The following is a 72,089-nucleotide window of genomic DNA, read 5'->3' on the forward strand; positions in this document are numbered from 1 at the left end:
GCCCAAGCCCATTTCGTCCTTTTGATTTTGACTAGGATGTCGTTAACCTGCGTTTGTTCTATCACCCACTCTTCCCGGATGTCGGTCTCCTAACGTTACATCTATCAATTTTTTTTCCATAGATCGCTGCCTTGTCCTTAGCTTAAGCTGGACCTTTTTCGTTACCCTCCTCGCTTCTGCCCCATTGGTGAGTACCAGTTCGATACCGCTATTGCATGCTTTTTTCTTGAGGGATATTGGTAAACTGCCATTCAGGATCTGAGAAAACCTGCCCTATGCGCTCTACCCCATTCTTATTGTTCTAGTTATTTCCCTCTCATGATCCGGATGAGCCGTCACTACCTGCCCTATGTAGACTTATTCCCTTAGCACATCCAGCACCTTGCTATGAATTGTGAACTGCTGTTTCCTTGCGACACTGTTGAATATTACTTTGGTTTCCTGCATGTTAACTTCTAGACCTACCGTATTGCTCTGCCTCATTGATTATTCATCGCACTTCATCTTTTGAGTGACTTAGCTTGGCAATGTCATCAGCGATTCGCAGATTACGTAGGTATTCTCTATTAGTTCTTACCCTAAGCTGCTCCCAATCTCAGGCCTCGGAATTCCTCTCCTAAACAGACGGTGAATAGCATTGCCGAGATATTGTCTCAATGCCTGACACCCTTCCTAATTTGAATTTTATTTATTTTGAAGTGTAACATCCTCGTTAGGTTCCAGGTTTTTTGCGTTTTCTAGTTTGCCGTTGAGGTTGTGAAATCAAAATAATCGAACCAAATAACTTCATCTCAGTATCGAATGGGCGACAGCAAACAGCATAGCCCGGAAAGGAACAGGCTACAGGTCGCATAACTGTCGCCATTTGTTGGTGGCCGGCTCTCTTCTGCCTTTCAGAGTTTTGTGTTTGATGTGAGCAATCCTAACTTTGACTTTTTAGTTTTGTTTCTCTTTTCTCCGTCTCCTGGAGAGGTCCCCGTGGACTTCCCATAGGTTCAAGAAGTCCCTGTCTATTTCTAGAGCTAATTCGCTTTCCGCGATGTTTTTATCGTGTCTGTCGACATTTTTTCGTTTTGAGCTGGATCCGTTCTCATATAATCCTGGTTTCTTCATCTGTACTTCTTGCTGGAACCTAGGCCAGTCTGTGATTTTACGCCTTTCCGTGTTACGCTTGTGAAATTCTTTCCCAAAGTTTATTTTTATTTCGCATATGTAGCGATCGCTGCCAAATCTTAGCCCTGTTCTGGACCATGTTGCCTCCATCCCTTTCGTTACGTGCCGTCTTTGCCAAAAGTCACCGCGTAGCAGCGACGGCAGCGAGAGCGAGAGAGAGAGAAAGGAATTTTAATGAGGGAAAGGTGGAGAGGTCGGCCGGTGGTAACATGGACCTGGCCTGCTACTCCACACAGGGGAAAGGGAAGAGGAGGAAAAGGAAAGTGCGAATGAAGGCTGATGATGGCATAATACAATGAGTTTCTCGGGTGATGTCTACACACACACACACACACCACACACACCACACTGGCTGGCACTCGCATCGCGGTGAGTAGACGCACATAAAACTCATAAAACTGGTGTCAGCAATACAAACACCGACACATGTCATTAACCATGTAGGTTGTGCGCAGGCGGTCACAGACGAGTATCCAGGCCTGTTTCACACAAAAAGGTGAGCAGGGCCTTTGTCACACGGCACCAATCAGAACGTCTCGTCCTGGCGCCCAGAAGAGTTTCCTCAGAGAGAGGGCGAGAGTCCAGTCGTTTCACGGTCGCCTCCAATGTTGTTCTTTCAGCAGTATAGTTCGGGCACTCGCAAAGAAGGTGTCCAATAGTCTCTGGAGTGTGGCACTGTGCGCAATTTGGGTTACTTTCGACGCCGATCTTGTGAAGATAGTGTTTGGTGTAGGCAACGCCAAGCCGTAGCCGGTGGAGTAAAGTCCCATGACGTCGCACCACCATAGATGGCAAATGTAATCGTGAGCCAGCGTCAAGCTTACAGACGCGGTCCTGTTGATGACTCGAATCATGCCAGTGCGACTGCATTGCCGCTTGCATTAAATGTGCCAACAAGGCTCCAATGTTTGATCTAGAAAAGGCTATCTCAGTGAAAGCACCATCACTATGTGCCATCCGAGCCTCGGCGTCAGCACGCTCGTTTCCCGCTATGCCGCAATGGCTCGGTATCCATTGAAACTTTATGATATGGCCGCGGTGGAAAGCTTCGGCTAACAAAACCACAATTTGTTGAACCAGCTGCTCGCATGCCCTTGGTTTTAGATAAGTTTGTACGACCTGCAATGCCGATCTCGAGTCGCAGAATATAGTCCATTGCTGCGCTGGCTGGTGACCAATATAAAGGACGGCTTCTCGTATGGCTGCCAATTCGGTTGCCGTAGAGGACGTTTTGTGCATGAGCCTGAAACGGTGACATGAGGCATTTCTTGGCACTATCACCGCTGCAGCTGAAGAAGTGGTCGTCACGGATCCATCCACGAAAACATGCTGGGTGTTAGTATACATAGATGTAATGTATGACAGCGCCAGCTGTTTCAGTCCGACTGTTGGAATGTGCGTCTTCTTTGTTATCCCTGGGATTGTTGTCCGTATAGATGGTTTTGGTACTGCCCAAAGTGGCACCTCCGCAATCTGGTGTGGCGCGTAGTTCGAAGGCACCGCATTGCGCTGCATCCTAAGGGCTCTGGAAAACGCTGCATCTGGACGCGCCGCACTAATGTTGGTCAGGGGGTGATGACGATGCCTGGTCAGATGCCGCAAATGCACACGAAGTGGCTCCTGTTGAAAATAAATTCGTGCTGGGCAGGCTCGGGCCTCATAAGAAGTTTTACATGGCAAACCCAAGCATACTCTTAAAGCACGAGCCTGCGCGCTTTCAAGCACATGCAGGCCTGATAGTCTGACTCCCGAGAGAACGGGTGCACTGTATCTGAGAAGACCGACTACCAGCGCCTGGTACACATGTAGTAAAGATCGCTCAGAGGGACCCCAACATTTTCCTGCCATACACCGCACAATGCTTACAAAGCTGTCGAGCTTTTTCTTGAGCACAGAAATGTGCTTCGTCCAGGACAGGTCACGGTCTATCGTAACACCTAAGAATTTGTGATGTGTTACGTATGGAACAATTTGCCCGTCGATTGTGACCGGATACCACGCCATTAACTTGCGTGTGAAAGCCAATGCGACGCTTTTAGTTGGCGAAAGTTCAAGCCCCTGACGGCGCAAGTACGCAGACGTAATGGAAACTGAACGCTGCAATCTTGCTTGCACTTGGGGACGCGTGACACTTGATGTCCATATGCAAATATCGTCTGCGTAGGCGGATATCGAAACAGTCTTCGGCAGTTGTTTGAAAAGGCCAATGAGCACGAGATTGAACAACGTTGGACTAAGCACTCCTCCCTGAGGAACACCACAAGCAACATGATGATCTGCTGTGTCTCCTTCAAGAGTCTCCATGTAGACTGTCCGGTTTGTCAAATAGCTTGCAATCCAATTGTGTAGACGTCCGCCTATGCCACATTCATCGAGTGCATTTAATACTGTATCATGCTGAACATTATCGAATGCGCCCTTGATGTCGAGGAAAAGAGCAGCAGTCAACCTGTGACGGCGTTTTTCATGTTCTACCGTTGACACGAGATCAATTACACTGTCGATGGCAGACCGGCCTTTGCGGAAACCCGTCATTGTGGAAGGGTACAGTTCACGTTTTTCAAGGAACCATTCTAGACGGGTTAGCACCATACGCTCCATCGTCTTGCCAGTAGCTCTGGCAAGCGAGAGCGAGCTCTCAGCCGAGCGGCGGCGCTGCAGTCCCCGGGGCTGGCCGGTGGTTCCCAGCCCGGGCTCTCGCCCCCCTTCTTTGAATGGTAAGAAGTAAGCAGTAATAAGTAAGCGAGAATTTATTGCTGGCACGTATCACGCCGAAGGAGTTTTGTCTTTGGCGTGTGCCGCTTTCTGCTGCTCCATGATGGGACCGCTTTACAATGGCTGGTCATGAGCCACCGCGACGTGCTTAGCTGTGCAGAGATGCTTTGGAACCGGTAAAGATAACCCAGCTGCCAGGAGTTTGTAGCAGAATATAATCAACAACCTGTCCAACCTGCTGAAGAAAGCCATTCATTAGCCAGTTTTCCTTGACATCGGGTATCTACATCATATGGCTATTGCCGCAGGCCACTGCACAACATTTCAGTGGATACCATCACACTGTGGCATTCTGGCTAAACGAAAAAGCAGATGAAGCGGCTCGTAAACATCGTAGATACATTCGAACTTTCTTCACGAAACGTTATGCATCTCAAATCACTAAAATATTTGTTTCAGAAGAAATGTGTCGGCTCTGGAGCTTGCCGACACATCACTACCAATTTCTTTACTCCACTGATCCACATCTCGGATCAAGGCTCCAAACTAGAATTCCTCGTCATCTGGAAACACTTGATGACCGACTTCGCGTGAACGCAGCGTGTACAAAAGGCTTGCGATGCCATTTTGTACAAACGAACAATCGTCGCTGTGAGAACTGCGGCTCGATCGAAACTGTGGAGCATATCCTGCTTGAGTGTCCAGCGCTTGTCGACGAGCGTGCGCACTATGAACATTGCATGGAGGAGTTCTCCCCAGTGCCTCTAACAATTAACGGTGTCTTAGGCCCCTTAGCCTGTCTTAGGCAACAAATACATGCAATGAACTTTTTGTTTTCATATCTAAATGACATTAGACATCTAGGAAATCGAGACATCAAGGCCCGTGTACTGTGCGATGTCAGTGCACGATAGAGAACTCCAGTTGGTCGAAATTTCCGGAGCCCTTCACTACGGCGTCCCTCATAGCCTGAGTCGTTTTGGGACGTTTAACCCTAATAAACCAAACCAATAAACCAAATATCAAGAAAAGTTCTAATTTCACCTTGCATGTTACCTTCCCTCACTGTTCACGCAGTGAACTTTGTTAGGCCATTTTTTTGGACTATGCAGTTCATCATTACATATGTTATATCATTATTCGCCGATGCATCATAATACGCATTTAATGGCCGCGTTTCATCCTTTCCCCTTTTGAAGCGAAAAGCTTCACTAAGGCAGTCAACACCGCGCTTCGCGTGAGCCGTAGCCCAAATTTGCCACTTCTGCGCATGCCCGAAAAGTAAATAAAAGACAAACAGTGCACCAGGAAACACTTATATCTCGGTGGATACCCGAACCATGTCGTAAGGGCCTTAAGGAAAATGAAATGAAATGAAAATTGGTTTTCAGGTAAGCATATCCCTCTTTCTGATATCTTGGTGTACACCCGAAAGGAATGCACACCACAGTGCATGTCTCTAAAGCAACCTTCTAAGACAGCGCCGTATTCATTACACACGCGTCTCCTCCTCCGCCTCCGTACAGGCAGTCTGTGGACAGCCGACCGCCTCCACTGTTATCGTGGTGCTCCCAGTGCATTGTGCGCGAACTGCGACAGCCATGACGCAGTGAAAGGAAGGGTATATAAGGCGCGCTTGCCCATAGAACAGGCGCAGACACTCGCCATGTAAAGAGAATAAGAAGCAACAGTCGGACGGCGCAGAAACACTGTCTTGTATAAGCGCCGTACAAATTTGTATAGCTAATACAATACGTTTCGGAACCGCCAGAGAGCTATACCGTAAGTGTAACCTAAGTATAACCTTAAGCCAAACCACGAGCATCGCCGTTGCTTTTCGCTTCGAGATATCTAGGCTTAACCTTAGCTAAGCCACAACCAATTTTTTATTTCTTTTGTTTTACCTTTTCTGCACTGCTCTCCTTCCGTGTTCGTCTCCCAAATTCCCTTCCCCATGCAGAGTACCATGCCAGTGATTTTTAAATGCCGACTAAATACTCTGTTTTTCATTAAAGTGTTTCTCTCTCTCTCTCTTCGTTCTGCGGTTTGCCTTGAACCACCGAATCATGGCACTATGCCATACTTGTCTTGTTAAACACTGGTGAAAAGCTGGACACATGCGCTGCAGAAATATAGCTCATGCCTCCACGCCTATGTGTTATATAGTATATAACTCAAAGAAAATTGTAGAAATTCCCAGTCGAAGTAGGCCACACAGGGTCAAGCTAAGCGTTGAAGTCGGAGAGCATGTGAGCATGCACTCTCAATATGGGCGCGTTCCTGACGGAAGAGAAAGTGGCGGGGCCCGCCAAACACCAACACTTCCGGCACAATAATTGCCAGCGTTAAGCACTTGCATGAAGCATGAAATGCGCCCAGATAAACAGTGAGGGAAGCGGCGCGGCTTAGCCTAAAACTCTGGTATAGGACCGTCCTTGCTGCCTGCAAGCGCTTCCTCCGCTAGAGCGTGCTTGGAAGTAATTTTAAACCGCTCGCGTACTCGGTTTTAATTCTGGGGCGCCTGTGCGTCGCAATAATCGTAGCCTCAGATTTCGTAATACACATCGCGCCAGCTTGCAAAATAAGCACCTTCAGAAAATACACTCGGGTCATTAACTTGGTGGAAGTCTGAGTCTGCTTCAACCTTTGCGCAACTACTTGGGCACTCTTAGTATTGATTAGAGGTGGAAGAAAAAGCAGCTGAGTTGACACGACTGTAGAAAACTACTGGTGTTCAGTCATCAGTGGAGAAAAGTATACCGTCAACCGGTGTACAACCCGCATCTTCCTGATGGAAGCAAAAAACAGGAATATTGCATGTCTGTGCGTTAGGGCTCCCGGCACGACATTTACTCACAGATCTGCCTTGTTTAATCTCTGATTCCTTGTCCATTGTTGCGCTGCATTAGGTAGCAGACTTGGACACTCTCTTTGCATGGTATTAGCCATCTTCACAGAAGAACCAGCGGAAATGGACAATGGACGAGAATGAAGGAGGACGACATGGACTTTAGAGCGTCTGTCCGTGTTCTCCTTCAATCTCGTCCGTTGTCCTTTTGCGCTGGTTCTGAGATTACGGCTTACCAACTAGCACATCATAAAGTGTTGCTATTAGCGGTATTGTAACAGACAGTAGTTAAAAATGCGAAACTAAGCATAATCTAACTATAAAAGAACCTCTCCAAATGTGGTCCCCTGTTCTAATAGTATATCGGTTTATTACGGTTTCATTCTCTCGTCTTTCCTCTTTTTTCTCCTTTTCGCCATTGTTTCAAGCGACGGCAAGCTTAAACTTTCGAGCGGTACTTGCGAGCCACCCGTAGGCAGCGCTGAGAATAGGGCAGAGCCGAAGAAAAGAAACATTTCTTAAATTATGCCTACATTGGTACCCAGATGATTTTAGCGTGCAGACTTTGAGATGATTACGCTACCAGACTTGCTTCTTTAGAGATCCCAACCATGAAAGTTTTTCGAAATAAATGAACTGTAATGCGGCCATAGATTACCGGCCGCTATGAAAAACTTGGTCCCTGCTTGCCGAAGTCATTAGTGCTCGTCGGCAGTGTCGCTTCGTCTAAAAATTTCACTTCCAGGCAAGGGAGTAGCAAATGCATGAAGCCTTGAAATAGCCCGTGCGGCTGCAAGCGATTTAACGCACGGGCATTGAAAAAAACTGCGGAACCTATCGGCTCCCGTCGTTGCAAGCAAACTAGTAGCATACCCTGTCACTAAATATCTGACGTGTGTGCAGAACACATGCATGATACATGTAGGCACAGTTTCTGATATCTATGATTCAATTATAATTGCAGCCATGCAAGTTAGAGCTTGTTGTGGGTGACAGTGACGGTGCCAGTTGGTTCTAGACCATGTTTCTGAAAATACGCAATGTGATTACCGTATTTTTCGGAAAATGTTTACAACTGACCTTTTGATAAGCAATATTGTCCGTAAAACATTCATAAATTTGTTGAGTATAATGTCCTCTTTCGTCCTGGCGTATACATAGAGCAATTATTTCAGTCTGAAAAAGGCACACCTTACTTCTGCGTGGATTGTGAGCCATTTTGATTGTTTGTTATCATACCTATTTTCTTCATAAGATCGTTCTTCAAGTGCAGTTAGCAAGACAAAATACCCAGTGGCTTCTCAGACTTGTCCAGCTTTGTGGCAGGAACAAGCTCGAGAATTTACGGCGTTTCTGCACAAGCGGAAAGCGCTAAGGCTGGTGTAGCAACGCTCGGCGAATGAACGCAAGCTTTGCATGCAGACATGGTACAAAAGGCTTACTAGTGCGCGTGCGTTTCCTGGGTGCTGCCTGGATGTATCTGTTCTCTTCTAAGTAGGACGGAATCGAGAAAAATTATTTTCATGACAAATGTTTTCCGCGCATGGAATTAATGCTTGAAAACTAATTAAGAGCTTCTGCATTTATCCTCTTTAAATAAGAGACGTACCGCGCACGCTCTCCGGTAAATGGGCAGCATAAAATTGGCACCCCTGAACCCTGCCTCACAATGCAGAAAAAGAAATACGAAAGAGAAAGATGGCGCCCTGTGCAAACGAAGCTCCGTCCTAGGCGGGGTAAAAGGGAAGCAAAAGTAAAATGCGGTTGAAAACTCGCTACCGTAAACAATCCACACTTGGGTACGGCTTACGAATCCGCGTTTGTCGTGTGCGCTGTAATAATTTTCGATTACCTTCACGGGAGCGCTCCGCCGCGCTTTCGCGCCCGCAGTACCCCAGCGTGCGAGCAACCAGATCGTAAATTAGGAAGGCGGAGCGGACATTCAGGCAGCGAACGATTCGCTATATGAAACAATGTTCTGCACGGTCCGGAGCTAGCGCACCTAAACAAATACAAAACTCAGGCTTTTGTGAAAAAGCAGACAGAAGAAAGCTCCCAAAAATAAAGCATCTCTAGTCACAGTTCCTCATTTCTCGATGTTTTTATTGATTTCATCTTCTGAGCTCAAAGCAAGCACGCCCTTATATTTTTTGGTGCTCACGATTTCACTGTGCGGATTGTTTTCAGGAAAGCAGCGGATTTCGGATGCTCAAAATGGCTGAAACCTTGTTTCGCAGATTGCGGCAAATTTAACGTGTTCTTGTCTGCATTATTTGTTTTTCTCGACAAAGCAACACCTTTACGAATCTTTAACGATTGTGCTGCCTAATGGGACTAATTAAAAGTGTAATAAGCACGTACACTTACCCAAAGTATGAGCAAAAAAAGACTAATTCCAGGCTATCGTGAAGCATTTTTTCTTCGTGTAATCGCCCGTGGTTGCCTCCTAATATTCTTCGAGAAAAAATATCGATGTAATATGAGGTAAAAGGTAATCACCCACATGCATTAAAATTATATTGAATTGATATATTATTTGTGTACTTCTGGCGCACGGCACGAATGCTACTCTATTCTCGAGGATTGCTGCTCATTTCCAGTCGTTCTATGGCTATGCGATGTAATATAATTATTGGGCGGGATGTTAATACTAATATTTATTCGAGTTTGGTCGATCATTCAACATAGGTTTCGCGTTCGACAGGTGGTAGAATGAAATTTGCTAATAAACAGTAACGTTTTTAAAAGATCTTACCATCTTTGTGCTTCGATGCACTGAGGCATTTTGCTGACGGTCAGTATTTTTCTATTTCAGTAGTACATATCAACACAGCAAAATGAAGACATTAGTATCGTCCAGAACATTGTATCAGGAGTAAGCCATCTGCAGTTATCACGATCCTTCAGCGTCAGCGTAGTAGTATGACACGGACAGAAGATACCATGTGAAGGTGACAAGGGAGGGGGGAGGGGGGGGGGGGGGGGGGGGCAGGCGCAAAGGCGAAGATAGCAAGAAGGTGGCAATAAACTCGCGCGACCTTTGCGTTTTCTAACTACCAAAAAATTCATCTGGCCGCAGCGACAGCAACAACTGAACTTGGTGGTCATGCCTGACTGACAGAACGGAGTGTTCGCGCTGCTGAAACTTTTAAACACGCCTCACAACATACCACATAAATGTGTACATTGTCGCAAATAGTCCTGAACTTTGGAGAATTGTGCGCTCAGGACTGCTACCGTTCGTGAGCTACCTTCTAGTAATGCCTAGCTCTCACGCTCCTTACACAAGGTTATTTAATATGGATTGCGAAGGCGGGCCTCGAATGCGACCTAAAACGAAGTGCCACTGACATCAGCGAGAACCGGTGCAACTAAACGCTCAAATGAGGCCAGTGTAGAAGCACGGCGCGAAAGTAATGTATATTAGCACTGTATCTCTCGGGGAATAAGAGGAATAATTGGACATGTCGTTGCGTTAATACCTAAAATCCAACGCGAAACCCGAGACAAGCGGGCAAGGAAAAGGATCACTGTCTTAAAATAACGTTGTTAGTGAGCGCTCGTCTTGTTTCCTTCCTTCGACTTTATCTTCTGCGCCCGATCAACATCGGGACATTCGAGGATTTATTTTGCCCGCCAATGACACGTGTCTATAGCGTCACGTTTACTGTTCTTTAATTATAACGTCAATGTTTGTTTTTTCACTCATATTTCGAAGGTGGCGCTGCCTCCGTACCGCAGTCTGCAATGTTTGGTTTGGTTTGGTTTATGGGGTTTAACGTCCCAAAGCGACTGCACTTACATCGCACAGCGTGCACTGACATCGCACAGCACACGGGCCTCGAATTTCTCCTCCAAGCAGTCTGCAATGTTTTGAACTTGTGGGCTGGCTTGTATGGAACCTACTCTGTCGCATTAGGTGTACCTTGGCTTGCATCCAAGTGCAGCAAAGGCCATATTAATGGCAATGTCTCTGCTGCCGTGTAGCGGCCGGCAGCAAGCCACGTAACACAGCATAGCCAGCCGCAATACTGGAAGGTTGGGATGGCCTTGAACTTTACATTTTATTCTATAAACTGTAAAAGAAAGGGGAAGGTGATTGGGAGAGTTACCACACATTGGTGCGGCCGGGTTACGGCCGGCTGTAAAAGACTATACTGCATTGTAGGAGCCCTTAGCGGGCATGTTACGCAAGGCAACTCACCTTGCGTGGCGAAACAAAAATAATAACTTGCTCGCCGGCGGTGATAAGGCGACTGTTCGGAAGAAAAACACTAAAAAATATACCTTCCATGTCATCCCTTAGGGAGCATACTGCCTGTCAGCCTTAATTGTGCCGTGGTCACTCTGATTCCTTTCTTCTGGTTAGTCTTTCCCTCAAGTCTTAAGACAACAAAAAGTGGGGGCTAAAAGCAATGCAAGAAAAATTATTGTGCCAGAAGTACCATTCATTCACGCTCTTTTCAGGAAAAGAAGCGCATTTGTTCTGGTTTAGTTTTGAACAGCTATCTTTTCGGTAGTACACTGATGTTTGACAACAAGGTCGATGAGAGGAAGCGATTCAAAATCTCTGGAGAACTCTTCGATGCTGCAAGACCTCGTCGAGTGCACGAAATCGGTCTTAAAAAAACATTACGCAAAACAAATTAAGTCCATGAGCATTGAGGGACCGTTTTATTTCAATTGATTGGAACAAGACTAGAGGGAAAAATTTAACAAATTTGGCTGCACAACCATCGCACGTGCTTCATGAAAAGAATTTTCGATGCTTTTATTTTGAAAGCTGTAGTGACTAAAAAACAGCTCAGAGGAGTTACCTATATTGCGTACGAAACCGAGAGGGCCGCCGCAGAAGAATGGCTCGCCATGCGAATAAATCTCAGCTCAGAGAGGCTCTTAAGGAGTGAAGAAAGCTAACCAACTCGAGTCGAAAAATTTGTACGAGACTTCCTGGCCGTAGCAACCGCCTGCCCAAATTTTCGAGAATTTGAGCCGAGAAAGAATAATTACAGTGGCCGACACTCGTAGAGCTGTTCTCACTATGCGAGCTTCATTCCCATTGTCCGCCTCATTCAGGTTCCCAGCACTGCAGCTTAGACGGCGGGATGCCGAGCGGAAGAAACTGGGACGTCCAAAATGGTGTCGTTATCCACAAATGATTCGCTCATGCGAGATTCTCTTAAGGCGGCTACTGGCGCACGTAAAATGAGAACAGGAGCAGGGACTATAATAGGGGATGCATTTATGCTTTTTTTGCCCCTCTGGTTACCGCGGCTTGCAGTGCCCCACCGTACTCCACTAGGTGAGCTGAGATAATGGCCAAGGGCCATGTGTCGTCATTTTTATGTTTCAGTCCCTCTTTTTCCTATTCGTGCAGTTAGCCTCACCCGGAACTTACATTTTCTCCTTGCTCGTTTTCTCACTTTCCTCTTTCCACCGGGGCTCAATGACAGGATAGGGCGCACTGGTTCATACCGATCTATCCGCCTGCCGAATAAATGTTCTTGCGTCTCTTTGCTTTGCTTTTCACTACGTCTCCTTCCAGCTACAATAATCGGAGACATACAGTTTCTTGAAATTGAAGCCTTTCCTGCAGATTTAAAATTTATTCACGCCAACGATCGAGACGATCAATTTAAAGCTACCGCATATATGTAATTTTGCTGATGGTCGCTTAATATACGATACGTAGGTCGTCAAATCTGAACCGCAGGTGTCAATGTATACGCCAACTGGTGTGCATGACTTCCCCGACATGTTTCCGAGCGCGCCGATTAAATTTCGACCATTTCGCGGCGCTGCCCCAAACTGACCCCAATTTCGTGAACGTGGAAGAAAGAGAATCGATACCAAGGAAGATCGAAACAGCAAAAAAGCTATTGTCCTCGAAAACAAATCACACCGTCTATATTTCGAACTACAGATATTACGTATAGTACTATTAGTAAGCGTTTCTTACATGCTCTTCAATTTTGAGCCGGTCAGCCACTGATAAATTAGTTAGCTTTCTGGTGCTCGGCTAAACTTGTGTTTGTATAGAGAGATGAACCAAAGAGCGAAGTAAACATTTATTCACCATTTGACAGAGTGTAGATGAGTCCTTTAGAGAGGACTCCCCGCTCCACATAAGTACCGCGGGTTCATCATTTGACAATAGGAATAGTCTTTTTTCTTGGACGGCCACCTAGAGTTAGCCCTTTTCACGAAACATCTCTCTGCGCACTGAGGCTTCCTTTCGCCACCTGTCGATGTGCGAGCTTCTATATCCATGTTTTTTCTTCTGTTTTACCGGGAGGCCTTTTTAACTGCTAGCTAATAAACAGCTAGCGAAGAACTGCTCGCTATCCCATTGACTCTTTTCCTGTTTCTAAAAGCACCCTATAATAGAAATTCGAGAAATGCCATTTAGTGCAACTAAATGGCATTTTGATGGTCGAATAGAGGCTCAAGGCGCGCAGGCGGAACTGGCACGAGGGAGTGTGCGTGAACGCCACTTGCAGGACACGACCTGCCAAATCGGAGCCAATCCTGATCGCATTTGATCGTCCCCTCTCCTCTTTTCTCTTCGTCCGCATCGGGACTCTAACGACGGTCGCCTCTCAACCTCTGTAACCAGCTGTCAACAACAGTCCTGTGAGAACACTGGTGGCTGTGAAATCAAGCGCCCCGATTAAACTTGGGGTTGTTTAGTTCACGCGGCCGGGCTTCTTCATAGTGGTATGAGGCTATTTTGTGGTGCTGATCTATTGCTTACGGCATTTTTTATGTAATAGATCGACACAGCTGTCCTGAATGAGTAACATCTGGCGTGTACCAAGTGCACTGTCAATGCTTTTCGTCGTGGTTTCGGTCCTGGCTCGGCCGATCACGCCGTAGATGGGCCGAAGTGGGGAAGCATAGAAGCACTATCACAGCGAATTGCGGTATCTGTCATATCCGGGGTGTAGGATCTAGTGGTGTAGCCCTCCTTGCAAAGGTGTTACTGCTGGAATCGCACCACGGAAAAAGTTCTCGGCCTGATATTGCGTCACCCTGACGTCGGTTGTGGCCTACGAAGCATTTCTCAACTGTTAAAAGTTGAATGGGAGCTTCGTTGGTCGCGTGGGTGGAGCGCGTCGAGGGATAGGCGCTAGCAAAGCCGATGAAGAAATTTATGGTAGGAATTTCCAAATAAGAGTAACACTATAAAATGTTACCGTGACATTTGATTACAAAAATAGAAACACTTACGGTGGAGACATTTCATGTGAACCCGCCTTTTTTTGCGTCATTTAGCAGGAAGAGAATTGCTTAAAACAACATGTTAGTGCAATAAGTCCTTGCGCTAGCATTGCCATCCTATTAGAGGATTCAGATTCCTAAAAACTCCACCTTTCTATGTTACTAATCGAATTGTTCGCGTGAGAGTATTGCGCCTAATCTAAAAGCAATTGTTTTCAATATCAGTGAGGTACCAGAAAAAGAAAAACCATTCCATTCTTGAACATGAACAAGTAAGCAGTGTGTTCGACACAGCACCACTCGCGCTGGCGTAGTACGTTGTTGCAGCAATCGATCAAAATAACGGGAACCGTCGGGGATATTGCTACCTTCTATCCTTTTGTTGTTCTTTCGTCATACGTCGCGCCAGCGCACCGAAATCCAAACACCGTTTTTGGCGTTCACAGATCTCTGTCGAAGTCGTTTGAACGTCGTTTGTTTTAACACATCACTGATTCCTGTTTCCACCTCCCAGTGTTGTTTGTCGGTGATGTTGTTGCGGCATCGCTCAATTAATTTCTTCCTTCCGAGGGAGAAATGCGTTTGCAGCTACCCACTGGGCTGATTCGAGGCGTTGCGATAACACAAACAAAGACGGCTGCGTTCGATTGAATAGCATTTCAATAAGTTCGAAGCAGGCTTTAAATGTGGATTAAACTTTTTCTTGTTTCGGTGCCCGCTAATAGAGTGGCGAAACGCCTGACCATTGATTTTGCTTTTCTTTACTGAGAAGCATGGTGTTGCTGCAGTAGACTCTGGATGTTTTTTTTTTCTGTGTGTGTGCCTGCTTGGGCTCTTTTATTTTCCTTCCGAATGGGCAGCTGCTCTTTGTTGTATACTTTATGGCGCCCATGAAATACTGCTGTTGGCTCCGGATTGTTTTATCGAAGAAATCTCCACTGGATCCAGACTTTAAATACCGAGTAAACAGCGCTCTGTTTACTAAAAAAATTCAATTAGCTGTAGTAACCGTACTTTCGGAGTATAGTCTTGTCATTGTGGATGAAACTCAGTGCCATTCAGATGTCTTAAAAGTAGCTTGTTTTATCATAGTAAATAGACATAAAATAGTACATTTTCTGTATATGCTAATATTTTCTTGTTAATGTTTTCTCATTTTCAGACAAAAACTTTTTCGACAATAGCGCAGTTATCAACAGCTTTTGTAACCGCTAGCCATGAAAGCCTTTATGCAGATTTCAGTACAAACTGCATTAACTTAACGTGACACCAAGGGATTTTTATACTTGCACCAAAATGTTCTACAGAAGTCACTGAATGCTTAGAGCAGTACCTACTCTACCTCGGCTGCTGACCCAAAAGACGCGGTTTCGATCGCGGCCGCGGCGGCTAGAATTTCTTTGGAGGAGAAATTCTAGAGGCCCGTGTACTGTGCGATGTCAGTGCACGTTAAAGAAACCCAGGTGGTCGAAATTTCCGGAGCCCTTCACTACGACGTCTCTCATAGCCTGAGTCGCTTTGGGACGTTAAACCCCATAAACCAAACCAAACCAAACCTACCTGGACTTTTGTATTTCGGTAGGGTTATCTGATGCGCCTGCGTCGCCAGTCTCGTTCGCCCCAACGCCGTCGCTCCTCTCCTGGCCCCTACGGACGCTCGCAAGCGGAAAACTAGACGCTGCAGTGTCTGGAGGTGATGCTGCAGAACAGCCCCAGTCCCAAAATCCTCGATTAGCCCTTCGCGCACACCATAATTTGCTCGCCATTCATGTCGATGGAGTGCCTGTGAGAGCCCTGATCGATACAGGCGCGCACGTATCCGTCATGAGTTCAGCCCTACGACTCCGCCTCCGAAAAGTACTGACCCCTGCACCCAAAGCCGTTCTCCGCGTTGCCGACGGCGGAACTGCTCATGTTGTTGGACTATGCACAGCCCGTGTGACCATATCCGACCGCCATACATCCGTTCTGTTCTCTGTTCTGGACCAGTGCCCTCATGAAGTCATTCTTGGCCTCGACTTCCTGTCTGAGCATTCAGCCCTCATTGACTGCGCCACTAATGTTGTTCAGCTTGACCTTCCTCTTTGTGCTGAGTCGCCGTCCCCAGTTATCCACCGTCTATGTGCTGTCGACTTTGTCCGTCTACCGCCTCAAGCCGCAACTTACATTTCTTTCTCATCTGTTCCCCCTGTACCTGATGGTCACTACGTAGTCACTCCGGAACTTGACGTCGCCCTGACGCGCAGCATTGCGCTTCCACACATTGTATTTACAATGTCGGCCAACCGAGCTTGCCTTCCGGTCCTGAACTTCGGTTCATCTATCCAACCGCTCCCGCAAGGCATCTCACTCGCCACGCTGTACCCTGCTGCCGAATGTGTGATATCAGTGGTGGACAGCTGCTTACCTTCCACTCAGCAATGCCGGTTGCCTGCGGCCCCATCAACAGCGAACCCAACGGACGACTACGCAGACATGATCGCTTCTGACCTACCGCCGATGCAGGCTCGCGATATTAGGTGCCTCTTATCATCTTTCCGCGACATCTTCGACTTTGATAGCCGTGTTTTGGCTCGGACCTCTGTGGTGACGCATCACATAAACACCGGTGATTCCGCTCCTCTCCGCGGACGTCCGTACCGAGTGTCCAGCGCCGAACGCTCCGTCATAAATCAAGAGGTGGACAAGATGCTCGCAAAAGACATCATCGAGCCCTCGTCAAGTCCTTGGGCTTCACCAGTCGTCCTGGTGAAAAAGAAGGATGGCAGCTGGCGCTTCTGCGTTGATTATCGGCACCTCAACCGCATCACAAAAAAAGACGTATATCCACTCCCAAGGATCGATGATGCCTTAGATTGCCTCCACGGCGCCAAATATTTCTCTTCAATTGATCTTCGATCGGGGTACTGGCAAATTGCCGTTGATGAAAAAGACCGCGAGAAGACCGCCTTCGTGACGCCTGATGGCTTATACCAGTTTAAAGTCATGCCGTTCGGCCTCTGTAACGCCCCGGCTACCTTCGAACGAATGATGGACTCCCTTCTTCGTGGCTTTAAATGGTCCACCTGCCTCTGTTACCTAGACGATGTTGTGGTTTTCTCGCCTACTTTTGCCACGCACCTCGAGCGCCTCTCCAATATTCTGACAGTGTTTCGTAACGCCGGACTTCAGCTGAACTCATCGAAATGCAAGTTCGGTCGTCGCCAACTCACTATTCTCGGACACCTCGTTGACGCTTCTGGTGTACGCCCAGATCCCATTAAAATTCAAGCTGTGAAGGACTTTCCTCTTCCAAGGTCGTCGAAAGATGTGCGCAGCTTTGTCGGCTTGTGCTCATATTTTCGCCGTTTTATCAAAGATTTCGCCGGCATCGCTCGTCCCCTCACCGATCTTCTGAAGAACGACACGCCCTTTACCTGGGGCCCTGCTCAAGAGAACTCATTTTCATCTCTCGTCCATTTGCTGACCACTCCGCCCATCTTAGCACATTTTGACCCGTCGTCTCCCACTGAGGTTCGCACCGATGCCTCCGGATATGGCATCGGCGCCGTCCTAGCCCAACGTCAACAGGGTCAAGATCGAGTCATCGCTTATGCCAGCCGCCTACTTTCAGCCGCAGAGCAAAATTACACCATTACTGAGCGCGAGTGTCTTGCCCTTGTCTGGGCAGTAGCTAAATTCAGACCCTACCTGTTCGGCCGTTCATTCGCTGTTGTCACTGATCACTACGCTCTCTGTTGGTTGTCTTCACTAAAAGATCCCACCGGACGCCTTGGTCGCTGGGCATTGCGCCTCCAAGAATACTCATACTCCGTCGTGTACAAGTCAGGGCGCCATCACCAGGACGCTGACTGCTTATCCCGATACCCTGTGGAACCACCTGACCTAGAGGACGCTGAGACCCTGCCCTGCCTCTTAGCTATCTCCGATCTTGCTGATATCGCCAATGAACAGCGTCATGACTCATCTTTACGACCTATCTTTGATGGCATCCGTTCTGCAAACCGATCTCCGTCTCTGAACCTTTATGTGCTCCAGAACGGCATTTTGTATCGCCGAAACCTACGCTCCGATGGCCCTCCGCTGCTTCTCGTGATACCCCAACGTCTACGCTCTTCTGTCCTTGCAGAACTGCACGATCTACCGACAGCCGGTCACCTTGGCGTGTCCCGCACGTACGCTCGGGTGCGGCATCGCTTCTTTTGGCCTGGTCTCTATCGTTCCGTCAAGCGTTACGTGGCCGCTTGCGACCTGTGTCAACGTCGGAAAAGGCCCTCCACTCTGCCTGGCGGTCTTCTGCAACCCATCGACATACCTCCGGAACCTTTTCACCGTGTTGGCCTCGACCTTCTTGGCCCTTTTCCGACGTCCCTCTCCGGCAACAAGTGGATCGCTGTCGCAACTGATTATACGACTCGGTACGCAATCACACGTGCTTTGCCGTCCAGCTGCGCTACCGATGTTGCCGATTTTCTTCTGCAAGACGTCATCCTTCACCACGGCGCCCCTCGTCAACTGCTCACCGACCGCGGTCGTTATTTTCTATCCAGAGTAGTTCACGACATTCTTCGTTCGTGTGACACGCAGCACCAGCTCGCGACAGCTTACCACCCACAAACCAATGGGCTTACGGAAAGGTTCAACCGCACGCTCACCGACATGTTAGCCATGTACGTATCGCCAGACCACCGAGATTGGGACGCAGCCTTGCCTTATGTGACATTTGCATATAACTCTTCCCTTCATGACAGAACAGGCTATTCTCCTTTCTACCTTTTGTTTGGTAGACATCCCACCTTGCCTTTGGACACACTCATGCCGCCTTCTTCAGCCCCCACCACTGCTTACGCTCGGGACGCCATCTCCCAGGCCACGCAGGCGCGCCAAATAGCACGTAGTAGGCTCCAAGCCTCTCAAGTTTCCCAGAAGTCAGCCTACGACCGCCGTCACCAGGCCGTCGAATATACCCCAGGATCACTCGTCCTTCTCTGGACGCCCTCTCGCAGCGTCGGTCTCTCCGAGAAGCTTCTTTCGCACTACCGTGGCCCTTACCGTGTCGTGCGCCGTGTTACCGACGTGAACTATGAAATTGCTCCCCTTGAAACCTCGCCCTCGTCATCTGGCGCCACCACCGACATCGTCCACGTCTGTCGCCTTAAACCTTACCACGACGCTCATGCGTCGCCGCCCTAACGCCGAGACGGCGTTTCAGCAGCCGGGGGTCCTGATGCGGGTAGACGACGACGACAAAGAGTGATGGCACGAGTGAGAAGAGTAGAAGACGACAACGAAGTTCGGACTGTGTTCTCGGTGCCGCTCGCAGCTGTTCTTGTCTATTTGTAAATATCTGTAAATATATTCTTTCCCACAACAATATTGATACTCTTGTGGAGTAATAGACCCAGTAACAGTCGTCAGCAAACAGACTAATTTGTGAAGAAATGCAATTTGGTAAATCATTAATGAATATTAAAAAGAGCAGGGAACCAAGCCCACTCCCCTGGGGCACACCAGATGTGACATGGGCCATTGTAGAATTAGAACCATTAACAGAAATGAACTGAACGCGAGATGAAAGGAAGTCTTTAATGCATGCTAGTACCTGAAGGTGAATATTAAGATGCAATAGCTTGAGAAGTAGTCTATGGTGTGGAAGCCGATCAAATGCTTTCGAAAAATCTAAAAACAAAGCATCGATTGAACTGCTGCATCCAAAGAAGTAAATAAGTTGTTAGTAAATCCGGCGAGCTGAGTGTCGCAAGAAAAGCCCTTGCGAAAACCATGCTGATATTTAAATATGCTGTTATGATCTTCAACATACTGAATGATCTGAGTGTGTATGACGTGTTCAAGGAGCTTGGAGAAGGTGCATGTCAATGAAATGGGTGTATAGTTTACAGGATCAGAGCGGACGCCAGATTTAAAAATTGGAATTACATTGGCTATACGCCGGTCGTGAGGGATGGAGCCAGATGATAAAGTCCGAGAAAAAAGTGCAGACAAGACTTGGAAAATACTGTGAGATATGTTCTTTAGTATTTTGTTTTTAAAGCAAGGTGAATCCGCGCTTGTGGTAATTTTAAGATTACTTAACAAATAAAGAATACCATCTTCTCTAATGACTATTGGGGGCATAGAATAATCATGAAATGGATTGAGAACTGGAGAGGTGGTGATGACTTCTTGAGTGAAAAAAGATGAGAAGGCACTGTTAAAGAGCTGAGCAGAATGGGCATCGTTCAGCTGGTCACCATTAGAACTTGTCAAAAGTTCTAATGTAATCTCATAAGTAAGAAATACTTCTGGTGCTGCAGGGAGAAATGCAGTCTTAAAAAAATTGAGTGAAGAAAGTGGTTTCATTCTTTTAGCTTCTTTCCCACCTGCATGGATTTCTGTTTAACGTTATGCATAGGTAGGTCAAATGTTTTAGGGGAATCCCCCAAGGTGGAGTAGATTTGTAATAAGGGAGTAATTACTCATTGGCATCCACCCGAGCGCAGCCATACGGCTACAAAGGAAAGCTATACAGCTTTCTCAGAAACTTCGTAGTTAAAGAAAAATTCGTCCTGGTCCGGGTCAAACATTTGACCAACACAGTTCCCACTTCGAGTTATTGATCAATTCGCTCTCGTCCTACCATAAGCTTGCCGTCCTGGTTAGCTCAATTGGTAGAGCGACTGCTCCGGTGTAGCGGTGATCCTGGGTTCGAACCCCGGACCAGGACGAATTTTTCTTTAACTACGAAGTTTCTGAGAAAGCTGTATAGCTTTCCTTTGTAGCCGTATGGCTGCGCTCGGGTGGATGCCAATGAGTAATTACTCCCTTATTATGCATAGGTAGAAGTTTTCATGCCTGTACGTATTATTCGCTCATGAGTCTCAATGACTACTTCGATGCTGCTCTACTAGCGGGCAGACAGAATTGCCAATGACGCAGGTGCGCAATGGGGTCGAGATGCGAGTGATGAGAATGTATTTTTTCTGCTCGTGCCATTTGCTGCAGTCCCGCATGTGCCGTTAGAATGCGCTGATGTCTAACATGGCATGGCAACGCGCTGCGTGGGCTCGCTAAATCTGATTACGGTATTACCTGTGGAAGTAGCGATTTTGCTGCTTAATTCGGCTCTCATTTTTTCTTTGGCTGCCGAGGTCTTTCTAGCTGCGCTATGTCGAGAAATTTCGGTACATATTTATTGGTCGTGAGGGCGCCCGGCCTCACTTTCTACGACTTATTTTTCGCGAAATCTAGTGAACATTTGAAGACTCCGGTGATTTTAGCACCTTGAATTGAACTTTCACTAGGCCGAATCATCCCATGTTTCATGGTCTCGTCACATTGATTTTAACTGAAAAGCAGTGACTGAACGTAGTACCTTACGGGCTTTCAGCCTTACGTCATATGGAGAGAACATTCTAAGAAAATTCAACACTTCTACGAGAATCAAGAGGTCACGAAGAATCAAATCGAGTTTTTTAAATAATTTTTTGTACTGTCCAAGAGAGGTTCACGCGCGTCTTCATAATCATCTCCAATGCCTCTAATGGGAGCTCAAGAACGCCAACAGTGTTAAGGGGTTTCTGTGGGCTTGAAAGGTTTACAATAAAACTGGAACATAGCCTTTTATGGGTCAAGCTTTCCCATAAAATAGCGGCGTTAATTTGATGAGTAAGCAAGTGATAAACTTAATTGTGTAAGATCGGGATATTTTCGTTGCAGCGGAGTATGCTCTTCTTCTGCATATGTAGTTCAATATAGACTCGTACACTTGCCTCAGCTGATTAGAAAGGCTGGAACATGCAAGTGTGAAAGGCCAGGCGACAGGGGGTTATCAGGTGATTCAAGGAAGGGAGAGCTTAAAAGCACAGGTAAGTACCAAATCTTTCATTTGTAATTACTTTTTATTCTTCTGCCTTGGTCATGAAAAATGCGTGGGCAACTCACATAGCTATAGGTCGTTTACAGAGCCCACGACTGCTTTTAGCATTTCAAAAATAAAATAAAACGCATTCCTGGACCTTTGGAACTCTAACCTGCTACGCCCTGATATTTGCACACGTCTTTCGACTGGGCGCAATCAGCACAGCGCCGATTTCGCCCAGGACAAGCCTTGGCGGCTTCGTATGCAACAGCTGCTAAACTCCCGCATTAGGAAATTATAAGTTGCGTTAACAAGAAGGAAATTATACGCAAACATTCACCGAAGTTAGACTGTGACGCCACGTCGGAACAGCTTTTCCTGCTACTGCCTACAAAAACATCGGAAAACGAAAGCACTCTACTGCCAAGAAACCTTTGAAATAGATATCACGTCAGTGAGTGTGATACTAACCAGTACTGCATTTAGCCTCAACTAAGTTTTAATTCGAAGTTGGTTCTTTGTCGATGGCTACGCAGTGTTGCATACCAATGCCGGAGCCCACCATTTCTTTCTGATTATTAGTGCTTATAACGCAGACAGCAGATACCAATGCAAAAAATGACGACAACGAACGCAGGAACAGAATCTTTGAAAATAAGGTATCATACTACGGAAATATAGAGGTTTTATCTTTGTACTATTGATGTCTCATACTTAGTTTCCTTTCTTGATTACTCAAGCAACGCCATTGCTCCGTTTTGGACGATTTCTCTGAGCCGCCTCGGCTGGCGATAAGAAAAGAAAAGAATAGAAAAAAAGTCAACAGTAGCTAAATTAGGCGGACGTCGGTGTCGAAATGATCTAAGAAAGTAGACGTTTAGTTAATGATCCTAGCCGCCTTGCTTCTTTTCGCATCTCGCCCGGAATGTTTCCTGGAATGGACGTACGATGCAGGCATAGGTGAACAGTCATTGGAAAAACATTTGCTATCTACTTGCGGGAAGTCATCAGTGGCCGGCGATGGTACTGCTTCCACGTCTAGAAGATTGGCGTTCAGAGAAAACCGTAGCACACGAATAAAAACGCGAAATTGCTACATTTGCCGCCAGTGGCTTAGTGGCGCTCGCGAAACCTTCTGGCCTCCATATAAACTATGCACACTGCTCTGGTATTACAAATAATTCGCTGTGCATAACACTAACGCTTCAGGCTCATTCGTGACCATGTGGCCATAAATATATGCTCTTTTATACCTGGTAAATGTCTATAATTCAACACCCGACGGGAAATACTTCCTTTAATTGGTTCATAAATTTATTCATCAGAACGGCTTCTTATGGCCTCAAATATGCTGTAGAAATCATTTTTTTTTCCTTCAGAGTTGATAGTGTTATCCGCTCTTTAGCCTTATTTTAGTTTTAGTGCCTTTTGTTCGCAACCACAGTCTTCTTAAGTGCAGTTAGCAACGCAGCTCACCAAGTGGAGTCACCAAAAAGAGGCTGAGCCATGTGTAGCTCCGTTGCAGTAACAAAGCTTAGAACTTGCTCCAATCTTTCTGGAACGAAAAGCACGCGGGCAAGTATAAAGACGTCCAGATAACCAACGAAATCTGCATGCACAGAGATTACACAAAGACATTACTCAAGTGTTTGTGTTCTCTGGGTGCTGTGTTGATATTTGTTTTTTTTTTACTCTGCGAAGTTGAGGTGCAACGACGAAAAATTCTTTTCATCACAAATACTCTTTGAAAATAAAAAAATGGGTGAAGAATAATTGGAAACTTCGGATTATTCTTCCTTCATAAGAGGCGTATAACCATGCGTCCTCCTGTAGTAGACAGATCATTGTACTTCTCGTACGAACCTGTACTCGCACACGGAGTAGCGCACGGAGAATAGCGCATGAGAGCGCACATGGAGCATGCGCTCTCATGCAGGGAAAATCGAAACTTTAGTTTTAGGTGACCAAGAGAGGCGCTCTTGAGACACCGAATAATGGTAGCCCATTTGCTATCTCCGCTTAAAAAAGAAAGAAAACATCAGTTTCTTTTTTTTTTTTTTGTACACTGCATCAACGCAACACCCAGTTGCCCGGTGCATCACCCTCGTAAAGACAATAAATGTTGTAAGAAAAAACGAAACCTTGCTGTCTGGAATTCCTCCTTCATATATTTTTTTTTCTGCACGTGCAAATCATTTGATGGGAAATGCAGCAAGAAAAATACAAGCCTTAAGCCGGCATCCGCACACCCTGCTTTGCATTCCATTAAAAAAATACTAGAAAAAAAAACGGGACAGTAAGCATTCTGGGTGGAGGGAACACCGTCCTAGCCAGAGCAGTAAAGGCAGCACGAATAAAACTCTCTTCGAAAACTCGCGTTCGTAAACAATCAACACTTAGGCAGAAATCTTGCATTCGGGTTTCTAGACACTTTATAACAACTTCCGATTAATTCCACTCGAGCGCTATGCAGTACATTCCTCCCACAATGCCCATTCGTGTGTTTTGTGAAGCTGCCTCGGCCTGGAAGTAACCGGATTGTAAATTAGGAAGATCGATCAAACATTCTGGAAGGAAACACCTTGTCATATCAAGTGGAGCCATGCCCTGTTCGCCCCTAGCGCACCTCAAACAAACACGATACAGTGGCTGCGCTCAGTTAACAGAAGCAAGCTCCGAAAAATGAACATCCCTATTGAGCGTTTTTCATAGCTATCTGCTTTTACCTTCTTCCTACAAGCGAAGAGTGCCACATGTATTTTTTAATAACAGCAATTAAAACGGGTTTAGTGCTTTCAGCAATGAAACAGCGTTAAGATGATCAATATAAAAATAAAGCACCTTTTACCCGAGGAGGGCGACCAGTTTAGGTAGGTTTGCTTGGTTTTTAGCCTTTTTTGCAGACAAATACTTTTTTCTCTCTTTAACACATGGATCAAGTGACGCTAGTACTGGTATCTGCGGATTAAGGGTACTGTATGATATGAAGTAGCACCTAGAAGGCATCTCTATGAAAGATAATTCGCTCACGATCGATAAGGCAGCGCGCGGGTCGCAATAAATACTAAAGTTTGAAACACGAAGAAAATAAAACATAGTTTCAGTAACTTAGGGACCGTAATCGAGCCTTTAAACCTTCTTATGGAAATGATGTGATGGTCTTGCTTCTTTCTTCTTTCGAGGAACTTTTGTTCCCCAATCACGAAATGACAAAAGCCAACGACTGAAAAACTGCGAGCAAGAATAGAGTTCTAGGATCATTTTCCCTGCATACCCTTCTCAAGAGGAAACATGTTTGTTTTTGTTGAAATGCTGCCAGTTATTCTGCCAGCGCTCATCTTCAACAAAAAACGTAGGAGACGCGTAGAACACTTCGATGCTACCAGCTTCGAACACTTCGATGCTACCAGACCTTGTGTAGCGGGTTAAATTGTTGTCCGGAGTAAAAATGTCACACAAATCAAGTTCGCACATCTCGAAATCCGAGAAACAGGCGTCTCGCCGTTATGTTTACCATGATTGAAAAAATAATATAGAGCGCAAAAATCGATAGAATTCTTTAATAAATGCATCGTATGTGCCATGTGAAAGAAATTTGAGGTGCTTTTAATTCAAGAAACCGTAGTGATTAGGAAATCAATTCAGAGGAGTTTCGTGTTTCGCATAGCGAGAAGAGAGGGCAGCCGCCGAGGAATGGTGCGCCCCGCGATAACGACTCGTGACCCAGGCGAAGAAGGCATTAAGGAAGCGGACGAACTTGGGTCGAGAGTTTTTCGCGAGCCTTTCTCGTGGTAATGAACGCCTCGCCAGATTTAAACGAATTTGAGCCGGGGAAGAATAATTACAGTCGCTGACCCAGGTGGCGCTGCTTCTGGCTAGGACCGTGGCTTTCCCATCGCCCGTCCCGTGCAGGGTCGTAGCACTGCATTCTCAGCCGCATAATACCGAGCAGAAGCAACTGCGGCGTCCGGAATGACGTCGTTATCCACAAATGACGCCCGTGAGCGAGGTTTCTTTAAGACCTCTGTTTGCACCCCTAAAACATGCAGAAAGGCAGGGGAGATAATGGGTGGTGGATTTGTTTTATTTATTCCTCGCATTGTACCGTTCCAACTTGGTTAGTGCCATACGTATTTCCGCCAGTTGGGCTGCGGAAACGGCTATGGGTTTCTTGGGTTGTGCTTTTCATGAGCTTCAGATATTGTTTCTCCCATTCGTGCAGTTTTGCCTAATCTGAAACTTCTTTTCTGGCTTTTCTCTCTTTCTCACTTTCCTTTTTGCAACAGGGTATAGTGAAGGGCTCTAGGGAGCAGTGTAGAGCACTAGAACAGAGTGAATGGTGTAGGGCACAATTTTTGGACTGGTCTCTTGGTGTGTCCTGCAAATATTTTTCGATTCCCTTTGGTTTTATGCATGAAATGCTTTCTGTTCCCTATGCCGGCACACCTCAAGTGACTTTGTAGCTAGAACCAAAAAGAAACAAGAAGCGAATTGAAGGAAAACACGGATTAGAGCCTAAAGAAACTATCGCGAAACATTCAATCAGCCCCACGGTGCCTACGTCCTGTGCTGTCGCCGGAGCACCGCGTGGGTCAACAACAGAGTCTTCTCATCCCGGGGTGGAAAGCCAGATCGCGCTGCCACAAGGAGGCTACGCTTTCCTATTGCTCCTTTCACAAAGTGCCTCTTGCACCTGTATTAATTGCAAACGCTTTTTTTTTTGGAGGGAAAAGAGTTTTTCTGAATAATTTGAAATTTATTCAAGCAAACCTTGGCAACGTTCAATTTAGAATGTCTGCAGGCACGTAATTTATGGAGCGCTGACCTTATATATTAAGTAAATATCGTTAGATTCGGTTTTGTTAGCTAAGGCCACATGAGGAAAAAACAGTAAAAAAGCTTTCATTTTCTACAACACAGCAGACCGTCCACACGTAGAACTAAAAATAATGAGCATAAAATAACATAGAACTATTCGTTGGTGCATGCTTTGTATATTATGTCCAAAAGAGATGCGATTGATTCGGAGACAACATTTTTAAGCGATATTGATGTGTTTTTCCTTTCTTGAAAAAAATTCAAATTGTAAAGATAGATCTTCGCGGTCGGTACAGAAATAAATTGCTGTGCCGTCAATTCACCATGCAATAAGAAAATTTTGTGCATTAAAATGGCTCCTTTGCACATGGCTATAAGAATTCGCTTGGCCCAGGCCATGGCACGTAAACTCTAGCCGATGGTTTCCAACATCTACGAGGTAGCGCCGAAAAAGAAATACATGTGTTTCTTAAATGAGAAACAGCGTCTTTTTTAGAGCGCGCCAAGCGTGCTGTCCTTGGAGGTTGTTGCACGGACTGATGAAATTAACGTCAATTCTCGTGGATGTTGCCACCTCCCATCCTTCAGTTATTTTTGCCTCATGTGTGGCGAGCCAGTCGTGTAGAAAGCACACGCCTTTTCTTTATGTCTTTCGTGGAGCTGCTTCAAAGTTGTTTGAACGTTATTTATGTTCACAACGCCTGAGTTTCTCTTCGCAGCAGCTTCTCTTGGTCGTCGATTGCGTTATTGCCTCACTTGCCATTTGGTCTTTGCTCTGCGGTGAGGAAATGCGTTTGCAGAAATCCAATTGGCAACTTTGTTGCTCCACTTTAAGACAAATATTGAAGTAGCGTTTTTTTTTACGATTCAGAAGCGTTTCAAAATCTGCGAAGCCTGGCGTGAATGTAGCTTTGTCTTTTTTGTGTCTTGCTGCTGGCTCGTAGAGTGACAAAATGCCTGACCTTTGATTTTGTTGCCTTTGCAGAGTTCGATGTCACTAGAGCAGATTCAGATGTTTTCTTTTGTTTTGTTTGCTGTCGCAGGCTCTTCTATCTTCCTTGTGGCTGAAGATCTTTCTTCTGCGAGAAATATTGCTACTGTCTCTACATAGTTCAATAGATAATATTGTCAGCACTCAACACGCTCTTTATATTATGGGAAAATAGTGTTGTATATTTTAAAAGGAATTCAATGAGCTGTAGCGAAGACGCTTTCTTTTTATAGCTTTGGCATTGCGGACGAAGGTATGCATCGCTGGAATGAATGATATTTGATTGAAAGTAATTGTTTTTTGAACGGAGGCAAGAGACGCGAAATATTCATTCCTTTCATGTGCTTTAATTTAATCATTTCCGTCATAATTTTACACAAAAATTTTATTTGATGAGCTCTGCAGTTCGGAACAGCGCTTGTAAACGCTAGCCATGAAAGCCGTTACGCGGACGCCAGTAAGGCAATCATTAGCGCGCTACAGAGCATATAGTTAGCCACCCTTCGTAACACGACGGCGTTCTTTACAGGTCCAGCGAACTGTTCTATCCGTGTTGTAATGAATTCGATTGACAACAAAAATCACTGTACTGCAATGCTGTATATTTAGGTTTCGTTATCCGATGAACTTCCTCTTCTACACTAATCCTAACGCAAATCAATTAATTAATTAGCCTGCCAGTTGTGCTCTCAAAGCTTTGGCGCAAGAGGAAGCAAACTAATGGTTAGTAAATTAGTCTTTTATCGTAGCATATGCGCGCCATGTAACCTAAGAGAGAAAGCCCCGAAAATACGTTTATGTATTACATTACAAACAAAACAATGTAAAAGGAACGTGAAATGATTCTGCCTTCTGAAAACTGAAACTCAGGTGCAAGAATTTGCGGACTCTGCAAAAGTTGACTCCATTTCGCGTAAATAGTTACCATAAAGCGGCAGCCATGCGTACTCGTGGCTGACAAATATGTAAAGTAACTTCGAGACTTGACGCAACCAGGAACACTTGAAAGTCAAGCAACGACAAGCAACTGCATCAAGATGGTTTGATACGGCAGCGAGTAGCCTTCCCTACCAACAACGCACTTAAGGGCTCGGCGTGGGACTCAGCGGAAAGTCACGAGAGGAGAAAACACTCTCGCATCACGCGCATCACGTCACCAGCGTAATTTGTAACACTTGCTATCTGCCACATGAGCAGCGCAGAAGCAATCAGCGAGAGTGGCATAGGAGACAAATGTGTGCAGGGTTGGAAACGTATAATTATATACATATACGTTTCAATGGGTCAATTCAGTTAAGAAAGAACAGTAAGAAATTACTTCCTTCACTAAATTTTCTCCGGAGGTTCCTTGTCCACTGCACGAGCAATATTTAAGGTTCACGCCAATACACGAAATCTTGCCCTACGACTTGTACCAGGTAAAACAGGTTAGTGATAAGAAATGACTTCAAGAATCAGGCTACCCAGAAGGCATCGTTTCTGTTGTATATGTGGTTTCGGTTCCGTTTTGGGAATCACCTGCCGCTAGAGGCACCAGTGTCGCTATGTGTATATATATGACTGTATGTGGCAATAAAGCGGGATTTGTTTGGTTGCTAGCAGTTCGTGTACTTGGGCGGCACCCGCCGCTACAACATTGGCGACGAGGACGGGATCATTTCGGGGGGCGTGACTTTCGCCGCTTGCTTTCCGGCGCCATGAGCATTTCTGGAATCGCGCCGCCGCCCCCGTTCCTGCCTGTGCCTGGTCGGCCTGCTGTTGCGTGGCCGCAATGGTTCCGCATCTTCGAGAACTACCTGCTTGCTTCGGGGGCCTCTGACTGCACGCCGGATCGTCGCAAAGCACTACTTCTTCACAGCCTCGGCGTAGAAGGTCAGCGCATATTTTACACATTACCACTTCCATCGTTGGACAACGCCAAGCTCGGTGAGCAAACTGCTACTGATAAAGCGTCGGAAGATAGCAAGGGCACAGGCGACACAAGGCCTGAAGTATCGTCGTACGATATCGCAGTTACCGCTCTGCACGCTCATTTTTCGGCAACAAGCAATGTTGTTGCCGAACGGCATCGTTTCAGTAGGCGAGTTCAGCAAGCTGGTGAATCAGTGAATGAGTACATCACAGCATTGCGGGAGCTTTCTGCTACATGCTCTTTTCCTGTCGAAGAAGATTCGCTGCGTGACCAGTTCGTTGCGGGTATTTCGTCTCGAAGCTTACGCGAGCGTCTTCTGCTTGAAGGATCGTCTCTCTCGTTCGCTAGAGCAGTACTACTGGCAAGGCAGTTTGAGCAGGCGTACAATGATCTGCAAGAATTTCCTTCTGTAGATGTTGGACGCATAAATACTCGTGGAAATACGCCTACGCGTACACCAGAATCCGACGAGAGCTCGAAGCGGGCGCACAACCGCCAGTCTCATTGTTACCGCTGCGGTTCATCCCAGCACAATGCAGCATCAGTTCGCTGTCCAGCCAAAAGCAAGCGTTGTCACCATTGCGGTGTCATGGGTCACTTCCGCTATGTTTGCCAGAAACGAGGCTCCGCTCCGGTGCGTGAGGTAGACAGCCAAGATTCTCCGAGCGAGGAAGTTTTGAGCATTCTGGCTGTGACGTCGGCCGCTCGCTCCGCTGTTCACGTCACAGTTTCGATTGGCCGTGCGGACATAACTTTCCTTGTAGATTCTGGGTCGTCAGTTTCCATTGTTGCACACGATCTTTTTAAGCAGTATTTTGAAGGCCAAGTACTTTTGGCCCCGACTGTTCGGTTACTGGACTATTCAAAACAGCCAATTCCGGTTCGTGGCTGTTTCTTCGCTGACGTTACGTACAAAGCTAGCACAACAAGCCTTCTTTTCTACGTCGTTGAAAAAGGCACCTCACTCTTGGGTATCGATGCCATCAAGGCCCTCGGTCTACAGATTGATGGGTCATCTCTTCAATGCCTTGAAACGACGCTAACTTCTAATTCTCGAAGGGAACAGCGCCCTGACCCGACGAAAGCCGTGCAGGATATTAACCTCCCAAAGGAATTAGTTGGCGAAGAAGAGACTCAGGAAGAAGAGACTTTACCAGATGAAACTGTATCAGTTGCCCTTATTTCTTCTTGCATTACCAGGGAAGAGTTTGAACAGGCCCAGTCGGAAGACAGCACACTGCAACGAATCAAGGCCTACATTGAATCGTCCTGGCCTGCGCAAAAATCTCTGCCGGGTGAGCTTCAACCTTTCTTCAAGCTTCGCGATGAACTGTCAGTGGTGGACAATTTGATTTTGCGTGGGGAACGCCTTGTGGTTCCCGCATCACTTACAGCGCGGATAATTACCGCTGCTCATGAGGCTCACCCTGGAATTGTACGAACGAAAGCACGTCTGCGAGAAAAATTTTGGTGGCCAGCCATGGACAGGCAAGTCGAGCTAGCTATTCAAACGTGTAGTATATGCCAGGCAGCGGACAAGAGCACGAAGGTTATGACTGCACCATTGAACCCGGTCCCCTTACCAAAGGAACCGTGGCTAAAGCTCGGCATGGACATTGTTGGCCCATTTGAGAGAGAACCACACGATTGTCGATATGCGATCACGCTGGTCGACTACTTTTCTAAGTGGCCCGAAGTATACTTTTGCAACCAAGCCACAACACGCACAGTAACAGGCTTCTTGCTGTCAGTGTTCGCACGTGAAGGTTACCCTGAGGAAATTGTTTGCGATAACGGGCCACAGTTTTCATCTCGAGAGTTCCAAGCTTTTCTGCAGGATCGCGGCATCCGCTTGCGGCATTCATCCGTATACTACCCGCAAGCAAACGGACAGGTAGAACGGTTCAACAGAGTTTTTAAAAGCTTTGTTCAAGTGGCTACACTCGAGCAGCGTCCCTTACGCCAAACGGTAACAGAATACTTGGGCATTTACCGTTGTACGCCGCATGCCACAACTGCAGTTGCCCCAGCACTTCTCCTGCATGGACGTCTGCCAAGGACTCGGCTCGATGTCGTTGGGTATCCGTCAGCAATATTTGCAACCAACCCTAGTTCAGAGCTCCACCGCCTACGCGAACGGGTGAAGCAAAAGCAGCTATCCAGTAAACTATACACAGACGCTCGCAGGGCCGCAAGGGAAACCAAAGTGGATGTTAGTGACCTTGTACGAGTACGCAAACCGACAACTGCTTTTAAAGGTGATCTGGCCTTTAGCCGCCCAAGAAAAGTGATAAGAAAGCAGGGGCAATCGTCTTTCCAACTTGATGATGGAAAAACATGGAACGCTTCAAAGTTGTCAAGGATGCCACGAGCTTCTGCATCTCTCTGTGGGTGGGGGGAAAGGAGTGATACAAATGACACCGCTAGGGAAAGCAGCTCACCGCCTACTTTGGAGAGACCCGTTTCAGAAGCGCCAACCGGAACTTCAGCTGTGGCTGCTGCGAAGCAGCCGCCTATGCCACCAGTGACCGGCTGTGAGCCGGAAGAGACTTCGCCTGCCGCCAGTGGTTTCTCAGAAGCATCGGGACCTCAGCGTAGGGTACAGCCATCAAGGAATAGACGACCTCCAGACCGCTATGGACACTAAGTACAGCAAGACACGTTTTGCAGTGAACATGAACCTGTCACAATCTGCACGAGTGTTGAGTTTGCTGACGTTGTGAAATAGGGACATAAATGGAGTTGTATCTTGTTTTCCTCTTTTTGTTTTATATTTTTGTATGAAGTGCATAAGACAAGCACATTGTTGTTACTGTAAATATACTTCTGTAAAAGAGCACTAACGTACTAACACTACTAAATCACTAACCCATGTAGCTGTTCTTTTTATAAGGAAGGGAATATGTTGTATATGTGGTTTCGGTTCCGTTTTGGGAATCACCTGCCGCTAGAGGCACCAGTGTCGCTATGTGTATATATATGACTGTATGTGGCAATAAAGCGGGATTTGTTTGGTTGCTAGCAGTTCGTGTACATGGGCGGCACCCGCCGCTACAGTTTCCTCGACATTTGTCAAAAAGAATTCAATTTCAGGAAATCTTCACACTGCACAGACAATCCGAAAGAATAGAGCTAATAAAATCAACAAAAGCGACGTCCAGAGCCCCATTATACCCTGTTGACACAAAAATGGGACAAAAGGCTTGCGGAGCTCTCTTTGGTGCGTCGGCTTTCTGACGACGGCATGTCATAGATAAGCTGACGACACATACGGATGTGCCAAGCCAGCCGATTCAGACGTTGGTGTGCAAAGCGAAAGGCCACCTATTATCTCGAAGCTGGCTGTTCTCAACTTCCTCTTTGTCTGCTTCAAGATGTTCTGTTGACAGAAGAAAAGTTCTGCCATTACAGAAAAGATTTTCCGGAGAAACATACACCAGAAAAAGAATAAAAGCGGCTCCTTTGGTGCCGGTCAGACACGACAAAGTGCTGGGAGCTCTCCATAGAGGAGTGCAGGCTGCTCTTATTCCCATCTGCTTTTGCTAAGCAGTGTCCTGCACTGACATCAAAATGCAAAGGCATCGGTAATGTAAAGATTCCTAAAATTAGGAGTGTAATAATCGATTACTCAAAATATGAGTCAAGTGGTTACATTCTTTATGGCTTAGTTTGAAAAAATTGACACACGATTACGATAGTCGGTAATGCGAAATTTCAACGCAGCTCTTCACGCATTTCAGTTTTGCGATATGCTGACCTTCGGCCACCTTCTCACCTTCCAATTGTCCATTCCTCCGTTCTCGCCGTTGCAGGAGGCCTTTCGCTCTGCTAACACCTGCCACGGTTGTCACGTGGCATGTTACGCAGACTACGCCGACGCCAACGAATACGACGCGGACTGCAGGAAAGGGCCGCCTAAGAGCTGGGCTCTAAATATACCTTCCCTCAAAGCTTTTCCTGAGCATATCTTCCCCGAAGGAAGCTTAAGGAGCTGGGAGTGAATTTGTTTTTTGTTTTTTTTTTGTCCTGGCTGACTAAGGTGAACGTACAAGATATTTAATTTGAATCACAAGTAAACACAACTCCTAAACAGCGTAATGACCGTACGCAACTTATTTGTCATGTAGTTATCGCGCAGCGTGGAAATCTCGATCCCGTCCGCAGCACGACTTCCTTCCTTTCCTGAATGTCCGCTCTGTTGGTGAAATCGTTGGATTGATGTGAAAAACTGACGGTTTCTTCCCTCTGCACACCAGAAACAGCAGCGTTCAGAAGCAGTGTGCGGAGAAAGAAAGCATCAAAAATCGTACCAAGCCTTGGTGTATTCTTCGGTACTGGTAAAGTTATTGAGCAAACCAACAATAACCAACAATGAAGCCGACGTGCTTTGTCTTCATCTTCGTACTCAGTGAACACCGTACTTGACGCTCTGAGGCTCTGGGGAGGCATCGAGAGATTCTTGTGCCCCTGTTGCGCCTTGCGTCAGAGGACTTAAAATAAATGGCCGTATTCCTGACGCTTTCCCTTTCTAGACCTCGTTTCAGGAATGGTTCCAGATTACTTTATTTTTCCCTCTAAATATTCACAGCGTAGAGCACCAGGTGCGAATTCTCGACGCGACGAAATAGTCTGCGGTCTTTTTTCTTCGAACGTTCGAAATCGCGATCGATCAATGTTGCAAAATCCGTTGAAATTTCGACCCAGACTGCTGATAAAATCAGCACGGCACATTTTGGAAGAAACTAGGTGTGCAAAATGATATATCTCGAGTCCAAACGGGTACCTAGTGGAAAGCGCTTACTCAAAGCCAAGCAAGAACTAGTTGCGATTTATGGTTCTCTGAGCCCATGGAAAACATTACCCATTGATCCCGAAAAGAATCTTTGGAAAGAAAACAAAATCACCTCTTTTTAAAGGGTTGCATTTAAACAGTGAGATTTCAAGCTCGTGAGAGCTTCTTTTACACTTTACCTTTGTGTTAGTTCGGGCCAGGTATTTAAATGTTTAGTGTGCACTCTTTTAAAGCGTACTGCGAGTATGGAAGTGGGAGTCCGTCATTCGGCGCTGTCAGTTTCTACATTCCAGCATTCAAACGTGCTTTTCTTGGGTGCGCGAGTGCTCCCTCTAGAGCGAGCTTCGCAGCACAAAAGTGACGGCACAAAAAGCAGTCACATCAGTATTGTTTGCGCTGTGCTCTGCTGTATTCATCTCTCAACTGGCTACCCATGCTAGGTAGCCAACCGCAGCACCATTCTGAGTTGTTGTTGTTGTTGTAGCCTACGACAGAATGGCGCCATTCTGAGTAACGCCCCTACCTTGCCTATACCTCTTCCTCTTTCTCTCTCTCAAGCCAGAGCCTGCACTGTTGACACCTCAGTTGCTCGCTGCTGAAGGAATCTTTGGACCATTGGCCCAGTGTTCGTTATCAAGACCTAATCAACCTCCTGAAGTTCTCTACTGGTGTCTATGAGAGTAAAAAATTCTCTGGCGTTGCCGGGAGAAAGGGGACCCGACGGTTATTGGGTCGGCGCATTGTGAAGGAGTGGGGATGGCTTTACATGTGGATACCGATTTTCACCATATGGGATAGGGCATTTGCTTGCGCCCGTTATTAGGGTAGAAAATATGGTAGTAGCCATCTCGAGCCTTATACTTGTTTGACATGAGTTGTTATTCCTAATAAAACTTGGCATCACTAACTTCAACACAGTACTGATATCAAGGACATAGCTATATATACCCAACGACACCAAAAGCAAGCTTTGTGAAAATTCATATTGCCACGTATCATTGTAGCGTCCGTTCGTTCGCGCAAGGCCGCAGAAAAGGGGTGTTATCATTTTTGTTCCTGACGCGAGAAGCGAGCGGACTAATCTCGATTGTTCACAGCCATGAACAGCTTCGCCTACGTGTTTCTAGATTACTCTAGATGATCTCGACCTGTTATCTCGAAGTTTCCTAGCCGGCTTTAAATTGAACGATGCCACGAGCAGCGGGCATTCGTAGTTCGACGATTGACGAGCACGCTTGTTGCTTACGCCGCCAGCGAGTGAGTCAGTTCTTTTGCGGGCGCAAGTCAGCCCAAATAAAGAGCTTCATTTGCAAGTATTTCTGGTGTCTTCCTGACCGCTGGACTGCCGTCACTACAACGTGACATCTGGTGGAGGTGCTGGGTAGCCTTCCAGGTACCGGACAACCCCTGCAAGTCGTGATGCCAGCCCTTTCAGTTATTCACCGGAGGAACTGACTCCAGTCTACCACACAGCCTCTGGAGCCTCCAGCCATGACTTACGCCGCAGCAGTGCGCCGTCCTGCACCTCGACGACGGGACCCAAGCCCCTATCGCCCTTAGCCAGCTGCGCTGGAGCGCCGCCTTCTCGCCCCATCTCGCCCGTCCTACGAGCGCCGCACACGGCCGAAGAAATGCGACGAGTGGAGAACACCCGACCAGCGCCGCCAACTATGCTTCCACTGCGGAGAAGCCGGTGACATTCTCCGGTACTGCCCATACAGGAGAATGGGCATCCGAGGATTTTCTTACGACGCCCCACGACCCCGACCTGGCCTGCGACCAGCCGCAATCGAAGAGTTCTTGCGTCGGGAAGAATGCCCATCGCCGAGCCGCCTATCTCGTTCTCCGTCGCCATCGTCACCGCGCTATGTATCTCCTAGCCGAGGCTACGCAGTGCGCGGACGCTCCCCCGGCCCCCGAAGGTTAAACTGAATAAAGCAGCCTCTGGAGGTGAGGTTGCTTCTGAGCGCAAGAACTAAAACCGTCCATCGACGAAAACACAAGGCTATGCCTCCACTACGACGACGGCCCCTACGACGACGGCCCCTACGACGACGACGACCACTACGACGACGACGACCACTACGACGACGACGACCACTACGACGACGACGACCACTACGACGACGACGACCACTACGACGACGACGACCACTATGACGACGAACCCCTACGACGACGACGACAACTACGACGACAACTACGACGATGACGACAACTACGACGACGACGACACAGCCAGACTTGAAGCTTTTACCGCTGCCCTTAAACCTTATTACGAACGCTAAAGGACTCGAAGTTCGCATTCTCCGCATTTATTTTCATTTTAAAGCATCGAGACGATGCTTCTTTGCGAGGGGGGTAATGCCACGTATCATTGTAGCGTCCGTTCGTTCGCGCAAGGCCGCAGAAAAGGGGTGTTATCATTTTTGTTCCTGACGCGAGAAGCGACCGGACTAATCTCGATTGTTCACAGCCATGAACAGCTTCGCCTACGTGTTTCTAGATTACTCTAGATGATCTCGACCTGTTATCTCGAAGTTTCCTAGCCGGCTTTAAATTGAACGATGCCACGAGCAGCGGGCATTCGTAGTTCGACGATTGACGAGCACGCTTGTTGCTTACGCCGCCAGCGAGTGAGTCAGTTCTTTTGCGGGCGCAAGTCAGCCCAAATAAAGAGCTTCATTTGCAAGTATTTCTGGTGTCTTCCTGACCGCTGGACTGCCGTCACTACAACGTGACAATATTGCATTCCGAAGGGAGGGAAGTTTCACAACCTTTGCTTGCAAATAACTTTGGACATAAATCGTGGCCGCATTGGCGTTCCCCGCAGCATGTCATTTGTTTATCTCTGATATGCTTGCAACTTAAATTGAGCGCAGCAGAAAACAATGCCCAGAAGCGCTGCCGAGACTTATTGCAATCGCGCAGTAACCATGTAAAGCAACTTATCGTCATAATTTTTGTTTTCGCTAACAAAAATGACACGCGTAGATGTAACTGGACCACAGAGAGAATAAATCAGAAAAAAAAAGAAACCTTGCTCACAGCGGCGCTAACTTATTGCATGCCCTCCACCTTACTGCACAATATTGCCCGACAGGGAGGGGCTCCCGAATGCGGACGCGTTGAGGAAATGGCACATTTAATGCACAGCTCGTTTTCATTTCGTGAAATGATAAACTGACCGCAGTTTTCCGCATGCAGCAGTCATTTGTTCCTGTGCGCCTCGCCAGCATTTCATGCCCGACGCCTACGCAAGGCGTACATATTTATGCCATTAGCCCTCCGCCGACCTCACCTTACGATCGGCTGTAAACGTGACCACGCCGGCAGTAAAGATCGGTGGCGTCGTTTTGAGGCTTATGGGTGACAAGGGCAGTCGGTGTTCGGTGCATTTCAGCTGAATGCTGTGCCATACTGACTAACGAATTGTGCGCGTTCGGCGCGTAGTGCTTGTCGCGGCTTTTGTTTCCTGCGCCGAACTATTCGAGGAAGTGCACTAGCCTAAGCTGGTTACACTCTGGAGTTAACTGCTGGCTGCTTCTGGCCGAAGAATTCACCAACTAAAAAGCTGGCTCTGTTTCCTAAGCCGGTACCCCGCACCGCTGCATCGAATTTGGCCGATTTTTTTACCGTTGCCGGTAACTTGAGTGCGGTACAAAGCTCTAAAAGATGCTCCACAAATGCATGAGCCTCTATTGGTGTTAGATGTAGTCTGCTCTATGTGTTATACAGTCAGAGATCCATGGCTGCCTGAGGCCGTGTGGCAGAATGCATCTATCTCATTATAGCAATAGCTGATGGAGACAAATGGCGCCACACGCTGCAAATTCGTGTCGCAGTTTCTGACACACCTGAAATACATTGCGCTTTGTAAACTCTCCATATAATGCACAACTCTTATCAGTGTTACTAGGGGAGTTAATTGTTTCCCCCTTTTCCGACGCGTGCTCACACAAACGCGGAGCTGACTATTCAATACAAGACCTGCGCACTGCGTTCAATGCGCACTGCGTTCAAATGCACCGCTGACGATGGCATACTTTTTATTGCCATTTTGTTTTGTAAGATAATTCAATGAGCAATGCGTCGATTTCAGTTTAAAGGCTAGGTGTAATAAAAAATGAACAAAAAACACTTTATAGTAATGAGAGATGGGCAGTGTAGCACAGTAATATTGTTTGCTGACAACGCTTTACGAGACGAGCGATCGGCTTTTGTAGGCATCACAGAGGAATAAAACTTGGTAGCTGATTTTCGTAGAGTGAGTAAAGTTTGTAGTATTCGCCGCATTATTAATTATTCACTGGAGGGGCAAAGGAGAGCCGAACCGGCTGTGAATTTAATTTTTTCTGTTGCCGTTACTATTAACATAACGACAAGTGAAATTAGACAAAATGTAGGCTACAAAACATAAAACAGAAGTGGGGGCTCAGCAACTACAAATCAATCTAAATACGTACTTTCCAGTGACTGTGCTCTTCGCTTGTTTTTGGAGGTAAGGAATTGTTTGACAACTGCAGTTATGCTGCTCCCGGAAAAAAAAATACGACACAGTGGCACTGAGTCTAGAGATCAGGCCTCTCACAGAACAGACGATGTTTGATGTTAAACTATCAGTATTATTTATTGGCTTCCCTAGAAATGCTGCTTTGCAAAAACATTGCAGTTGGTCGTTTCCATGACCTGTGCAGACGAGAAACTTTTCAGTTTTAACGCCTTGGCGTTAAGGGTCCCGGTCAGCTGAAAACCTGGCTTTGATGTCGTCGTCGGCTGCGGTAGCGGAGTGAGCGAAAAATCTCGAGAGAACCAACCTAAGCGGGTCACCTAGGTCTTCACAACCTGGCCACCAGATTGTGAGCAAACTGACTAATGTATCAGGTTGAAGTTAAATTATTGATTTTTCGCGAGAGGTTGCACGGGTAGAGCAACCTGGGGCACAAAAGTCCCACCTGTGGCAGCACCTGCCGTTGCAGGGCAGTGGCGCATCCCTTAACCGCTGCAGCAGTGCGTCCGGAGTGGTATGGTAACTCCCAGGGATCGATGAAATTAAATTAGGAAATAAAGAATGCTGCATATATGGGCGTTTACACATTATGTTTATCGCGCCATGCCCTTAAGGCACAACTTAAGTATGCCCTCCAGTTTCAAGACACAAGATGGAAAACGACAAGGCATGACAAGATTTAATGCAAAGTAGATGTCAGCCTCAGCTGAAGCTTCAAACTTTAGTTTAGATGAATGGTTGAGGAAAGATTTGGGTCTGACAGCGTTACACTTGCAGAGAGCACGCACACAGACACGATGCTGCGCCAAGACACAGAGAGCGACTAACGAAAACTAATTAAGGTCGGCGCAAATCAGAAACGTCAGAAGACCTTCTGTCGTTCTGGACGTGTTACCGGCATCCATAGGCCGCATAGTTCTCTGTCCCAAATGGAAGACGAAGGCAAAACAATTAAAGTTGAAAGAAGAACGCAGTGTTCTGTAAACGACTTCTCAGACCGCACGAATGCCACGGATTGCGTCACCGCCCACAATCCGTGCACAGTAGTCAGCAGCATGGAATGTCTGCTACTTGTGAGACAGAGATTTATGCCTTGATAATAAGACGTTCAAAAAATGCTTTTAGGCCGGCGACCGTATTGCAGTCCTGCGTTTATGCTTGCGAATATTGTGCGGCAAAAACAACTTAGTGAAAATTTTATTGTAGAAAAAAGAAAAGACTAAAACCACGAGTTGAGCAACTGTAATTGTGCCCGGTTTCATAACGTTACTCCCTGCCATTGAGAATTTTGATTTTTCTCAGCAGCGCAAGTGTGCGTGAACAATAACTGGTTCTCAAGCTAGAGCCTGTAAGCCATGATATTTGTTTAAAACAGGAAAAGAAACGATGATCTAAAATAACTACGAGAAATTGCGAGCTCTAAGTTGGCGGCTTTTCATGTTTTGAAGGCTCTCATGTCGTGGGAAGCTCCGGAATTAAAAGAATCACGCGAACAATGAATCGATATTTTGGAAAAGATGGGAACCGCAGTAACGTGATTCCGAACGTTGTTTAGCGCATCACGCGACCGGAGGCACCTGTAAGGTGCTTGAGAAGGAATCGATTCACTGCTGGGCGCATTAGAGTTCTGTCGGAGCGCACGCATTGCACCGGTTTCATCCCTGGCAGCGGACTTCCAACATCCCGTCTTTGGAACGGTTTGCTAAAGAGCAGCTTCTGCATTCAACGACCTCGCAAGAGAGTACACATATTGCAGTTCTGAAGTATCTTCGGTTTTCGTACATTCTGTAGTCAACACTGAATAGTCAGTAACAGAAACCGCAAAAACGCCGGTGAAACCCTGGTCGCAATTAGTACAGAAATGCATTGCTATGGGCTGCCCACAGGAGCTCCTGTACTGTGTTGAGGCTTTCTTTGGATGCGCTGGCTGCTTCTCAGCCTTTCTTTGCCTTCCTGTTCTTCGAAGTTCACGTGGTTAGCAGGGACAATCTATACCCCGGACTACGCAGCCACGCATACCAGTGTGCGCATACTGGAATGTGTGGACAACGTCTTTATAACTGCATTTATCGGTGTGAGTTTCAGCTGCGGACGCCAGTGTGGCTGAAACTTTCGTGGGCATGACTTTAGGGACTACCTACAGCCTTTCAGAAAGCAGCGAAACTTGGTAGTACACCACTCGCATCACATTGCATCGCAGCACTTTGCAGCGATATGTCCCCTTAGGCATTCTCAACAAAACGCGTGAGAACTTCACTATCACACGCTATTGATATCATAAAAGCAGAGAAAATGGTTAAACACTCCTGCATATCGCAGAAACGAGGTAACTTTCTTCTTTCAAACTTGATAAACAGCTGTCATAACCCACGAAAATGACGCACTGTGTTAGCAGCAAGAACCTGTGTTATCAAACACAGCGATAGCCTTGGCAAAGATCCAAACATGACTTCTTTGCTTATTCATAAACTGTAGGGTGCAAGCCTAAAGAGAATTAGTGCAATCAATGGTCGGTGTCATGCGCACTTCTTGAACATGGAAAGTTCACACTCGAAGCCTGTCAGTGAGAATATCCCAACAGAGAAGAAGCATTTCGCGGGTGTGTAAATTAAAAGAAATCAATAATCTTATTGCATTTCGCATCTTCCAGTTCTGTTGTTCAACAGCTATGCAGGCCCCAAGCTACTTGAGGTCTCAGCTATTCCGCCGCACTCGGAGACAAATCACAACCATAATTACATCAATTACTACGTACGCAGCTTGTATGAACTGTATGTGGATGCCGTTATAGAGACCTAAGGACATTTCTGTCAAATGCGTGTAATAGAGAACAGTCGCTTTGCGTATTGGCATGTAGTTAGTTCAGGAGTGCTTCTTGCTTCTAAGCTCCCAATAAAAGTTCATGTCAATGAATATAAGAAATAAATAAAACATCAGGATCTCTTATTTTTTCAACAAAGTGCACAAATCCATTTTGGTAATATTAGACTCCGTTCTCTAGGAAAAATAAGTACATGCTGTCAAAGAGTTGTGATTTCGTAAACACGATTTAGTTCTTACACAGTGTGTACGAAGCAGAGATTCAAGAAATGGTAGGCTGTCGTGGATGTAGACTTTCCTGCTCCCTCGTTTTCTATGCAGGTTGGTGCAGCGAAACAGAGAAGCCAGCAATGTTCTGATCAAATGACTCAAAAGTTTGAGCGTAGCTTTGTTTCCCGTGCAGGGTGATGCACTCATAGGGTGAGCACGCGAATCTACGGCCGCACTCTTAGGCATGCCAGTGCGTCCGTGCAAGTCATGGATTAAAGCGAATTGGAAGACGACGTAAAACACCACTTGCAGGCCTCTCTGCAGATACGCCACTTTTCCTCGATGCACAGCCGTCTCTAACGCACAAGCGCTCCTAAGACTTCGGCCATACACTCACGTGTTCAGAATAACAGTGGATCACCCTGCACAGTGCTTATGTGCGTGCTGCATCTAGGTTTATGCGGTTAAAGTTTTACGCACACTGTATACTTATACGAGCAGCTGTCAACACTGCACGGTATTGCTCTTCAGATTACTGCTCAATGAACTAAAAAATGCCTGCACAGCAACCTGTCTATGTGCTTCAGTGAAGTGCTCTTTCAACGTGTCACCTCTTGGTATACGTCTCATCGCGAACGCCCAACACTGCCTCACGCTACATGGGCTTCTCAAAGCGCGCAGGCAGCCCCGAAAATCGCTGAGCCGAAACCTGGGCAGTAGGGGAGGGGGGGGGGGGGGCAATTTTTAAGCTTAGAGCACCGAAGACAGCTAGATTACCGGGCGCAGCAAACAGCTAAGACCTTAGGAGCGCTGGGATAGGGCCCCTACCCGTTCAGGGAGCACATTGCTCTTTACTGAATAAAGTGTGTCATCATCGTCATCATACACACGTCTTAAACGTGACAATGCGGTTATAGGGACGATAATCGCTTTGGTGATTTACACTCTTGTGATTTACACTTTGTGATTTACGCTCGTTGCAGGAGATCACGCGTAGCTCCATTGTGTGTATGCGCTAAAGAAGTGCAGGTTTATTAAAGATGCACTAAAAAAACAAATTTGTTACAAAAGGAAGGAAATAAAGTAGACGACTAATCGAATCTGCTATCTCTTTGTGTCTGCACTTTGCACACCACTAGCAATGCTGCCTAAAAATCCTTCAGCTAGCTTATGCCAGTGGAATATAATTCTACCAAACATTTTTTGCGATATTTGACTCTCCTTTTAAACGATTTTTCTGCTTTCGGCTTTTATGCTTTCCTTTCACTGAGGACATAATACAGGTATATTCGTCAAAATCGTTCCTACATCAGCAGAAATAAACACTATTCCATGGTGCCAGAGGTCATTTAGCCAAATGAGGAACATCGTGATTGTGACGTATATCGTACCAACACAGAAAGGCCATTAAGTTAGCAACGAGAAGAACGTTAAACGAAGTGAACGCTTGTCACAGCACAAGCATAATCTCTGGGTGACACCCCACCAGTCACAATTGCGTCTTCACATTCGCCACTTCTACGAATGCGGGTCTCTGGTGGCGCCTGCTACAAACGCCGTCCTTGTGATACTGTTACCATGAGAACACCAGACATTTCAGCCGGTCTGTACAGCTTTCCTTCATGGTTGCTGATTATGTACAGCTTTTTACGCGTTCTCAGTTGTAGTGAATACAGCAAAGGCGTAAAAAGTTTATGCGTAAAAAAAAAAGATAAACCATCACATACAAATAACGGCCCCAGTTTTAGTTCGTTCATCGCACAGAACACGATGGCCAGAAGTTAATAGTGCTTCTGCTGCTTCTGCTGTCGGTTCTCAACTTTCCGTTTCCGTTGAGCTGCCTTTGCCGAGCAATCATAGTCCAGTCGAATGGCTCGCTGCTCTGCGTTTCCGATGATTGTCGATCCCGTCTTTAGGCAGCGAGCTCCGCGGGGAATCTACGATGCTGGTTTCCACTTGTCGGTAAGGGCATCCACATATAGTCGCTGCGCTCGTTCTTCGGCAATTTCAACTTATCAGGCACGAATATGCGCTTGATGCCTCACCGTGTCTGCTTGTCGCTTCGCTATGACTGCTGGGTCTGTCGACTGATGCTGTTGTTGCCGTCTTCTACGTTGACGTTCAGCCGGTCTTGCTCGGAGCAAAGCATCTGGATTGACATTAGAGGGTCCGGCGTGAAGCAAGCATGAAGTATGCGCGAAGGAAGCGCTGGAACAATCCTCTAAGGAAACATGTTTCGGGCGCCAGGCTAGGCAGGAAAGGGAAGGTGGACGTTTGTATCTTGAAGGCTTGGGTACCGAAGCGCAAGTGTCATTCCGGGGCACTATACAGTCCTGAAGACGACGAGAACCAGGCCAGCAAGTTCATACAAAGAAACTGACCCCTCTTTTGGGTTTAACAATTGAATGCCCGCCGGTCGCCCATCGCAATTATAGGATTACGCGGTTCTAGAGAAAGAGGAGGCGAAGTAGCGGTCTCAGAACACACGAACCCGAAAAACCGCCTTCTCTCCGGTTTCTGGAGGCGGAGGGAATAAACCTTCGTTTACTTAACGAATTATTTGGCTCAGCAAGACTCATCATCATCATCATCAGCCTAACTACGCCCTATGCAGGGCAAAGGAATTTCCAATGTCTCTTCTATTAATCCTGTCCTTTGCCAGCTGCGACCACCGAACCCCGCAGAGTTTCTTGTCTCACCAGCCCACGTAACTTTCTGCAGCCCCCTGCTGCGCTTGCCTTCTCTTAGAATCCACTCCATTACCCTTAAGGACCAGTGGTTACCTTGCCTTCGGACTATTGCAAGGTGACAAAGGAACGTCTCATGTTTTTTTCCTGCCTAGCTTTGGCTTCAATGAATGCTTTCAGCCGAAAGCGGGACTCTAACCGTTCAGAATGTTGTCCCGCGTTCATAATGGCCAAATGGCTCATTGCTGCAGCTTTAATTTATTCGTTCCAATGGAACAATTTAATCGCCACCGGGGCAGTGCAGGTTCCTTCCCGCACCCAGCGAGTCATGTCATCGTAATCTCTCGGGTTTGCCCGCGCCGCTGACCCTCGCACTAGCTGCTACGCCGCGTCACGCGGCCGTGTGCGCCGCCGCCAAACAGCGCGGGTGCTTCTGCTTCCTGGATACGTCAAGACACAGGATGCCATTTTTGCTAGTGACCCATTTAGTGGCGTCGCACTAAAAGACCACCGACAGACGAGTTCACATACCTAATTTGTTTATTATAGCGGAATATAAAAACAAAAAATGTCATTTTCCAGAGACACAGAGAGTTAGAGAGAGACAGTGAAGGCTTGAAAACGAAACTCTAGGCAAGAAATTTTTACTGTGGTGATGTTTTTCTAAGATCTACACAGTCTAATAAAAATATGCATGCATTAAGAAGAGCGAGGCGCTTTGAAAAGAAATGTGCAAGGAGCCAAGCGATACCGCGGCTTTTGTATGATTACTAAATTTTCAAAAACTGTGGTATATCAGCTGTATTTTCGCTAAAAAAGGTACCGCTTTTGAATTCGCAGCAGTATCCGTGTATGTTTTGACTAACATGTGCCTTATTGCATAATTGTGCTTGCAGCGCCATTTCTTTGGAGTCTAATGAGAAGATGTTGATTTAGTGACCTTTGTGATACCTGTTACCGTTCAAAAATGAAGTGCTATGTTCATGAAGGGTACACCTTCATCTTTCTTGACAGAGCATCCACAAGCATGCTATATCTCAAAAATAAACTTGGAATTTCACGGAACAATCAATTGCAACCTCACAATCAAAAATCCAGAAAAAGGTATTCGAAACAGAGGAGGGATCATTCATGTTAGCGGACTGCTCCTAGCTAAATATTGTAGCAATGCTTGACATAAGAGCACAGAATTGGGTTTACTTTCTTTTCTCGTGCGTACATATTAAGGCGGAAGCCTTTACTGTCTCATCGTTGTAAGCAGCAGTTGTCGACAGAAAATGTCACGCTTTTCAATTGGTGGAAACGGTCGTGACGTCACAGTGCGCGAATTTCAAACGGGGCCAATTGCACTTTGGCTAGTAACCATACAACCAATTCAAGGGATCGTATAGTGATGCTCCAGGTAAGTGGGACTGAGTTTAGTTAATTGCTTAATTACCCAATTAGCCTAATTAGTTTTACTAGTCAGGCCATATAAATAAATAAAAGCCATTAAGAAATTGGTCGAGCTCAGGAATCGAACCCCGGTCTTCGGCGTGAGAGACGAGCACGCTATCCACTCCGCCATGCCAGCTCGATGGTTTGGAATGAACAAAGGCGCGTCTAGTGAATACGGTGTCTTCACTCACTCTCATCCTCCTCCATTCCCTTCCGGCGAGGTTTAGGTGTCCACCGACAAATGAGAGACAGATACATTTCCTTTCCTCAAAACCCAATTTACCGACGAGCGAGGCGTAGAACCGAATGGGCGATGGCGTTCTATGGACTCCTTGGCAGCGTTGCAAGACGCTGTCGCGTTCCACTCTTAGGGGCGAAGCTTAACATCTTAACCACACATCAGTGACCACACTTTAGGTCAAAAAAGTGCCCCCCTGAATTTTGACGGGTGTCCACCGAGATATGTGAGACAGTTACTGCCTAATTTCCTTTCCTCAAATACAATTTTCATTTTCTTCATTACGGCTCCTCTTTATCTATCTTCTTTCGCTCCCACCTCCCTTCCTCTACGGTGCGGTTCAGGTGTCCACCGAGATGACAGAGAATTACTGCGCCATTTCCTTTCCTCAAAAAGCGTTGCGTTCAAAGGGCAAGGCATCGCGCCGAACGGGTGGTGGTGTTCCGTGGACTCCCTGGCAGCGCTACAACGCGCTGTCGCGTTCCACTCCTAAAGGCGAAGCTTAAGCGTCATTAATTAGCAGTTAATTAGCATTCAGGCATTAATCAGTAATTAATAATTAATTAGTAATTTGTCATCACTTAGTAATTAGTACTCAAATATATGTGACGCCACCACTGCCACAGAAACAGCGAAGGTGGTGCGGAAAACGCTTCCGCCTCTACCCACTTTAGACAGTCAAAGTGCCCCGTAAATTTTTTGATGCAAATATAGAGCGTGAATATGAAATTCTGTCGCTGCTTGCAGATTTTCGTCTCGGTTCGTCTTTCTCTCGGTTACAGGAGCAGTTTTTTCGTTATGAAGGAAAAAAAAGAAGAAGAATGCGAGGGAGCCATTACTTTTTTGTTTGCCTCAAGGGGCAAGCGACACGTAGGAAATCCGCTGCGGCAACACAAAACCCTGAGACTGCGGAAAAAAAAACTAGGCGTTAAAGACAGTCGATGTTCAGAATGAAGGAAAGGAATAAAAGTGGCAAAACCACAAAGCATGCCGAGAAGAAATAGTAGAACATTACATGCCTGTGCTAACCTTGCAAAGAGCTTCCACAATAGCGCCGCTCGGTCGCCATCATTATCACGCAGCGGAGTGTCCAGACCGGAAAAAGCGTAACAATGGCGTTCACGACCGATTTTAACGGTTCTGTGACATGGCACAACGAACTTGCGAGTTTTGAGGAAAGTTGTTTTGGCCATATTATTTATTTTTTTATCCGGGGAGGTTATAGGGTTTGTAAAGCGTAGGAAAGAGAAATAAAAAGCCAATCAGTGCCTCACATTGCTAGTATTTCTTCAACGCTTCTTCATTTTATTTTACTTGCTGAGAAAAAAAAACAAGTTTGTTCAAAACGCTTGGCTATGTTTCCTGTTTTGTATTTAGGTTTCTCTTTAACTCTCCTGTCATTTATTGGACTGATTCGGCGACGCCAATTCGGACTGCAATAAGTTCTATTACAGGAATACTTACACTATTAGTGAGCTGGGTCGTAATGTTCCCTTATTAGATGATCATTAGAAATGGAGCCTAGAAATCTTTGATTTCACGCAATATCACCCACATTGAATATGTGTTGAGCAATATACACTCGCGTACTGCGGTAACCACACCAAAAGATATCATTCGTAATGTCGTGAACACCAAACACGCCAACACTGACCATGCCAACGCGGACTTGAACCTGCTGATATTTGTACGCAATCTTTATTCATGCCAGAGCCTTTGTTCATTCCTTCGACCTTTTCGTAATGGATCTATTACTGCTGCCGTGGTTATCAACTCTCTCCTGGTTAAGACGTTCATTCGAGATACACTGCCGAACTTTTACTGCACATCGTCCTTAGGCCTAGTTGCTAATAGTAAATCCCAGGAAATGAACTTTTACAATGGTTTCAGGGTTATTATGTGACTCGAGAAATGTAGTGGAGGAAAAGTGCGCACGTATGCATGAATGAATGCAAACATATTTCCTGTAGTGTAGCAAACCGTACGTTGCTATCCACCAGCTCCCTTATTTTCACTTCGCTGCTTCTGTTTTGTTAATGCGCCAGTGTCGATGAAAAAAAATGAGAAAAAAGGATTCGTGCCGGGGTGTAATTTGCTGTAAAAATACAATTTCAGGCCACATGGCTCGTGGCATTGCTGTAAATTTGAGCTCTTTGAATGCGCTTTCACATCTTGTCTACAAAAGTGGGAATAAAGCAGTCATGCTAACTAAAGAGCGAAGTCGCTGTGGACTGCAATGTATAGGGGAAAGTGATAGGCGTGAGGGCTCAAAATTCCCATTTAATTTCTTCTGCTGGATATCGCGATTCAACGCCGAACGACCCGACAGTTCGTGGAAGAAGGAACGGTATCCTATCTTTTCTCTAATTGTAATCTCAGGAGACCGAGGAAATAGAGCGTTCTTTTCGAACAGGTCGATAGGGTGCAGAGCGCGGTTACGGTGGGGAGCTGCGTGATGAACGGCTCGAGATTAGCGGTTCCTATTTCGGCTGCCCCATCGTTCACTAGGCTATTGGCTTTTTCGTGCTGGCTGCAATCTTTTTTACTTTTCATTTGCAGTCTTCTTATTGGTGTTTATTTTTGTTTCCTCCTTTCCTTCATTGTTTAGCTTCGTTTGAATTTTTTCATGCTTTTGCCCTCTTTAAGGTGCAGCTACTAAACTGAGCACTTTTAATATCTTCCTCATTGGTGGACGCACAACTTTTTGGTTTCGAAGCCGTAAATCTTAAGCATAGAAGATGCGATTTTGCTTTGAAATTGGAGTCCAGTTAAGATAATATCAGAATGGAACATTTTTAGTAACTTACGTATTTTTTCCCACCAGCGCACACTTTATTAGGTCAACTTGATTGATCGAATTGAATCGTCCTCCGCATGAATGGAACGGTGCGGAAAAAATCACATACAGCAGGTGTAGCATTCGTTCCAGCATTTAACCTCTTAGTGTCCAGTATCGCGAATTGCGAATGTACAGCATGACGTTTGCACGCCCTGCACTCATGACTGTTTGGACCTGGTATAAAAGGGTTCATGTCAACATATTCTCAGAAGCCAGCTCCTTGTTGTCAGGATATCCGGCGTCCCTATGAGGAAAGTGTGCGAAGAAAACAGGCGTGTGAAAGTGCGTCTTCAGCAAGCGCTCAACAATTCCTCGTCTCTCATTTTCTGACAGAATAGGAATACTTACGTTGGGTATGAAACTCTCTACTTTAAGAGGCGCCTGGAGTTGGTCTTTTATATACATCTGATTAGATGCAGCAAATTGGCCTAACCCAACGTTTTCTCGTTCTGAGTTCTGAAAGTTTAGCGACGCTAAAAAAACATTTGCCATAGGCATTTGAATGTAACTTATTAGCCATTATAAGTAGTGATAATAGTTTTTTTATTCATTCATAATTTGATTAATAAAGGGTCAAGCAAGCTGCACTCTGATAATTATGCAAGACCTTCAGTGTCCAGTTGAAATGAACACATTGTACAATATGACTAGGAACTTAAAGTGCAATGCATGTGTGAATGGCTTGGATTTCTATTTCTAAGCACCATTTACACTTGGCGGCGGCCGCTGAAAGATTTCAACGATGATGAGGGCAAGGTTTCACGGCCATCTAGAAATGAAGAGAGGTAGTAAAAAGAATGGAAAACCAGGAGTGCTACTCGGAGCAGCTAAGTGAGAAAGATATACTGGAGTCGAAATGTAGCGGGAGTGCCCAAAAGAGCCTTTTTCTCTTTGCTTGCTGTAACTTTCTACCAACTTTTAGAGGTTTTTAGCGGTTCCTTTAGCGGTATGGTTGGCAGGGAGCCACCGCGTTAATACAGGAGCCAAGGCATCGCACTTCGGAGCACGAGGGGGGAGGGGGGGGGGTAGTTTGACGGAAATCCAATGCACATCAGCTCCAGGCAGTGCAAAATTAGAGAAAGGCCATAACTAAATGTCGCCGAAAATAAATCGCAGCCTCCCCGTAGCGCATGTGTAGTGTCGAGTTGCTGTACCCCACATACTCTACTGGGCGGCATACGGTTGGCTTCGGAGCGTACTTTATTGGAGAATCAGAATCAGTTTATTGGAATAATAAACAAAATTTCAGGTGGAGAAATTTATACAGAAGCAAGTCCTGCAGTCGTTGACTGTACTATGACCACCTACTCTGGGCTGACCCCGCGTGCCGCAATTACTCAAACCAACCTCTTTTTCCGCCCCTCTTCCTCAGCTCTCCGCTAGACTGGTTTTAAAAGCTTAATTTAAGGCATTAAACGCAGTGTTTTGTACCTGTGCGTCTTGAACGTTCAGAATAAGCATTATTCTGTATTCTCAGAGATGGATGCGCTTAAGTGGCACCAAAGCAACATGCGTCCCTTCCTCTTAATTTTATGAATGAAAGGTGAAGAATTCCCTGCGTGGTTCATCTGCGAGCCAAGGGCGAAGCTAGGTCGCAAAATTTGTTTGCGTATAAGTATGGCACTGTATTTACAGGTTTTAGTTTATCCACAGCAAGGGAGGCGGGGGCGGGGTCTAAACTCAGGTTTATATTCTTTGTGGTCAAGTCCCAGTACATATCGGGTGATCCAGTAAAACATTAAATATTTAAGGGTTATTGGGTCCTTTTGTTCTTTTCAGTAATGTACAGTTTACTATAAGCGCTCGTTTTTTTGTGGCGCATAAAATTCCATGTTTTTTTCTCAACACCACAGGCTGCGCATAGAAAAACTCTTCAACAAATCAGATTTTTTCATATATTACAATTATTTCCTTGCGTAAACTGCCAATCTCCTACGCATCATCTGGCGTGCCGGCTAGACCTGTCTTTCTTGTGAACTGCGAAAACACTTAGTGAGCATCACTGCGGCTTTTTTAAACGGGCAAGGGCACTGGATCAGCACGTCGTTATGTGGATTGCGCTTGATACAAGATGCCTAATAAACACGTGGTCAGTACCTGTGTTTCAATTGGCGTCCTGAAGTTAGTTTCCAAAGATATCCTCAAATTAAGTCATGTCATGAAAAAAAGAGAATTAAAAAATAATTAAGATAACCGGTTGAACGAGCGCTCCTAGGGAACAATTAGAGAATTCTCACTAATTTTCGTGCGGAGTCTTCAGCATTCATCAGAAAAACGTACGTTCTCTGTAGCTTTTCACATACACGTTTATCAAAACGAGCCCTTTGTTCCTTTCCCTTCCGTGTACTACAGATGGTGCATTTGCGGGGAGAAATCGGGTTTAACTCGATATTTAATAAATGTGTTTGGGGCACAAGAATGGGTTAAAATCTGGTTTTACCCGAAAACGAACAGCTCTATGTATAGGCCGCTCCACTCGACTGCGCGCTGCTACTCCAAAAAGCCACATAGGCATGCCAGCTGGCTATTTTCAGTCGCGAATGGCGTTACGCCGCGCCTCTCCAGGGCATCATTACGTTAAATAAAAAAAATTGCGCCTCTCCCGTAACCGAGAGTAGAGTAAGCATGAAATGTTTACGGGCCTAACGCAGGCTCCATTGCTCGGCTTAAGCAGCTGTGACGGTGGCGGCATTGAAATCCAGGACGATGCAGAATCGTACGCGGACACGACGAGACGCAGGCCTGACAAGAATGTATATGCAGCGCGTTCGAATACTCCGCGAGCGTGTATACATCTGCCTGCCAGAGGGGGAAAGGGCATGAAGGCCCTGCGGCCGGTCTTTTACATGCGTGAGTGAAGGACCGCAGCGCCATCCTTGGGGAGCGCGCGAAAGCAGTTATTCAGCCGAAAACCCTTCTCGCCCTGGAGCTCCCCTCTTTCTCTAAGCGGCCTTCTCTCAAAGCCCCTAACAGATTACGTATGACAACGAAGTGTATTGTGGCATGTATGTGCTTTTTGCACGCGTTATTAGAAATCGGAAATTATAATTCCGTGCATTATCAAATGCACAGCTCGACTGATATCTTGATAAACATTGAGAATACACTGGCAGCAGTTATTTTTTGTGACTCGTTTGGAGAGCAACCGGCGCTTGTATGCCGGTCCCGTAAAAGGGCTTAGAGAGTCTCGTTGAACCTCGTTAAGTCTCGTACGGTGCCCGGATGTTCTCGTTTCAGAGCCCGGATGAGTGGAATTTAGAGCCCGGATGAGTGCAATTCAGTGCCAGGATGATGGCTCTCGGTCTCGGCGTGACGTCACCACACTGCCGACAACGGGAGCTAAAAGCATTTCATGCTTAAAACTGTGACAGGCTGTTCTTCTAAATGTTGGTCCAACCAACTATCGGTGGTAGCCTACTGCAGGTCGTCATGCTATCATCGACCGCTTAAACCGAAAACGAAAAAGGGGCTCCTGGCAGTGAATTAAAAGTCATCCCATATTGATCAAGACTAACGGCAAAATGCACTTGCTCTCCTAATATGGTGTCTTTTATAAACTCCATGTGAACGGATTTAGTACACATCCTTCTACTATGTCATGCCTCAAAGACTGTACCATTGCCATCTTACGTGATATCAATCGTCATTAGCTTTTCTTCTCTTCTAGTCCTGACTTCATCGAACTATAGGGACCAAAGGTTACGATGGGATGATTTGGTGACAGCGACTAACCCGGCAATGCCAAGCGCTGTTGTACAACGGGCTTCAGTTCCACCGCTCAAGAGATAATTCTCATGAGCGACAAAGTTGGCAGGGTGCTTGCGCCGTCAATGTAAATTAGCGTGGTTGCATCAGCAGCAAAACCTTCGACGATCGGAATAGCTCTTTATACATTCTATAGCATTTCTTCCGGCCGCAGAAGTATGCATTGCGCAACCCAACCACTCAGCCATGTGGTCGAAGACTATGCCGTCAAGTTGGAAGGACCTGATGCGGGTCGCATCGCTTCTGCACGTCATTCTCTCAATACCATCTTAAGAAACCAGTGGCAAGAATTTAGACACCTTTACGTGCGAATTCTTTAAATATTCACTCAATTTTATAAAGTACCTAATAGATTGGCAATTTTTGGTGAAATTTAAGGATAATAAGAGAACTGAGAGTGGTGTGACAGACCATTAATTGAGTCAGCGATTTTTCAGGAAATTATTAATCACAACAGTGTCATTTATTGCTTCGGAGCATGCGATTATTTCTTTTGTAAATGAACGGTATACTACGCATTCAAATAAAACATATCTGGGTGTTACTATTGAGTAATCGAAGACTACAAAGTGTAAACAAAATCTAAAGAGGCTTAGCATTATTATGTAGAACCAAAAAACGCCGTGCATTTCCATTCTTACGACATTACAAAGCTGCAGCTGATAGTGCTCGCATCAATTATGGGTAGAATTGGCGTACTTATTTCAGCATTTTACAGGAGCGCCAGACGGAAATTTTAACCACCCCGAGCAAATTCCTTTTTTTTTTTTTGCGGTAAATGCTTGTTCGTGCTTGTAACAAGGAAGCGCTGATTACCTGCAATTTCTGCAGATAAAGAATTAAAGCTATTTGGAATTACAATCCTGCCAATCAGAGCGACAAACTGCCAAAATGCTTAGTTTTAAGGGAACAAGTTGTATGCTTTCCGGCCATCATCAGAATTTTATGCAAGTCGAAGTCCAATGCAAAAGAATGATCTCGTCCAGTGACTTACACTGATCCCTACGCCGCAGCCGTTCTAATAGATCACATTTCCTAATCGCATTCACCAGCTTTATCCTACGTCTTCCCCCTTATACTACAGTCTGCATGTTTATAATACTGCCTAATTACTTTTATATGTCGCTGCTTATAATTTAGGCAGTTCCGCAGAAAACAGATCAATGTAGAATACTGGTAGGAAACGCTCGAATTTTTGTGGTTACTAAAAGCAGACTCAACATAGGCACCCGGGTCCAACATTAACCTAATTTTCTTACGCCGGTGCCCCTGTATACTGAATGTTCACAATCCTTGCATAAGGTGCATTAGTAGATTAGAATATGATGCGGTCATCTCCTGGAAGGAGAAAAATACGGGAAGAAAAAATCTCACTTCATTATTCTTAACGATAAAGAACAGTTAGGCTCACAGGAAAAAGCTTGATCATCTATATAAAAACAGAACGCCAAAAATACCATATTGTCTTCGAAGTTTCCTGGCATGGCTGTCTTCTTGGTTGTCTCGTTCGTCTCTGCGAGGTGCTCGTGCCTGGGAGCAGGTGCACCGTTCTCCACGACAAACATCTCCGCCCCTGAGTTTGCGGCCGGATAGACGTTCCACGAGCGAAGCGTACGTCTTTATGCCAAGATATTTTTCTGTTGTAAGATTCATGTAAGGCGGGTCCCGTGCTCTGGATGGGCAGAACACGGATCGACGTGAACAGAGCTTGGCAGTCATTTCCAGGGCAAGCGATGACATCCGTAGGAGATCGGATCTTGAGAGGCACGGAATCAATGGGGGCCACGAATCAGAAGAGCCTGCACGCAGCAAGAGCTCTCACAGGTCGAAGCTTTCAGCCTGCCGCCTCGTGCCACTTTGGGTGAGTCACTACGCGTCTGATAGCGGAAAGGTAGCAAAGTGAGCACGAGAATCGATAGGCCCAGGTTGCTTGGGCGAGTGAACTCCACGTCAAAAAAAAAAAGGATTCTTGCAAATACCGCATGTTATAACACTTTCTACTGCCCTTTTTCAGAAATAAAACTTGAAATAAATTTATAGAGGAGAAAAATTCAGGCACTCCATAAACCTTTATCGCAAAAAAAGAGGCCTTTTCCTAAGCTCCCATTCCTTCTTTCGAAATGACTTAGCGATCTTTATCTATTAACATATAGAAGTTATAGATGCGTGAACAGAGTAACATTGTCAATTTTAAAAATCAATCCTCCCAGCTCGCAAATAAGTGTACTGCATCATTTTTCCGGTCTTTAAGGGACAAAGAGAAAATTGATTGTCCAAAAATATCTTAGTCTCAATGTTAAGAGAATTTTCTAGCCCTCATTCTCTGAATATTTAGAAGCTCATTTCTTAAACCTTCACTGGCTTCAGGAAACACCTCTACCGAAAATAATAGTCTGCCTAGGGGGCCGCAGAAAGAAAAATAGTTCTAACAAGCTAAATATTACTATTGAAATAAAACAGTACGCGAAGTTGTGCTTTTAAAACAATCAAAAACATGCATTACAAATTTTTCCTATCGAAAAAAGAACTACTTCAATTGATACTTGCATTGGCATTCATTCGAGATATGAATGTCAGGAAAAAATCCTTGGCTTTTAACGTAGTTAAACCAAGTAGGCGTGGGAATGCAGGTGTTCATTCTTCAATTGGAGGGGCACTTATGCTCCGGCTTAAGAGCATCACGCCATTAATTTTAGTGGGCTAATGCCCATGTATGCAGAATTGGTCATTCTGTGCTTCATAGACGGCGGCGAGTCCTCACACCACTAACAGCGCAGTAGTTAAGAGATGTGCCACTGCACTGGCAGGTGGCTGTTTCAAGCAGAGTGCAAGACATCGGGAGGAGAAGTGTGTCGCCCTTGGGGGACACTGTATGGAAAAGCGCCCTCTTTCTTCGAAAGAATATAATTTCAGTTCAATGACAAATAAAACTAGACTGAAGAGGCAAACCTTATTCAAAGCATCTCGAACTTCGAGATTCCCCCTATGATGATGATGAAAACATTTACTGAAAGCCGCAATGCCTCAGTTGAAGGGAAGACTGATCGGATCCCTAGTCCGGGACGCCGTTGGTAAAAGCCGCTGCCCGTGCTCTGGCGACGAGGGCTCGTTGTTCCTCGAGGTCCGAGCTGGACAGGGCCGCCTCCCAGCCCTCCCGTGTTGGCTGATTTATGATGTCTATGTAACACAAGCTTCCCAGAACCCGCGTGGCTCACTTCTTTTGATGTTCGGCTGCTGACCCAAAAGATATGGGTTCGACATCTGCCGCTGCTGTTGCATTCCGATTTAGGCGGAATGCTAGAAGACCATGTGCTGTGCGATGTCAGTGCACACGAAAGAACCCAGGTGGTAGAAATTAACCGGAGCCCTCCATTACGGCGTCCTTCGGAGTCTGAGGCGCTTTGGGACGTTAAATATCCTATACACCAAACCAAGCCAAGTTTCCTGTACAGCACCGGTGTCACCATTCCAATGAATGGCAGCCGAGAAGTTTCGTATGCGAGTTGTGACGCGTAGCGATTAGAGGAAGCGGCAATGGAAAAAGTTCTAGCGCCGAGAAGCGGCCACATGCGTGAACAAACTTTTCGATCCGCCAAACGACGAAGTAGCGTGAGCACCTGAGGAACATGGAAATTGTATGCCAGGCTGAGGAATTCTTACCTATGTTTTTCCCACGAAGGGATCAGACGAGATAATTCCAGAAGAAAAGACAAATGCCCCAGGTGGCCTCCGCATTTTCCCCGTACCCGAATCTGCATCGAGCGCTTGTTTTCTTCAAAGTACGCTCACAGGTGTGCAGAATTATCTGACCTGTTGAAGCCCTTTCGACACGACAGCCCTTTCAATAGACAGAATTGGAACACACGTGCGGCTACATTCTGAGACGACAGCCCTTTTATGCACGATTCAACATGCGGATACAAAAATATAAAGCCATCAGCGATACACCTACATGCTCGATGATCTAGGAAATTTTGTCACAGTCAGTGCACCTGCGTCCAAACTATACAGCCCAAGAGTTTTGCTTGAGAGTCCTGCAGCGAGCCTCGTTATGCATCCTCAGACAGCATAATCTCTCGAAAAAGGAATGGATTTGCGTTCTGAATCCTCCCAAGGTTTGGACTGCTTGATATCCTATGTAGCCACGCTAAAGAGCTTAGAAACAAACACCTTGGGCTGTATACTTTTGACTAGGCCTGTACATGGGCCCTGGCCACTCGCTTAAATACATGGCTGCCTCACTGGAGTCGCCCTGTGGTCCGAGAATGGCGCTTCCAATTCGCTCGACAAGGCGTTCTTGTCTGAAAGCGTCTGTTCTGCATCCCTTGTGTATGCCCTGAGAAACAGTCTACGCGATGAGTCGACAAGCTGGGGCGCTTCCCAGCGTATGCTACCCATCGATTAAGGGTCCTGCAAGCTGCGTTTGCTTTTGTATTTTACCAGCAGCTCACTGCTACGAGATGCCAGCGCATAGCTTCGCGTACTAAGCTGAGGGATCGGGAACGGACACGACAATAAAAAGTGTTCATACTGGTGAACAGCGCAAAAAAGGCGGGACAACAACAAGACAAGCGCTGCCTTGTCTAACATGCCAGGGCAGGATCCTGGCCATGCAAACACATACGGCGATGAGGGACACGATGATGGCCGGATTAGAGATGTTAAAACTTCTACACATATTAGACCCGGTGTACTAGAAATCACATTTAGTAAGGCTGAGATCTGGGCGAGTTGGTATGCATTCATACTGGTGAACAGCGCAAAAAAGGCGGGACAACAACAAGACAAACGCTTGTCTTGTTGTTGCATACCAACTCGCCCAGATCAACTCGCATACCAACTCGCCCAGATCTCAGCCTTACTAAATAAAAAGTGTGCCATCGTCAGCGACACATTTTCCGCGTGTATTCGCGCGTCCGGGTCACTTTTGTCGCTCTTAATACAATGATGTTCTTGTATTATAAGGCGTAAACCAGCGTATCTTACACGCCAAATTCCAGGCAACTTATGCTGTTTTGATAAAAAGGCTTTTCTTTGACACCTGTTGGTTGTTAACTTTCTGTTTTTTTTAGAGCGAAATTTTGAAACAAACCCACAATATGCAGCGAGTAGAACTCCGAATCGGTAACACCACTGACTTCAGTTGGAGCTTTTTAAAGGGTAAATATTTTCATTTGCCACAGGCTACAACTCGAGTGAAGGCACCAAGCAAACTTTTTTGTGTATTCGCTCACGGGAACAAACTACAATCTGTTATATCGCTTAGCGTCTTGAACTTTCATTATATTTTACGTACACCTGTAGCGAAGCACTTGACTCAGGGTCATATTTTGCTACTATCTTTTCCCCATTGTTTCTTTAGCCTTCTTTCACCAGCACCTCCCGCGTGTGGCCTCATGATGGAAGAAACGCCTTTCGCAGGCTGTGGAAATGAAGGAAACTATGACAAGCTACTTGAAGCGAAAAGAATGATTTATGAAAAGAATCATTAAGAAGCACGGAGCCTATTTGTTGGGCATTTTCATTAAAATTCAAAATTGCGAAATAGTAAAGTCACCTTTTAATATGCTGTTTAAACTATGCTAGCAACCCTCGCTTATTTTTTGCTTTTTTCTTTTTTTGTTCTGAAAACTCTGCCAAGGTAAAACCAGATGAGCAAAGGAACATTCAATCAATTCTGACGTTCTTGCTGCAGAACCGAGCCCATATTGAGTAACAGCTGCCTGTTTCATTTTCATCAATAGTGCGGGAGAGAGTACTCATTCATTAACAAAGCCATGGAACAAACTGATGGACTTAAATGCTCACTGAGAAATTGAATGTTTCCTTTCCTGGCAGCATGCACTCAAGGATAAAGCGTGGGCCTAAACACAGGCAAAGAAAAAACTGACATAATTTATAGGAACGATTCAGTCTGTCGAAGCAAATCAGTTGATAATGCGTTTATCTTCTTTATCGCTGAGAAATTAAAAATAATAATGAGAGAACTACCTCTCATTATAAAGATGGCCTTAACTGCCACGGAAAGCAACGAAGCTTTTCTCAAGACGCACGCGTAGTCTTGACGGCCTTTGGAAAGGTGGAATACTTGACTGGAAAAGCAGGAGTATCCTCCAGTTTCCGATTGACAGACCTGTTGCAAAAGTCAGCCCCTTATAAACACTCCTCAAACCATACGAAGAGCACTTTTTCTTGTTTTTGAATGAAGAGTACTTTTGTTGTTTTCGTCCAGCTTGCATTTCGAATATCATACCCTCTGCGATCTTCTCTACTACCCTCTCAACCTTGCGATGAACTAGTTAAGTTTGCGACCAAATTTGGAGACGGGGAATTAATAGTGCTGAAATCGATTCCCACTGCCGTTCTTGAACGTCTGTCGGTGCAGTTACAGTAATCTTTTAGCAATTAGACTTTGCAGCCGGCACAACAATAGAGGGCAATTTATATGCATTCAATAGTTGCTGAATAATGGCGACATTTTCAACACACAGTGCAGTACCAACTGTTCTCGATGTTCATGCAGTTCAATAAAGCCAACAGTTTTCGACACAAAGAAAACCATTGGAAAATCTGTTATCTTTTATTTGTCGTGTTTACACATAGAAAATTAGTACCGCATTCATTTTTTACCTGAAAGATAATTGTTACACAATACAACAAAAAAAAAACATACCGCTAGCGGCACCCAAAACCACGACCTCCGTATGTCGTGTACGGAGCTCTGCCATTTGAGCTAGGGTGCCGGCTGTTCAACCTTCTACCTTTGACTGCATTCGTGTTCCATGTAACCTAACCATGAGGGTGGTCACTGGCACCCTCGTCCCTAGCGGTGGACGTAGAACGCCTCGCAATAAAGCAAGTTTAAGATGAAACATGATCTCACAGTGAACGCGGCAGTTACGTGAGAACCCTCTTGAGCAACTTATTGGGAACAGAGGTCGTCGCTAAGCAACTGAGCTGTCAAGAGTGGGCGCATTACGGGCTCGTTATGACGCATTTTAAAGAAAGCAACAGTCACCACAACAAAAGAAAGCATAGAGGATGTGTCATCTTTATTGTTAATTTGTGCTCAACATCAGTGGGAAATTAGTAGTGAGCACCGTACGCGACATACGCAGGTCGTGGACAGGAATTTTAATTGCGACATGTGGTTGTTTTCTGTTCTACATTCTAATCAATTATCTCCGAGAAAAAAGTTATTTCACACCCAATTTTCCATTGCTAATATATCAAAACAATAAATTAAAGAAATAAAAGCGCTCTTTAGAATCTTTCTTGGAATAGGTGAGTGTTGGATACTTTTAATCTATGTCATTACGAGCCCGTCATGTTCTTACAGCTCTCCGGTGAGGAGTCCAAGTTGGAACTTATAGTGTTGTCTGATTTAAATAACACGTTTAACATCGAGAGCAACATGGTTGAGCAAAAAAAAAAGATCTTCAAAGCACACCCGTGCCTGTATCAGAAACGCATAAGTTATGCAGGGTGGTGTAGGAAGAGTCGAGCCGTTGCTTTAGAAAGCATGGCCACAGCAGAATAGTAAAACCTCGAGAAAAATGTTGTAGGATTTGATGTCAACTGGGCCAATGTCCAGGTAAGATGTCCCACGCAATCTAAGGCAAATATCAGTTGCTCGTAGTCACTAGCTCCTGAATAACAAATACAGCTTTTTTGATGATAAACTCGTCCTTTACTTCATCAAAGTCTAACATGAGTTTATTTTCAGTAATTAGTCCTTGAATACTTGAACTAGTTTTAAATCTTAAACAAAGCTCCCAACTGAAAATTCATGAGAGTTTACCAACGCTTTGAACGTCCTATCCTCCAAAAGCCAGAAAAGCGCATCATTTGGTCCGCTCGTGCATGCTTGTGGCCATTTTTCTTGTGACAGTGCCTTTCGAGCTTCATCTGTTCATTCGTTAAGTTATACATTCAATGAGGTTTCCTAGATGGCGCTCGCATCATTTATTCCTACGTCACTAGCCACTATTACATGTCCCACTCTAATTCCACACGTCGCTACATTCCTTCCTTCTTCGTTCTGCTCAGTGTCGTCCCAGAAACCACGATCCAAGACGCTCAGATTGTTTTGTTTTTCTTCCACCAGGATTGCTTCCCTCCTACCTCTGTGCGGAAACTCGGAGGCATCATTTGGGCGCTTCGATTAGTCCCAATCTAGGGTAATGGATCTGCAACGTTGTACTGCAACGCACTCTGCGTAAACATTATCTCCGTTCTCTTTGTTGAATCCCCGTTGTGGCGAATGGCGGCCTTTCTTCTTTCAGCTCACATGAAATATTGTAGCTGCCGGATTATGTGTATCACGTTTCACTTTATCGACGTTCATTTATTCTGTATACTGGCCATGGCTAACCCATCGAGAATCAATTTTTCAAAAAGGGTCCAAATTATTTATCTCGGAAAAGGTCCAGGAGTAGCATCGGTAGCCCGCTGTCCCGGCTCCAATTTTTAGAGCTGAGAGTTTCGCACTTCTTTCTTACGTGCTGGTCTAAGTAGTGTAGGTTACGTGTCACTTCTGGAATTTTTGTACTAATTACAAAGACTCACCGTTATTTCCAGATTGTAGCTGTGCGTGTAGCTAAAATTTTTAATCGTGAATTGAAAAGGTGAATCTTTACCACGTGATACCTATTAGGCATAGACAGCTTCCCGCTGAGATGAATTTACTTGTTAGTTCATGTTGTCCTGAATTTTATTCCGCCCGAAGTAGGCGACTATTGCTAAAAAGTAAAGCTTTCTACGTAATGACGTTGATTTTTCTGTCGATGACAAACAGAAGGCGAAGGGTGAGCAGATTGTCGTGCCCCCCCATGTGCACAAGGGCCCTTAGGGGCATTGTAAATAAATAAATAAACAGCAATGTGGCCGTGCCGGCTCTTGTTCAGCCACGACTTGTACTTCGAGCAGTACTGCCTAGGCCAGCGCACGGGCTCCAACCGAATGCCAAGCTATTTTACTGGCTACTGAAAGCTACTGGGCTGACGTCAGCCGCCCACACAGTCTCAATCTCACTCCGTGCATCACTTTCTACATACAACTTTCCCCAAAAGTATTAGGCACTGCACAAGGAAGACAACTTCAGCACGCTGAAATTAAATTATGTAGCGTTTCTCGTTGCACTTGACAAATTTCTAGGGACATTCTGTCTTTGCCAGGGTCTTTGCACGGCTCAAAGTGTGCCTCTTATGTAAAACTCGGCAATTCCTCTAAATCATTATTTCGACACTGTCATGAAAAGATCATGCAAAAATCACGGCAACATCCCGGAGTATGGCTAGTCCGTTTTATTGGGCAGACCAACAGCGAAAGAAGGATGCGCCGAATAAAGAACAAAATTGCACTCAAGAAGCTTTTTAGCAGACTTGGGTGTTGTGCGTCCTTCCGGTAAATTTTTACACTTGCCACCTAGGTGTCTTTTCCGGGCAGGTGGCATGAATTGTGCCTAATAGACTACATTAAAGCGTGGCAGTTTTTGGACGGAATAAAAAAGCATAATATAGTAATTATTTTCACAGCACCTGCGCCTCGCGAATAGCTGGACTTATCACCTTTCGAGTCAAGAATATGGGAGGGGACTATATCAAACGCAGCAATTGTTATTCATTTAGAGAAAAAGTTCGTCGTGCTCTCTTGTATTATTCATGAAAGGCACATGGTTGGCTCGATCTCTTTATGCTTGAAAGGAGCGCTTTGGTAAAGAGACAGTTATCAGGTTGTCATTCTTAATTCTGTATTGATATTGAGAGTCTTCAGCTTTTTTATATCTAGCAGTTTTAGACGTGGTGGAAAACAAAGCAACTACATCACTTCACGCATTTATCTTGTAGTTAAGGTTTTCATGCAAGCACGAATTTCCTCACTCAACGTTCGCCACTATGCTCTGCCACTTTGGCGTTAATATCGTAAAATTTTTCTTATTGATAGCATTCTGGCGAATTTTGTGTTCTGTGGTGTATTATTCGCACTAAACTCAAAACAAGCTAGTGCTAGTGAGTATCTCCTTTTGTAAAGCCCACATGGGTGTTATATGCCCTCCCCGCCTCCCCCCACAAAAAAAAACAAACAATGAGTTCGCTTATCTCGAAAAGTCTTCGATCGCAGTGCTGAGCAGCCTGTAGTGAGCGCGGTGGCTCTGCACTTTATTTGTCGAAATGTGCGTGTTATATTGCGCACATATCTGCGAAGTTTATTTCAGTTGGTCTACTTTTCTTTTCTTGTCAATGCCGGAACAGAATTTGTAATTCTCCGCTTGCCACACGGACTGAGCTACATGGCGTATGCCCGTCAGAAGTGATTACATTTTTCGTACAGGTCGGTGCAGAAGCGCAGAAGCTTGTGTGATTTTCAGGACTTTATATGCAGACTGGCACCGGTCATCGACAATGTTCCGAGTGTTTGTACAAAGCGCCAGCCTCAGCTATTTCGATGCCGAAGACAGGAAGCGCTACCATCGCCAGCAAGCTTTTTTTTCTTTACCACATAAAATCTCTCATTACGTTCTCCATGGAGCCATCGCGATCTTTCCTACCTGGCTAACTGCCATATCTAACCTCGCATTAAAATCGGGCTCGTATTTTCTTCAGGAATCGGGATATTACCCATCATGTCGTTGCAAAATTCGGCGGAAGGCTGATCCTTGTCCTTTTCTAAGTTGTTTCTATGCCTTTATTTTTCTCCTTGCCTTGCACCGAGAACCATTTGAGCTTAGAAATATGCCCCAATATTTGCCGTCGTAGCCACCTACCTACCTGTGGTGTAACGATAGTGCGAAAGGAACACGAGGGACGGAAAGGAAACGACGCAGACGAGCGCTATCTTCCTTTCAGTCCCTCGTGTTCCTTTTGCGCTATTGTGACATCATGAACGTTATCCAATTTGCCCAACTTTCGGCTTCACCTACCTGTGGACCTCAAGGAGCGAAGCCGATACGGCTGCTGCAGGGAGCAACAAAATCTTGTAATGACTGGTGAAGATGAGCACCGCTTAGCGAGAGGCGCAGCACTATGCTAACTTGCAACGATGAAGGTGACGGAAATTTATTTTCGTGTTGGGACGAGGAAGTGGCAACATCCTCTGCCGCCGGACAGTTGGCGCTAGGCGATCTTCATGGGATATAAGTGTTGTGTGTGACGTTACACCACGGTTCTGCAGGGCCGTCGCAACGAGCGCGATCTAATTATTCCGTCTAGACCACGATGCAGATCCTTTATTTTTAGTCGGGTCCAGAGGTACCGCGGGCATTTGTCGCTAACCTTTGTAAGTGGTTCGTAGGAAATTTATTGAACTCATTAAATTATTCTTTAACTAAGTGGGAACCAAGGGCTTGTAATTGGTCCTCTGTGAGTCACGAAAACTTAGTAGGAAGCTGACTTTCCACTAATAAATCGTATTAAGAATATTCATGATAACGAATTAATCTGGATAAATCGTTGAAGAAAGCAGAGGACAAAAGGCAGAATCTTAAAGGTAATTCAGTAAACACACCCGCTTTTAATCTCCATTTGCGCTAGCTTGATGCCTCGTAGAGCTACGTCCTTTCTTTCTCTTATTGCACTGCGGCCTTGAACAAGAGGATGGATAATATTATTATTAATGCAGCAGAGTTGTGAACATGTTGCAGTTTTCATTCAGTCGACAAGGACAAAGATTTAGACTTGATGGCATTGGGTGAAATATAGAGGGTGATAGAGCAGTGCAAAATGGCGCCTACTCACGATCCTTTTGGAAGTATTCTGAGTCGCTGCGACAGAACTTGCTCAATGCTACGTGCCAAGAATAATGTTTTTCTCCTCTTCTGTGCAACAACTCAAAGTCAGGCCGTGGTCACACCCACCGAAGCAATCATGCCACATGGCTCTCCTGGTCAGGAATCTCTGGCCTGATAGTGGCGATTTATTGCCGCAAAGTATATGGTACGACGCTCCTTTCGTTGTGATGGTAACCCGCCATAATATGACATGGAAGAGCTGATGATATGGCCATTTCTTGCTTTTGTCAGCGCATCTTGGTTTCCGGAAACAAGCCTCTTTGCCCATGCGGCCGTCAGAACTCGTCATATACCGGGAATTAGAAGGTCGAATTTCGTAAAGGACTCCACTACGAATACACTGCAGTAGACTTTGACGAGAGAGACAGGAACGGAGACAATTGAAGGCTTCAATAATATAGTGTGCTTCATGTAATTTGTAAGTCATGCTGTGGATAAGGAGCTCCTCCTGTTTGTGGTGGTTATCGCAAGATTGCAAGCACTATTCACATAAAACCTTATTCAAATGCCTTAGGAACAACGTAACAAGAGTAGTTGCGCAGACCCCTATCTAAAATTCTCCACTAGCAGAAGCAGTGATGGAGCCCAAACTCAGTGGGTTGGCGCATACTATTGAAACTGCAAAAAATATCACGGACGTCATTCATAATTTCTCATTTAAAAACCAATATCAACTTCTGAGAACACATAAACATGTCAGGTAACACTGTCATTAGTCTACCTGCACCTAAAGCCGATGAAGAAAAGAGGGCATATTTTTGCCAGTGAAAGAGCTCCAGAAGCACATGTACTCCAACTTCACTTTTGCTTTTTTTTTTCCGCCGCATTTAGTATTATAACGGCGACTTTTGTGCTGCGTTAGCTAAGATTACGAGAGAATATGGTTGCGGTTTTAATGGTTGGCACACCATCAGGGATTGTTTCTTATCTCAACAGTAATAAAATATTAAGATGAGCAAACGCAGGCAATATATTAACACCTTTGTCGAGTGTATAAAGAGTTATATAAAGAAACTCATTTAAATATTTATAAAGTGTGGAATATATCTTTTAAGGAATTACAAAGCTACAAATTTTTTATATAAAATTGAAGATTTCATTTGTGAACGAGCGAAAAGAAAGCTGTATGCTGTGTTTGCAGAAATCATCACCATCAGTGAAATTACTGATGAAATGGAGGAAAGCTTTGTTTCCTTGAGCTGAAATAGAAACGAAAAAACAAGGAGCGCTATGTGCACACTAAGCTCAAATACAAAGCGGAACAGCCGGCATGCTGGCTCGATGCTTATCGTGCTTGGTTGCTGACCTGAAAGACACGGATGTGATCCTTGCTCTGGCGGTGGCATTTCGATGGCGGTAAAATGCTAGATGCCCTGTACTGTTCCGGGTCAGTGCGCACTGAAAAACCACAGGAATCCGAAAATATACGGAATAGCCCTTCTGTACGGCATTCTTCATAGCCGGAGTCGCTCTGGGGCGTTAAACGCGATAAGGCCAAACCAAAAAAAAAATTGTGGGAGAGTGCGCGGTTGCTTAGCTACAAAGTCACCAAGGACAGAATATGAGTGTCAAGGCGTTCCAAACGTTCGCAAGTAGAGCAGAACGAAAAACCTAGATGGATATCGAAAACAGGTAGATAATGTGAATATAGTTTCACGTGTTCCTTTGTGGTTTAGGCACGTGATTTAAAAATGATTATCTCGATTCTAGGCGATAAACGCGATAAAACTGCAATGCTTTAATAGTTTGGAAAACTGGCCTTTTAAAACTGATTTATAACTGAATATATAAATAACAACCATTGAAACCTGCCAACATCAAGACATCTTGTCACCCGCGGAAATGGAGGCAGGTCGAAGAAAAGCGCCTTTGCGCGCAAAGAAAGCAGGGTTCTGTTTGTTTGCCCCACGTCTCACCAACATCGATTTCCTGTCTCTCATGATCAGCCATACGCAATCGATTTGTGGGTAAGGTGGCCGCCTTTCTGGTCGTGATCGATCTGTGTTGCATCTTTCCTGAAAGGTAACCGCAGCCCCCAATTCATGAGGAAGAGGAAACCTGGATCCTGGAAATATGCATTCTGTGCTGCTTGTATTTAACTAAATATGTGCCATAAAATGCTCTTGCATGTTTATGTAAGCCCAGAGGCTCGTAGCAGAGATCAGAGAAAGAGCGCGAAAAGACGACGACAAACACAGAAGCTAACCGGGCAGGCGCCGAAAGAGGGTCGGCGCCTGTCCGGTTAGCTTCTGTGTTTGTCCTCGTCTTTTCGCGCTGCTCCCTCTAGTCTTGACACAAGACCAACAAGCCCTAACCACAATTCTATTACCATAGACAAAACTCATAAATGAAGAGCTGTTGGACTTACGCCTGCCAGAATTTGTGAATTTTTGGGCACATTTAAGTTGACCGCCGGGACTTTAGATGTATATTTGAGTTAACGCTGACAAGCTAAACTTTTATTTACTCGCGTCTTCACTCTCGAAGAAGGTCGGTCTTCTGGCCGAAACGTCGAGTCAAATAAATATGTTTCCTTTAACGAAGCGTATACTTCGCTATATACTCCTTTCAGCAGTCAAGTACATCATGCTCTCGCAACCTGTGTGAGCGTGCGTGCGCGTGCGCGTGCGCGTGCGCGTGCGTGTGTGTGCGCGCGTGCATGCGTGCGTGCGTGTGTGTGTGTGCACGTTCACGTGTGCGCACGTGTGTGTTTGTGTGCGCAGGGCGTGTGCGCACGTTTGCGCAGTTTAGCCCTTATTGAGCTATGGAGAAGACAAGCGAAGGGAATAGACGGGCTCGTTACACACACACACACATGTATATATATAACATGACCCGCCGTACCCTCCAGTCACATATATGCGCAGTCTTCGTCTGCAGTATAGTATACAAAAACAAAATTCCTAGCGTCAGAATAGGGAGATGACCGAACTTTAGAAGACTTTTATTCATTTATATTTCCGACCCCTTCCTTCCGCTTTGGAATGCGAACGCCCGTATCAGAGCTGCGCCATTTGAATTACAATTGCGAGCTCATATTCTACCTTATACATGTTTCCAAGCTAGCGAGTAAGCTGAACAGAGCCACCGAAATAGACGGTGCTGTCAGAGCAGTGTTGTTAAGGACGAGGTAGCAGCACCACACCGCTGCCACCAGTTTGTTAAGGACGAGGTAGCAGCATCCCACCGCTGCCACCAGTTTGTTACATACAAGGTAGCATGGTCGTGTGCCGGAGAGAGAATGAGGGACGTCTGAGACGAGGCTGCTGGAAAAAGACAATGAGAGAGGACTTTATACAGGAATTTACGTATTTTCAAGTGAGATCTTTGTCATCGAATGATCTCCTGATGAGCTGTCGTCATGCAGCGTTCCTGTAGAGCTCACTTGTAAATACGTAAATTCCTGTATAAAGTCCTCTCTCATTGTCTTTTTCCAGCAGCCTCGTCTCAGACGTCCCTCATTCTCTCTCCGGCACACGACCATGCTACCTCGTATGTAACAAACTGGTGGCAGTGGTGGGATGCTGCTACCTCGTCCTTAACAAACTGGTGGCAGCGGTGGGGTGCTGCTACCTCGTCCTTATGTCAGTCCCAGAGGTGTTCAGCCTGTCCGCGGTGTAATTAGGACCGACGGCTGCTGTTCCCGTACTTTTGCTGCTGCCGCGTTTGCTACTCGAGTTTTGCTTCTTTTGTATCCTTCAACTAATGATGCTTGTCATGCCGTGACAAGATGAACTTCTTGATGATTGCGTCGTGATTTTAGTCTACTCTTTCTGGTCAGCATATGCCAAATGCTCCACTTCTCGGGTCATTGCGGTGGTGATGCTCCAATATTCTACTCTTTGAAGCGGAGTGCGAATACTATGCAGTGAAAGAATGATATAAAGAAGGAAACAAAAGAACAAACAAAGAAAGTGTTCCGGAAAAACAAACAAAGAAAAATGAAAGAAAGGGAGAAAGCCAGAAAGAAAGAAGAACGAATGAAGGGAAGAAATAAACAAGGAAATAAAGATAGATGGCAAGAACTAAACGGAGTGAATTAGGGAATGAAGAGCATCAAAGTGATCTTTGACATTGGGGATGCGTTCAGAGAAATATAGAAAACCTTTATTAGTAGACGATGGAAAAAAGTTAAGCTCACGAAGCAAAGAACGAGCAGGGTAGCAGTGGGGCGAAAATGTCAGTACAGGATATGTTATGGCTGCGTCATTAGGACCGCGACATATTCTCTTCATTTTTTTTTGCGTGTAGTTCACTGGTGCATGATTACTATGCGTCCTATCAATGCTTTTTGGAGACCTGTAGCCCATCACGAAGACAGTTGCAAAGAGGAAGAAAAAATACAAATAAATATTTTAATGTGAAAAGACGGTTCCGATGGGTCAACCCTGAGCAGGATTTTGGAGTGTTTGTATGTTTTGGGTGTTTGCCGGTTGTGTCAGGTGAAAGTAATACATAAAATGAAATGAATATATACGACTGAGATTCGAACCTGCAGAGGCGCGAACATGTCAGCTTCGCTGGCCACAGGACGAGAGTATTAGGCTTCTTGAAAACAGAGAACGCTCTAATAGGACGAAGACAAGAATTAACGTAAAGCAGCAAGACAGGCGTCTGTCTTGTTGCTTTACGTTCCCTCTTGTCCTTTTCTGTTTCAAATATGACTACAAACCCACTAGCACAAACCAAAGTACTTCTAGTACTAGGCTATCGCCGCAGGCGAACACGCCCTGTGTTAAACTGCGCCGCACTGTCGGGCTGTGCATTGCACATTGTCTTCTTCGTCCACTTATACTATATCAAACTAGTATTCGCGCTTTGAACTATGTGGTGGTAGTGACAGATGCGCACAGCATGCGTTTACATGCACAACGTTGTGGCAGAAGCACCGCGCTAGAGCAATACGCATTGGCATTGACAACATTGCTGCAGAAACGCGGCACCAGAAAAATTCTTTAGTGTGTGCAGCCATTTTCACACAACCTGTCATCATCATCATCATGACCATCAGCCTGACTGCACCCATCTGTATCCATGGCCATTGATTTTGCTACCCAGCGCAAGGGGCGAAAGCGGGGCTTATCGGTTTGGTTTTGGCTCAAGGGGGATTGACTGCCCAATGCGACTCAGGCTCTGAGGGACGCCGTAGTGAAGGACTCCTGAAACTTTCGGCCACCCGTGGTTCTTTACTACGCACTGATATCGTACAATATCCGGGCTTCTTGAGTTTGCCTCCGCTGAAATTCGACAGACACCGCCGGGATCGAATTCGCGTCTTCAGGGACATCAGCCGAGCGCCATAACCACTGAGCCACCGCGGTCCCTGGCCGGTTCTTGCCGTAACAGCTATGTTCAACGCGACCACCCAAGGTACTCTAACACTTACCTGCGTGCCACTGACGCTGCACTCGATTGCGCATAGCCCTGGCGCTGGCGTGCAGCTCATTTGCGGCCAGTCGCAATTTGTCCCGGCGTTTTTTTTGCGTTCGCTAATTAATCGCACGAAGCCGACTGGCCTCGGCCATTAGAGGCTGACAAGCGAAGAAATCGCTGGAAAGCAGCGAGTTTTATTTACTACCTGCGCTCCGCAACTTTATTCATCGGTCGCTCCGAATTCTCCACTCAATGAGACGCTAACGAGCACTGAGATCAATCGAAATGTGACGGTATTTAGTTCTTGCCCCACAAAACAGGCTAGGAAACGGGGCCCTGCCTGGTGGCCATGTCATAAACAAAAACTTCCAGCTCAAGCGGGATATTTCTGGCGCACACTGTGCCTTTAAGAACGGTTGAATTCAAGGCACTTTTCTCGGTGCTGTGGAGGAACTGTCAGCATTCATTTATTACAATGTGTGCATGATCTTGGCTTTCGGACAGAAAAAATTACCGACGATTACGTTACTTCCTAATGCGAAATTTGAGCGCAGCAAATAAGCTGTTTCACCTTTTCGATAGATTGAGGCAAAGAAATCGAGCAACACATGTATGCGCTATCACAGAATTTTTTTTTTATTTTTCACACGTATTCCTTTAACAAAGACTCCACTAACACTTCTTGACAGTCATGAAGGAAGCTTTGTGGTCGGAGAAATAGAGTGATATATGTTCGAATTGGTACACCAATGCTTGATTCTCAAAGACGAGATCTATACAAGTGCCTCGCGAGGTTGTCACAGCCGTGGGACGCGTTACGAGCGAGAGGAACGGGATGTTCTCCCGCATAAGTGTTAGGAAATTGCTGTTTGTCTTTATGTCAACATTAAAGTCCCCCACTACTAACATCGGTGTGGATCGATGGACGGTTAATGCGAGTTGCAGGAAGTGCACGACGTCTTTCGTGAGTGCGGTAGGGGCGAAGTAGGCAGCTACTACCAGCAAGCCGTTGGGCAACTTTGCGGCGCACAGTTCGCCAACTTCATGTGACGTGCCAAACATTTCGACTGGTATTGCAGAGAGACCTGTGCGCAAGTAGATAGCGACTCCCGCCGCTCTGTTGTGGTCTCTGCGAGCACCACAGCAGTATAGGAAATCTATGATTTCGAGAGGCTCTTCGGGATCCATCCAGGTTTCAGCAAAGCAAAGTACAGAGGAATGGCGCAGAATGTGATCGTGGTGTACGTCCTTGGCATGTGCGGCAAGGGCGCGTACGTTAAGAATGTGGTTGTGAATGATGAATCAAGTGCTGCCAGCGAATGACGCGTCCATTGGCTGTCTGCGTGTGTTACTGATGTGTGGTTAACATGTTAAGCTTCGCCTGTAAGAGTGGAACGCGACAGCGTCTTGCAACGCTGCCAGGGAGTCCACAGAACGCCATCGCCAATTCGGCTGTACGCCTTGCTGGACGGTAAATTTATTTTTTGAGGAAAGGAAATTTATCTCTCTCGCATATCTGGGTGGACACCTGCACCTCGCCGTAAGGGAAAGGGGGAAGATGGGAGTGAACGAAGACGCCGTATTAGCTAGACGCGCCTTTGTTCATTCCAAACCATTCAGCTGGCATTACGGAGTGGCTAGCGTGCTCGTATCGCACTCCGGAGACCCTGGTTCGATTCCCCAACTCGACCAATTTCGTTCTCGGTTTTATTGATTTATGCGGTCTAACTAGAAAGGTTAATTAGGCTATTTCATATTAATATTATTGTATTTCTATCCATCGTGTTCTGTCATTAACCTGTCAATTGTTGGAACTGTCTAGGATGTTCGACACAACGTATATGAAACGAGCAACGTCTTACTGAGTGGGGAAGTGCGTGGTGGTGGAGGGAACGCGGCTTCGTACTTATCTGTTTTTTTCAGCAGCGTCTCCTTCCGCGGACGCTGTTGTCGCTGCGGCGCGCGTCTTTCTTTTCATTTCTTCTGACCTCTTCATTTACCTCCATATTAATTAGGCTAATTGATTAATTAAGCAATTAACTAAACTCAGTCCAACTTAGTTGCAGCATCACTATACGATCCCTTTGATTGGTT

At 45.8% G+C, this 72,089-nt stretch overlaps 1 protein-coding gene across 1 annotated transcript; it reads left to right on the forward strand.

Moving 5' to 3' along the window:
* Nucleotides 1–29,108: 29,108 nt before the first annotated feature.
* On the forward strand, nucleotides 29,109–32,557 carry LOC149340210 (uncharacterized). The gene has a single exon (XM_089548977.1). The coding sequence runs from the start codon at nucleotides 29,169–29,171 to the stop codon at nucleotides 32,181–32,183; it is 3,015 nt and encodes a 1,004-aa protein (XP_089405103.1). The 5' UTR covers nucleotides 29,109–29,168; the 3' UTR covers nucleotides 32,184–32,557.
* The last annotated feature ends 39,532 nt before the right edge of the window (nucleotides 32,558–72,089 follow it).

The sequence above is a fragment of the Amblyomma mixtum genome, chromosome 6 (assembly GCF_055824585.1).
Source record: "Amblyomma mixtum isolate Tamu chromosome 6, ASM5582458v1, whole genome shotgun sequence".
Lineage (NCBI taxonomy): Eukaryota > Metazoa > Arthropoda > Arachnida > Ixodida > Ixodidae > Amblyomma > Amblyomma mixtum.

Bases quoted from the DNA above. Each gene is read 5' to 3' on its own strand.
- LOC149340210 (XM_089548977.1), top strand. From the start codon at position 29,169: ATGTGTATATATATGACTGTATGTGGCAATAAAGCGGGATTTGTTTGG.